Source organism: Danio aesculapii, chromosome 5 (assembly GCF_903798145.1).
Source record: "Danio aesculapii chromosome 5, fDanAes4.1, whole genome shotgun sequence".
Taxonomy (NCBI): Eukaryota; Metazoa; Chordata; class Actinopteri; order Cypriniformes; family Danionidae; genus Danio; species Danio aesculapii.
The window spans coordinates 25459597-25531685 of NC_079439.1; the positions used below are offsets into that span (position 1 = coordinate 25459597).

General features: G+C 35.7%; 6 protein-coding genes across 6 annotated transcripts; 3 read left to right on the top strand and 3 right to left on the bottom strand.

Moving 5' to 3' along the window:
* Positions 1–3765: 3765 nt before the first annotated feature.
* capga (capping protein (actin filament), gelsolin-like a) lies at positions 3766–14257 on the bottom strand. Its single transcript, XM_056456900.1, has 9 exons — positions 14173–14257; positions 10846–11039; positions 10597–10751; positions 9566–9727; positions 9324–9473; positions 7524–7610; positions 4238–4370; positions 4073–4164; positions 3766–3987 (listed from the first exon to the last, which is right to left on the bottom strand). The coding sequence occupies exons 2-9, from the start codon at positions 11036–11038 to the stop codon at positions 3922–3924; spliced, it is 1038 nt and encodes a 345-aa protein (XP_056312875.1). The 5' UTR covers position 11039; positions 14173–14257; the 3' UTR covers positions 3766–3921.
* A 2671-nt stretch (positions 14258–16928) lies between these two features.
* Positions 16929–23668, top strand: si:ch211-114c12.2 (uncharacterized protein LOC336578 homolog). The gene is given in 11 exon segments (XM_056457721.1): positions 16929–17164; positions 18238–18299; positions 18394–19065; positions 19428–20066; positions 21957–22087; positions 22178–22271; positions 22364–22385; positions 22388–22411; positions 22526–22600; positions 22723–22875; positions 23062–23668. Coding segments are annotated over 9 exon segments (1842 nt in total). The 5' UTR covers positions 16929–17164; positions 18238–18258; the 3' UTR covers positions 22867–22875; positions 23062–23668.
* Positions 23669–25699: 2031 nt separating this feature from the next.
* Positions 25700–32659, bottom strand: mrps31 (mitochondrial ribosomal protein S31). The gene is made up of 7 exons (XM_056457722.1): positions 32489–32659; positions 31823–32239; positions 29711–29863; positions 27780–27929; positions 26805–26875; positions 26557–26694; positions 25700–25946 (listed from the first exon to the last, which is right to left on the bottom strand). The coding sequence occupies exons 1-7, from the start codon at positions 32605–32607 to the stop codon at positions 25723–25725; spliced, it is 1272 nt and encodes a 423-aa protein (XP_056313697.1). The 5' UTR covers positions 32608–32659; the 3' UTR covers positions 25700–25722.
* A 795-nt stretch (positions 32660–33454) lies between these two features.
* On the top strand, positions 33455–42638 carry slc25a15b (solute carrier family 25 member 15b). Its single transcript, XM_056457723.1, has 7 exons — positions 33455–33616; positions 35048–35145; positions 35710–35968; positions 37482–37619; positions 37736–37911; positions 41275–41433; positions 41522–42638. The coding sequence occupies exons 2-7, from the start codon at positions 35091–35093 to the stop codon at positions 41641–41643; spliced, it is 909 nt and encodes a 302-aa protein (XP_056313698.1). The 5' UTR covers positions 33455–33616; positions 35048–35090; the 3' UTR covers positions 41644–42638.
* A 1328-nt stretch (positions 42639–43966) lies between these two features.
* On the bottom strand, positions 43967–53741 carry tm4sf21a (transmembrane 4 L six family member 21a). Its single transcript, XM_056457724.1, has 5 exons — positions 53437–53741; positions 51604–51669; positions 47519–47652; positions 46815–47004; positions 43967–44325 (listed from the first exon to the last, which is right to left on the bottom strand). The coding sequence occupies exons 1-5, from the start codon at positions 53611–53613 to the stop codon at positions 44317–44319; spliced, it is 576 nt and encodes a 191-aa protein (XP_056313699.1). The 5' UTR covers positions 53614–53741; the 3' UTR covers positions 43967–44316.
* A 6813-nt stretch (positions 53742–60554) lies between these two features.
* Positions 60555–67705, top strand: mpdu1a (mannose-P-dolichol utilization defect 1a). Its single transcript, XM_056456901.1, has 7 exons — positions 60555–60836; positions 61092–61157; positions 61577–61709; positions 63064–63149; positions 63248–63366; positions 63468–63578; positions 65739–67705. Exons 1-7 carry the CDS (start codon positions 60722–60724, stop codon positions 65883–65885), a joined length of 777 nt encoding a protein of 258 aa, XP_056312876.1. The 5' UTR covers positions 60555–60721; the 3' UTR covers positions 65886–67705.
* The last annotated feature ends 4384 nt before the right edge of the window (positions 67706–72089 follow it).

The following is a 72089-nucleotide window of genomic DNA, read 5'->3' on the forward strand; positions in this document are numbered from 1 at the left end:
ATTAAAGTAAATATGCACAATATTTTTACAATAATAAATCTATCCTACATTTTCGTTATTCCTCAAAAGCTAGCCAAGTTCTAAGGGTAACTTTATAGCTACAGGAAGTTTTTTTAATCAAAACGTTATCACTGTGATTGACCAAGTTGGTCTTTCCTGCTCTAAACCAAAGCTAGAAATGAATGTGAAACTGGTTCCTGATGATTCATTGGTTTGGTAGGCTATACACATATAAGTACATGCTGATTATGTATTTTTGTATTATAAAATATCACATCAACAGGCATAATGAATTGCTCACTGATTGTCATTTCAAGATGAACCACCCTCATTACACAAGTTCTCAAATGACTCAAGTGGCAATCATTAACCTCCCTATTTAGGCAGTAACATGTTTGTTCCTCTGTTCAGCTGGTCTGAAAGTGGATTAATTGGAAAATCATCCGAAACGTGCCTGAAATATAAAACATCTTGGTAACTACAGTGATAATACAGGGATAGTAGTAATTTAGTACATTAATTAATTTAAATAGATATTTCAGACATAAATGAACATTATCATCATTTACTCAGCCTTGTTCAAATCCAGTTTGAGGAATTTTTTATTCAAATTTTGCTTTATCTGTCGAAATGTTAGAAATGTAATCATTGACTTGCATATTTGTTTTTCCTTCTATGGATGTCAATGGTTACTGGTTTCCAACATTCTTCAAAATATCTTCTTTTGTGTTCAATAGAAAATAGAAGCTCTTAAAGGTTTAGAACCACTTGAGGGTGAGAACTTTTTTTTTTTTGAGTGAACTATTCCTTTAAGAAAGCAAAAAGTCTATGGATGGATGTTTAATGCAATGATGCATAGATTACAGTCTTGTTATACATTGTTATACACACCTATTTGATATAACATGTAGCTTCTGATTCCTAAATAAGTGTCATATAACTGGATTCCCACATAACAATGTCACGATTCATCAGGCACAAATTGTGAAAAAAGCCTGCGTAATGTCTCTGGGATGCGCTGGAGCATATGGTGGATACCTCACAGTTAGATAGTGGATGTGGTCCCATTACCAATACAAGATCTTGAGTATAGAGATTAATGCAACTCTTCATGGAAATAACTTCTTACATTGCATAAGGTTGTCGAAACATCCTAAAAGATGGTCACTATTTGACTCTCTGAAGAACTGCATCTCAAATAAAAGATGCAGTTACAGACTCTCTTGCTCACTAAAACTGAAACAGCATTTTTGGGGGTAACTGTAGTTATCATAGTGGAGTGCTTATATTGATCCAAACCTTTTTGTAGGCCTGTTTTTCAACATTTAAACCAGTTTTTAAGGCAGATGATGAAAGAACATCAGTGTGCTTGCAACTGAGAAACTGTCATTGGCAAAGTCCTCATTTGTGTAGTGTTTATTTTCATCACCAACATAGTCAAAAGTCCAGCCATTTGCCCTGCTCACTGATTTGGATTGGTTGAATGGAGGATCAGCCCTAAGATTAATTTATAGATTCATCCTTTATCTTTGCGTGCATGTCCAAGATAAATTATGATCACACTAAAGGTCACGTATGTATTACATAAGCATTAGTAGTTATTTTGGTGTCTGTTCATGCATGTATGATATCGAGTTAATGTGAGCCTCGATATATGATATAAGAAGGGTCACCAGACATCATACTATGGATCCTTTTCACAAGACTGTTATGATGTGTTTAATGGCCATCAGCATCTTAAATCCTTGAAGGTTATATATATATATATATATATATATATATATATATATATATGAACTAAATTGGCCGTAGTGTATAAGTGTGTGTGAATGCGAGCGTGTATGGGTGTTTCACAGTGCTGGGTTGCGGCTGGAAGAGCATCAGCTGCATAAAACATATGCTGGAATAGTTGGTGGTTCATTCCGCTGTGGTCACCTCTGATAAATAAGGGACTAATACAAAGGAAAATGAACTAATGAATGAATGAACTTATGAACATTGTGTATTTATGTTTATATATCATCTTTGCACCAAATTACAAATGAATTAGCGCTTATGTGAGGCGTTTGTAAAGCAGAGTGTATGGGCAGGAGAGTAAATTTAATGTTCTGTCATCTGGCTGCCGTTATCAGTCTCACACTATTTTTTTCCTTTTTCTAAAAGTCTTGATAACACCATTGTGCAATTTTTCTATTGTTATTTTAGCAAATAATAATAAAGTAAAAAATGTATTTGTTGCAGGGGAGTGCAGGGCACAAAGTAACGCGGGATAAAATGTAACATGGAGTATTGAGGTATTTGCTCAGGGTAAATAATAATTATAATGAATTATTGCAATAATAGTCGACGCGGAGGCGCAGTGGGTAGCATGATCCCCTCACAGCAAGAAGGTCTGAGTCAGTTGGCATTTCTGTGTGGAGTTTGCATGTTCTCCCAGTGTTCGAGTGGGTTTCCTCATGGTGCTCCGGTTTCCCCCACAAGCCCAAAGACATGTGGTATAAGTGAATTCATTCATTCATTTTCTTTTCAGCTTAATCCCTTTATTAATCAGGGGTCGCCACATCAGAATGAACAGCCCTCCTATCGAGCACATGTTTTACACAGCGGATGCCCTTCCAGCTGCAACCCATCTCTGGGAAACATCCATACACACTCATACACTACTGACAATTTAGCTTACCTAATTCATCTGTACCCCATGTCTTTGGACTGTGGGGGAAACTAGAGCACCGGGAGGAAACCCACGCAAACGCAGGGAGAACATGCAAACTCCACACAGAAACACCAACTGACCCAGCCGACGCTCAAACCTTCTTGCTGTGAGGTGACAGCACTACCTAGTGCGCCACCGCGTCACCCATAGGTGAATTGGGTATGCTAAAAATAGTCCGTAGTGTATGAGTGTGAATGAGTGTGTATGGATGTTTTCCAGTGATGGGTTGCAGCTGGAAGGGCATCCGCTGCGTAAAACATATGCTGGATAAGTTGGCGGTTCATTCCACTGTGGCGACCCCAGATTAATAAAGGGACTAAGCTACTAAGCTGAAAACAAAATGAATGAATGAATTAATATTGCAATAATTGTATACATAGTCTGTTGGAGAAACTAGTGTGCGTTTAATCACTTAAAGAAAAATGGATTAGTTATTTGTGTTTTCATATTCATTAAATATGACAGATAATTTTTGGGGGGTTCATATCAAATGGTTTTCATATCAAATTTTAATCATAATAAATGTGTTTATGAATATGAATTGATCTTTTGAAAGCAGTTGTTTTGAGTTAGAATGCCAAATATTTTCCTCCTATTCAAATTTGAAATTGAAGGGTTCTCACAACATATTTGCTCATCGGCAACTGTAGTTGCCGCATATTAAAATACAATTTTCTTAAAAAAAAAAAAATCAAAAACCTGGAGAAAATAAATGCAAAACATGTTCATACATTAACAATGCTACATGCAAGAAATCATTTCTAAAAATCTGAGCACAAATGGGTTAATCTGTTCATTATTTGGCCAGAACCAAAAAGTGTTACTTTGAGCCCCGCTCTCCCGTAATTTCCCTTTCACTGCACTCGAAGTTTCCCAACTATGATGACTTTTGCTACTAAGAAACCCGGAAATATTAATAGGGTCCATAATATTTTAACTTCACATATGAACAGAACTTTGAGTCATGTTTTATCCTTTTAATAATGCACTTGACAGACAATTATGGAACAATTTGAATAGTTTTTAAAAACATATTATTCTTAAATAGGCAGTTTATTAATAAAAATGACTACTGTCCCGTTCACAATAAACAAGCAATCCTTTGGCTAACAGCAAACAGTTCCAACAGGTATCTACAACAGGACTCAAGACTAGTATGCTGTGCGATTATACAAAAAGAGTATCATACATCCTGCTGGCGTTGATGTTTAACTCCAGCTCTTGAAGAACTGTTTGAAGAGCACCGATTCACGACCCTGAGGGAGAATTTCCACCTGAGGGTATAATAAAAGTAGATGACTGGAGGTCATAGTTTTGCACAGATGTGAAAATGAAAGTGTGAACTGCAGGTTATTGTACCTGTGTTCTCATCCTGGGGTAATTCATCTCTGTAATAAACTCATCTGCCACCTTCAAGGCGACTCTCTTCTCCTCTGCATTAGCTCCATTCCCTGCGTGTCAGTAATGAAAGGTAATGATTGAAAAAAGTTATGTTACGTGACACACACATGATTGAATACGCACCTTTCCAAACATAGATCTTCCCATTGGAGCCATTGTCCAGTATGAAGCAGTCGTCTTTCTCCAGCAGCTCTTGACCGAAAGGTCCTTTGTCACACAGTTTTGTTAAAGTCATTTGGCCTGTTGCGTTAGACACCTGAGAGAGAGAGAATTATTGGTGAGGAAATATCGATTAAGCAGTAGGCAAGGGCCGGTATAATATTCTGATGGTGTGATAACCTTGGATAAAAATATCACGGTTTGACGGTATTGTGATTACTGCTCTAACATATATTCTTTTTAAATGTCTGAGTGAAAAACTAAAACTTGTTTCCCTTTTGAACACAAAATATTTTATTTTGAGGAACATTTATAATGTTTTGGAGCAGTAAACATGTCAGACTATATAATTCAAATGAATCATCGACTTCTGCTGTCTTTGTTAGTTTCAGAAACACAGATTTCTTTACAAATTATCATCTTTTCTGCTGGAGATACTGTCGTCCTGAAAAAAAAAAAAATGTAAATAAAAAAATCTTACACATACCATAGGAACGGTATAGCAGAAAATTTTGACGGTTTTAAAACCTTGATTTTTCCAAACCAGAGTATACCTTGAATACGGTTATCATGCCATGCCTATTTAGCAGAGTATAGAAATATTTTTTATACCAATATTTTATTAATACACAGACAGCCATATGATACAGTATATAGCCAAGATTTTATTACACCACTTGGTGTAATAATAATATATTACATTACAGACCTGGGGTGCGTTTCCGAAAACCATCATTAGCCAACTAAGGTCGCAAGTCCCGTCATTACAAACATAGTTTGTTGATTTGCCGTTTCCCAAATCCATCGTTACAACGAACATTCGCAAACTTGTATGCCTGCAACTACACCTCTGGAGCTGTAGTTAGACGCATAGTTCCTGGCTGTGTTCTATTCCCACTTATCCCCCCTATGCCCTATTCATTTACAACATTCTTTAATTTTAAACTTGGAATGATAAAAAAAACATTAAATCATCTCTCATTGCTGTAATTAGCTTACAAAGTATTTTTACAGTTCAGTTTTAGCGATCTTTATATTGAACATTTTGAACACAGCCTCATGGTGAAAGCTATAGGTGACCTATTATTATAAAGTGGAATTTATGTTATGTCTCCAAAGCGTGTGAAAACAAAAATTTATAGCATAAGTTAACGGTTTTAATTTATAGTAGGTTATTTATTAAGTATCTGTACTGTACATGACATGGGCCTGTTGGTTAGAATATTTCTGCAGTGGCTTGCATGTGTCAAATTGTAAAAGTAGACTTAACATATATATATATCCTACTTATTAATAATAATAATAATCATCATTATTATTATTAATATTATTAAAGTATGATTTTTTTCATTTTCTAATAAATAATAAGTATTAAATTTAATTTCTTAATAAATAGCCTCATTATTTATTTTTATGATTTATATATGATATTAGAATATGTGTTCGATTTTTGGAAGTGGTTTTATGTTTTAGAATAGAATATGGAGTATTCTCTATAATTTTTGTAAATGAAACAGGCCCTATACGTGCCATTTTCATATATTTCAATTAATATGAAAACGAGTGCATGTTTTATCAAAACTAATATTGGATTTTTTGTGTAAATTTGTGTGCGTCAAAAACAATATAATTTGCACAAAGAAATTATGGGGTACTTCTCTAAAGAAGTAGTTACTCCACCCTGTTTAGAGCGTCATTATGGACGTTTTACGTTAAAACTAACATGGTTCAAACGATTGATCTGCGACAGAGAAACTAGGGGTTTTGGGAAACACTTGTCACTACTACATCGTTCTTTCCCCAAACGATGCATCATACTATGATAGTTCAGCCATGAGTAATGTCATTGTTTGGGAAACGCACCCCTGTTTTAAGTTAAAATTAAGTTTTCAATCCTCAACATAAAATAAAGAATTAAAGTCAAATAAAGATGGTGGCATCAACAAAATACAACATTTTCGAGATTTTTAAAGTGTTGGTCAGTTTGTCTGCTTGATAATCCCATTTTAATCTCCAGTAATAAAACTAACGTGAGATACACAACCTGAGAACACATAAATCATTTTTTTGGAGACATAATCTTGAGTTGGAAAAAGGTAATAAATTGCAATATATTGCAGAATATCACAATATATTTAAAGTCACAAATATATTACAATGTTCACAATAATCAACTAAAAAAGAGTGTCGGTTGTTCTGTTGATGTCAGTTTGACGGCTTCATATGGTGGCCGGGAGAGCGCAACGTGCTGCAATTCAAGAACACACATGCAATTACAAAAAATGCCAGCAAATTTAGAAAAGATCTTTATCTGTTTGACAGCACACATGCTGCAAATCCACAAAACCCGTTCCACCCCCCGACTCCCTCCCACCACCTCCCCACCGCAAACAAATGAATAAAACATGCAGCATTTTCTCACAATGCAAAAACTTCACAAAAACATTGCTGCATTTTCTCACAACACTTTCAAATAACACAGAACACAATGGAAATGTTTCAAGGAGACCCTAAAATGTGACGGACCCGGCTATTTGGGTTATGGTTATTTAGGCTTATTAATACTGAAGACCTGGGAATCTGGATATTAAAATAAACAAACAAAAAACTCACCTTTCAAAGATTATCTACGACTTCAATGAGCAATAGTCACGACACAGCGGCGTCCGTCACATTTTTGGGTCCCCTTGAAATGTTTCTGTTGTGTTCTGATGTTTTTGCATTGTGGGAAAATGCAGTGCGTTTTTAATGTATTAACATTGTGAGGATTTAAAGCAAGTGTGCTGTCAAACGGATGAAGATCTTATCTTAATTTGCTGGTGTTTTTTGTAATTGTATGTGTTTTCTTAAATTACAGCACATCTATTGGCCACCGTAGCTTCAGCCACAATATTCTTAACCACGACACTCTTACTGATAGTTTACTATGAGGGAATGATTCACAAAAAAGCCCCACTCTCTACTCAATATTTCATTTCAGTTGGAAGTACATCAACGTAATGAAATAAGAGTCTCAGCAATGTACGGTTCATGCAGACTTTAAAAAAAAATCGCAATACTATTGTATCATGACACAAGTATTGTGACAATATCCTATTGTGGAGATTGTGGGAGATTCCCACCCTTTGATATCTCTGTAAAACTGTGTCCTTATAACATAGAAGGAGACTGATTGACCACAAGATTAGATGAAGTACTTTGATTCTTTTTATAATATAATGACGTTAAGTATAAAAGAGACAGGGCTGACCTTGTAAAGGGAAGCAGAATTGGTGATATCTGCTTCAGAGTCTTCCTCCGTGGAGCTGTCCTTCAGAGCTGGAACTGGACCAAGTGCCTTACAAGTGACAACAGACAAATCATGTCTTAATTAGTCTTTCTTTTATCCCTAAAGGGATAGTTCATCTAGCAAATTAAAATGTGCTGTTAATTCACTCTCCCTCAGGCCATTGAAGATGTAGGTTAATTTCTTTCATCAGTAGAGCATTAAAGAAGATTTCTAGCTACAACCGTGGTCCTTGGAGATTTATAAAGTGCAAATCATTGGCTTACTGGCATTCATTTTTAATAACAGTATAGTCAAAAAACAAAATCAAAAACTGGCATACATATATAAATATATATCTCTCCTTTAATATGATTATAAATAAAGTTTATAATAACTGCCTAGATTATTTCATGTCCTCTAAGAGTCATCCCTCTTTTGAATAAAAGTGTAATTGAATGTGTTTGTTGCTTTGTATGCCAAGTTAGCGATGGCCGCGATAGCGACAACACTGATATTACATGTTAGAAATAAAGTGAATTCTGTTGTAGTTTGTATTGTGTTAATGCTCTGTAAAATGCTGCTCTCACACTGTCAGCAATATACTATACTGATAAGATACTTGCTTAAACTCTTCCTCGATGACTGAATCGCAGTTCTGTGGTCATTCTGACCCCCGAAATAGCCTTCTGGACGACCTGTTAAGTCTGACCGAGCTTGCTTGCTTGTCACCTAAATAGTCATTGAAAGATATGCTTTGATTTTTACTTCCACATGTGGAGATTGTCTAAGGTTATCTCTATTTCAACCAACCAGAATCTTCCTACCTAAAGGCATGATGTAGTTCGTGACCCTCTGTAAAAGTATAATTGCTCTTGATTTGAGACTCAACACAGAGTGGCCTATAGACTCTTTGTGGGTGTGGAAGCTGGCTTCTGTTGATAAAACTGCTAACTATCTTCTTCAGTAAATAATTGTATTTAAATAATTGTAGGTCTATTTCTGACTTCTTGGGGTTAACTTTATATTCCCACAGAGTACAAAAATACAAACATTACAGTGTTCAGCAAAAATGAGTTCACCGCATTTTGAAAATAAATATTTTTATCCATTTCTCAGTGAATATAGGCGATGTATTTTGGTGCATTTAAAAACTGATTTATTAAACAGATATATTTATTCAAATAATATTTTAGTCACCAAACATATTTAGAAATTGAAAAATAATACCATTAAATTCAAGCTAAATATTGCAACCTACAAAACTTTAACAAAATTTTTCCATTTTTCTTTTGCTCCTCTTGATTTTTCCTCTTTTTAAAATTTGTATGCAATATTTTTTTATAACATAAATTTGGGTGTACTAGTTTTTGGACCGTTATCATAAGTTATTTTGTTAGATAAGCTCCAGATTTGGCTTCAGTACTGACTAATCTAATGTATATTCACAAATATAATATTAAAAATATGAATTTTTAGGGGTGTACTAATATATGCTGAGCACTGTATTCAGGTTGTTGTGAACATGTTCGTGATATCAGTCATTAATTTTGCCTGCAAAAAAATAATAATTACATATATATATATATATATATATATATATATATATATATATATATATATATATATATATATATATATATATATATATATATTGTTTTAATGACTCATTAAGGACAACAAACAACAAATTAATTTAAACCTAATTACCATGTGATGTTACAGTTTTTTATGATTAAAATGATCCCAAATGCATCTTTAAAGGAATAGAAATGTTGTTTTTACCTTGACCATCTCCACTGGTTCCTCTCCCTCTCGAACGTCAATGATGTGAGCTTTGCCATTCCTCTCAGTGTCTCTGATCAGCATTGCTATCTCACGCACCTTCTGTCGTTCAAACATGTTGGCTTTGGAACCAATCCATACGACTATATTCTGAACATAAACACAAGATCATAAAAGGATCATAAACAATGCAGACCAACACACAAGAATACAGTATGTAGCATATATAGACATATACAAACCTCTCCCAGGTCCAGTATGAAACAGTCCCCCTTGTTGAAGCTGCCCCAGCTAAACTCCACCTCTCTTGCACGGATGTTTTTCTTTCCTTTGACTTGGTACAGATATTTAACAGGATCAGTTCTAGACCTGGCACTCTTGAAGCCTGACTCCACCCCACCCTCCTGAGACAAGATGGAGAAATCAGTGAGCCCATAGTTTCTTAGAGGCACATTCTTTAGTACGCTCAAAAACATAGTTAAAACTAAGTATTTGGAAATTGTAAAAAAATAATTATTTTCTTTATTTTGAATGAGAAGTTAAACTGAGGCCCTGACTCTTTGTGATCATTAAAAATCCCATGGCACTTCTCATTAAGAGTAGGGGTTTAACCCCAGTGTCCTGGCCAAATTCCCTCCATCAGCCCTCTTAATCATTCCCATCAACCAAATTGGCTCTATCACCGTCTCTTCTCTCCCCCTAGCAAGTGTGTGGTGAGTGGAGTGGTGCTGTTGTCTTGTGGATGCCGTCGCACCATCCAAGTGGATGCTGCCACTGGTGGAGGTGTGGAGAGAACCCCCTCATGACTGTGCGCTTTGGGTGTATGGCCATACATTATAAATGCGCTACTCCTCCCGGTGGGACATGTCTGGAACACCTCGCAAGGTAGGCATCCAGGAGGCATCCGAAACAGTTGCCCAAGCCACCTCAGCTGACTTCTCTCGATGTGGAGGAGCAGCGGCTCTACTCTGAGCTCCTCCCGGGTGACAGAGCTCCTCACTCTATCTATAAGGGTGCGCCCTGCCACCCTGCAAGGGAAACTCATTTCAGCTGCTTGTATCCGAGATCTTGTCCTTTCAGTCGTGACCCAAAGCTCATGACCATAGGTGAGAGTATAGGAAGATAGATTGAGAGCTTTGCCTTTCAGCTCAGCTCCTTCTTTACAACAACAAACCTTAAACGGCTTAAAAGATCTTCATTATTTTTTTGTAATAGTAATAATAAATGGGGAGGGGAGGGGCTTCTTGTTCCACTGTTGTCCATTTAAACTCACCTTATAGCTGACTCCTTTAGGAAAAAGTCCCATGAATTCAAGCGACTCGTAGCCTTGCACCTGTCTGTGTTGCACTGGCTCTCCTCCCAAGAAGCTGTCCAATTGAGTGGCAAGCATGGCACAAGCCCCCTGCTCGTCCGGGGAAGACTTCTCCCCTTAACCAAAAGAAGAAATCCAGCAATAATAAACAAACAAATGCCAAGCTACAGGACTGTTTAATTTAATTGAACACCAAATTGTACTACAAACCCATCCACATGTGCAGGTCACTTCCATCCTTTCCGCGGTTGCTGAGCACGATATATGCATCTCCATTGTAGAAGATCCCCCTCTGCAAAGGGTCAAGGAGCACAGCCTTCATCTTCTCCACCCTCCAAACCCAAAGCCCAGGCTCTCGCACTTCATGGGTGAACTGGCTCTGTGCTGCCCGCAGATTAAGCATCCTGCTGAGGAAGAGGAGAAAGAGTGTGTACAAGGTTTGGGGCTTCACTGGGAAAGGAAACATACGAGGAGAGGAGGCGGTGGTGGACAAGAAAAGGGGGAATGAAGCGAGGAGAAAGCGAGAGTGTATGAGAGAGAGAGAGAGAAAGAAGAGAATGGAGCAGAAGGAAAAGAAGAGAGGAGGGAAACTAAAATATCAAGTATGTACAGGGCTCATAAGATGGATTCTGATGAAGCAAAGAAATTGAAAAGCTGGAGAAGAGACATGATGTAATAATTCAACATGACAATGAGAGGGATAGAATGCAAAGAAAGAAATAGCAAAGGGAAGGGGAAAAGGAAAAAAAAGGAACAGAAAGTGGAATTATTAGAAGTAGTGGGAGGGAATGAGCAGCAGACAGTGTGATCAAACAGGTATGATGGGGTTTGCCTGATCCAGACAGTGGAGGCGGGGAACCCTGAAGGTTAGGGGTCAGATATGGAAGCAGAGCATGGGATTGCATGCTTCATTAGAGATGCACAATGGGAAGGACGGTGGGAGGTGAGAGCAGAGAGATCACATATAATAGAGCTGTAAAATGAGATGCAATTTTGCCACACAAATAATTCATAAGGCCAACTGTTGCGCAGCCATACAAAACACAGGGCTTACACACACCCAGCCACGTTCACTAAAGGCCGATAGACAGATCAACAGAGTGAGTTCACCCCCAGTGACTGCGTTTACAGTGATTACTCAATTGCATCAAGCGGTCAGATGTGAGGTCACAAACAGAAATAAACCACATGAGGGTGACTCTTTGTCTTTTGACTGTTCTCGCATTACTGATGTTAAAATATGTAAATGTTCAAACAGTTCCCAAATCAGCATCAACCACCTTAAGCATGAGATGGCAATCTATGCTTTCTCTTGAATTAGTGAAGCGGTCAAGCACTTGCTTTTATATATCTGCTGACAGCACTTGTTTTCACTTCCTTCTATCAAATATGGTATCAAAGTGAATTCAGAGAAATTACTATCAACAGCTGATCTTTCAGAGTCGCTAGTGCCAGGGTTTTAGAAGTGCTGTGCACCACTGTAAACTGTAGGGGCAGCCATGGCCTAATGATCAGAGAATTGGATGCAAAAAAAATTAAGACCACTTTAAGCGTAGGTTTGAGTAAAATGTTTGTTAAAAAAAAAAAAAAAAAATATATATATATATATATATATATATATATATATATATATATATATATATATATATTGTCATTCATAGAATTTTTCAGAAAGTGAAAATTTAGAAAATTTAGAGATTTAGAAATGACCAGGGTCATTCCAGCATGATAATTATATTCTTCTATAACTCTTCTGAAAACAGAAACCCTGTTTTAAAACCATTTCAATTGGGAAGAAATTTCATGAGAAGTTTACTGAAGGAACTAAAGTTAAAAAAAAAAAAAAAAACTCGTGTTAATATGACAATGGACACAAAACCAGTTATAAAGATCTATTTTTGGAAATTAATATGTATGCATTATGTCATGGTCCTGACCTGACAGTCTTGTGTTTAATGATTCCGTTTGTCCTGTGCTTGTTTGCATTGCGTTGCCTTAATTTGTGTTGGCCATGTGCTTTTGTCTTTCCACTTTGTTTTCAGTTACCCCGCCACCCTCTTATTTCTTTGTCATCCTGATTGTTTTCACCTGTCTCTCGTATGCTTTGTTTTATATATTGTGCTGTGTGGTCTCATTTCTTTGCTGGTTCGTTTCATATGAGCTTTTCTTGTATCCTTACTGAGTGGTTTGTTTTGCTGCTTTTAGTTCTTAACTTATTTGTTTAGCTACTGCTTTCTTTTGGTTTATTCCTAGTGCTTACTTAATTTTGTGTCGTAATCTTTATCTTGCTTTTATCACTTGAACCATTTTTGATCTTTTTTTTTTTTTTTTTTTTTTTTGTGTGTCAATCCCAGTCCTGTAGTTGATTATTGGTTGTCTCTTTGATTTGTTTAATTTCTCTTTTAAGATTCTAGAAGTACTTATTTCAGTTTCTGTTTTATCCAATTTCCCAAGTCAATCTAGTTCTCTTTCTACTAGGGTTTATATTTGATTACATAGTTTCTTTTAGATTTAATTAGTTAATTTTATATTATTGCTGCCTCTTTGCTGTCTTGTCTTACACTTTTCCAGTCCTATCCTGTGTTCTGACTTCCCTGGCCTGCCAGTCTGGAGTTTACATGGCTTGCTCCAGGATCTAGATCTGATTTTGACCGCTGTTTTTCCAACTCCTGGCTGGCTGTTCATTTTGGTGACATGTCCATGTGGGTTTAAAAAATTCTAAATACTTGTATGGATACTTTTACAGTTTTACATTTTTACAAAATATCATCATTGTACATTAATCTTCTCTTAATATTGTTTTGTGTTTTTTTTTTTTTTTTTTTTTTTTTTTTTTTTTTTTTAATTTGTATTTATTATTATTATTATTATTATTATTATTTTTTTTTTTTTTTTTAATTTTTTTTTTTGCTAAATACCCATGCAACCTTTGCTGTCAACTGTGACCTGTTGTAATGCTATGTTTTCATTTGTAATATTTATAAATGTATGCTACCGGTCAATAGTTTGGGGTCAAAAGGATTTTTAAATGTTTTAAAATAAGCTTCTTCTGCTCACCAAGGCTGCGTTTATTTAATCTAAAATACAGTACAAATTGTGAAATATTATTGCACTATAAAATAACTCTTCAAAAGTAGTTTATAATGTATTCCTGTTATTTTTAAAGATTAATTTTCAGCTTCCTTACTCCAGTCTTCAGTCGTGTGACTTTTAAAAAAAAAAATCAGTCTAAAATTATAATTTATGGTAATAATAATAAAAGCAATAACGACTGAAGAAATAACAGTTTTTAATTTGAAACTACATGCAATAAGCAGTAATTTAAAACTTAATAAATAGAAAAAAAATTTTTACATTTAATAAATGGCACCTTGATGAACAGAATTTTATTTAAAAAAAAAAAACCATGAGAAAAACTGACTGAATGTTAATATAAATGTATTTTAAAATGTGTTTTTTTTTTTTTTTGTTTTTTTTTTTTTTTTTTTTTGTTTTTTACAGAAAAAGTCACAAAATGCTGAAATATGAATTTCTTACCTTAATGCAACAGTGTTTGCTGATGTCAGTCCAACTCCTGACAGCTCTTAAATGTAATAGCTGCCTGAACAACCACCTCTGCTGCATGTACAGTTGACTGACTTGACTCATAACTTCCTGCTATTTACCCCTCGGTAACTTACAAAGGCCGAACAATTATTGAGGCATTGACTGTGTGGAGCTCTTGGTTGGATGGACAAAAGTGTATTAACCAAATGTTTAGCCGCAGGGGGAGTCTAATCATCAGCATCTCACATCTGTTGCAAACACACTGTATGCAAACATCTCTTTTTGACTACACAAGCACTCATGTCATTTACGGAAAGAGTGAGGGGAAAAAAGACAAGGTGGTGAAAAGTCAAAATAACAATGTCTGAAAACGCAGCCTGATGACCTGAAGCTTTATTTCTCACAGGATTTCAGTATTTAGGTAAACAAATGTCATGTGAACTTTTAAGCACTAAAGATCATAGGGTTATTATGATATATCTATTTCTCCATGGAACATATGGCAGTGGAAAGTGTGAGTTAAAGGTGTCAGTGTTATCTGATTTCTCATTTATAATAGTATAATACTGTATGATTATGATGTATGGGTGTACATTGAAGCTTTAGTAAGAATTATAACATGTCTATTTTTACTAACATAAGAAAAACCTTCCCATTGCTGTAAGGAAGAGGACGTACTGTATGAGAGATTATGTGGTGAACCACCAGAGGTCGCTAGATTAACATTAACTTTGATCATCTGTAATCATCTGGTTATAGGTCCACAAGAAAATCTCAAAAGTAAATTAGTTACCTAATAAAGCCATGTTTGATGATAAGGGCCTGATATAGATCTGCCTCTCAACAAACCTGTGTAAACCAGATAAGATAAAAAAACACCTCGAGAATTGTGGGTAATCAAACAGTTCCCTACTGACATCCATATGTTTTTAATACACTCACCGGCAACTTTATTAGGTACACCTTACTAATATCGGGTTGGACCCACTTTTGCCTTCAGAACTGCCTTAATCCTTTGTGATATAGATTCAACAAGCTACTAGGAATATTTCGCAGAGATTTTGGTTATATTGACATGATAGCATCACGGAGTTGCTGCAGATTTGTCAACTCAACATCCATTATGCAAATCTCCCAATCCACCACATCCCAAAGGTGCTCTATTGGATTGAGATATGGTGACTGTGGAGGCCATTTGAGTACGGTGAACTAATTGTCATGTTCAAGAAACCAGTCTGAGATGATTCCTGCTTTATGACATGACGCGTTATCCTGCTGGAAGTAGCCATCAGAAGATGGGTACTGTGGTCATAAAGGGATGGACATGGTCAGCATCAATACTCAGGTAGGCTGTGGCGTTAACACGAAGCTCAATTAGTACTAATATGCCCAATGTGTGGCAAGAAAATATCGCCCACACCATTACACCACCACCAGCAGCCTGAACAACTGATACAAGGCAGGATGGATCCATGCTTTCATGTTGTTGCTGCCAAATTCTGACCCTACCGTCTGAATGTCACAGCAGAATTCGAGACTCATCAGACCAGGCAACGTTTTTTCCAGTCTTTTATTGTCCAATTTTGGTGAGCCTGTGTGAATTGTTGCCTCAGTTTCCTGTTCTTAGCTGACAGGAGTGGCACCCAGTGAGGTTTTCTGCTGCTGTAGCCCATCCGCCTCAAGGTTGGACGTGCTGTGTGTTCAGAGATGCTCTTCTACAGACCTCAGTTGTAACAAGTGTTTGTTTGAGTAACTGTTGCCTTTCTATCAGCTGCAACAAGTCTGGCCATTCTCCTCTGACCTCTGCCATCAACAAGGCATTTGGGCCCACAGAATTGCCGCTCACTGGATATTTTCTCTTTTTCAGACCATTCTCTATAAACCCTAGAGATGGTTGTGCATGAAAATCCCAGTAGATGAGCAGTTTCTGAAATACTCCGACCAGCCCATCTGGCACCAACAACCATGCCAAGTTCAAAGTCATTTAAATCACCTTTTTTCCCTATTCTGATGTACCTAATAAAGTGGCCGGTGAGTGTATTTGGCGTTCAGCAGGATCAGCAGCAGCTGAAGGTGGGGAAAATAATGACTGAATTTTAATTTTTGGTTGACTATATTCTTTACAGTTTTACGGGTGACAAACAAAAAGCTTTCAAGTGTCATCAAAAACTTAGTCTGTGCTTTAAGGATGAATGAATGTCATGTAGGTTTGAAATGGCATGGGTAATAGCTTTATTACAGAATTATTTTTTTTTTTGTGAACAACCCCCTTTATAATGCTGTGCAGGAACCAGAGAATATTAATAGGTCTTTTAATCTTGTCAATTCACATTATTCTAATGACTTGAAAAAGTATCTTCATACCATATCAGTCAAGACAGTCAAATAACAACTTCTAGGCATAGGACAAGCTAATGTAATTAAAAGTGTCCATGCTATCTTGTTTTAACCAAGTTATGTAATAGTCTTGAGTGAGAGAGAGAGAGAGAGACGGAGTTTGACAAACGGTACAACAGCTGAGGTTTTAGCACTGGCTGAGCAAATGTAGGTACTGTAGGCCTATTTTTATTTCCCATTTTATTTTTTTATTTTGATATGATTTATGCATTTTACCCAAACAAGTACCAAATACTGATAATGATTACTGTATAATATACGTGATAAAAATAGTATAACATACTAACAAAGCAACGAAATGGGCGGAGCCGACAATAATCCAGTCAGTTCCTGTCCCAGTCTGGTTGTGAACGCGCCCCATTCAGGTGACGTCACGGCTGCAGCTGTTCAGTCAGTGTGAATGTAATTTCACGGAGACCCCTCGTTTTTTTTACGGAGAAACTTCGATGTAACGACGAAAGCGACGGAGTGTTTGCTTTTTTGGAAACGTTCACGGTTCTTTTTTGGTCAGATGTGGACCGACGCCTAACAGAAGACGTTTGTTAGCTATCACGGCCTATCTGTTTTCAGTTTCGTACAACATTGGGTATGTCAAAACAACTCAGCCAGTCAACTTTGTCGGATTTTAGTAACGTAGACATTTAACAGTGAAAAGCTTAAACGAATTGTTAGCATAACTGATGTTGTTGCATAGCACTGTGGTAAAAATGGTTTCGCATTGTCGTAGTTTCGCATTAGCTCGAAAACGGAAGAGTGTGTTGTTTTGTTCGATGTCTTTTTGCCTTTAACGTAGCGTTAATGTTGTTTCTATTGTTTTAGAGCTGTTGTTGCATTAGCTGTGTAACGTTACTAGTGAAACGTCGCGCTGGTACATTTGTTTCGAGTGACCATTTTGGATGTGACTCACGGCCTTGTCGGCCCAGACACGCGTTCATGTAACGTTAGGCCAGGAATGTGGTGTCGTCGAGTTAGGTTTATTCGCTTAATTTTACAATGATTTAACCAAGGTAGTGGAAAACGCTAAAACTTGCATTTGTGTGTTAGTTTGTTTCATTCAGTCACATTGTCTCTGGTAAACGCATTAAGTGATTTTTATTTTTGCATCACCTTTCAGCAGTGTTGTACTGTATTGTATTGGTTTAAAAGGGTTAACATGCATTGTAGAAACGGTACATGTCCTCAAACTTTAAAAATGGCACACACTCTCCGAGTAACGTGTAACGTTTTTATCGTTATTAATTTTGCACTGATACGTTAAGATTGATAACTTGGATTTTTTTGTATGGACTTAACATTATGTGAAGTATTATTGGTTATTAATTGTAAGAACTTGTTGGTGTTAATACATTTTTTTTAATTTTATTTTCAGACACTAAACTTGAGTCAATATTTGTTATTTTTTTTGCAATTCTTTTTTTTTATTATTCAATTCACCTTTATTTGTATAGCGCTTTTACAATGTAGATTGTGTCAAAGCAGCTTCACATAAAAGGTCATAGTAAATTGGAACAGTGTAGTTCAGTTTGTAGTGTTTAAGTTCAGTTTAGCTCAGTTCAGTGTGGTTTAATAATTGTTACTTTTTTTTTGTTTTGTTCGTGAGGCATGCTACATTACTTTAACTGGAAGATTAATATTTAATGTCTTTTATTTCACTTGAAGATAGGTGATAAAACTGAAAAAATGGTGAGACCACAATCAGGATCTCCTCGTTCCAAACACAGGTTTGCTTTAGATATGTAATATTTAATTCTGATTGAACTATACAATTATCAATGTAAGTGAGACTAAAAAATGTTATGTTTGTTTCTCTTACAGGCCTTTTTCAGACAACTACAATAGCATGAATCATGAAGGGCGATATGGCCCCCCTTCAAGAAGCCAGAGAGGTTTCAGAGGGCCTCCTGGAAAAGCCCCTCCGAGTTGGAGAGTTAACAACAGTAGCGGATCCCAGCCCTACCCCAAGAGACCCTCATCGCTCATGGGTGAACGCAGAGAGCGACCACATGGACAGTGGATGCAGAACCAGGATCACTTCCATCCATATCCCAGCTCACAGGATTCACAGAGAGGCCGCAGGAGGCCATCACCACCCCGCTCAAGTCGCCCTCCCCCAGTACAGCACAGGCAATCCCCTCATACCTCTATACATGGACCACCTAGCCACAGAGCACCAGTATTCCATGGAAACCACCCTAGACACACATCTCCATCTAGACATGGATCTTTTCATGGCCCTCCATCAGAACGACGGATTCCTTCACCTCATAATTCCTTCAGGGGACCACAGCGACGCCCAAGCCCTCAGGAGCATGACAGGAGCTGGGGCCCCACACCCCGGGAGAGGCCTTTTGGCCGACCAGCACTTGGTGGGCACCACTGGAATGGCCCAGGAGGTTACCCTCATCCCCACAGTGGGGATTCGAGGTTCTCTGGCCCACCCCACAGAAAACCCAGAGAATTTCATGGAAGGAGTTCATATCCAGAGAGGTACACGAATGAAGCTGTGCAAGCTGGGTAGTTTAATTATACAGTTATGTGTTAGTTTGCAAAGTCAAGTACACACTGCAGGGTGGTGAGAGTAAATCCCAGCTACCTTCAGCTTTTTGTCACTGTAAAGTACCACAGGATGTAATAATAAAGCCCCTAAAGTCAAACAGTCTGTCTGGAGAAAATGTAAAAACCATTTGAGGCATTTCCCACTTAAAGTTATACCACCACAGAAGTGATATGGCATTCAATAGCCTGGGGCTGGATCTAAATTAATAGAAGTTAAGAGCTTCCACACAGCTCAAGCTGCACAAACTGGCATTATAACCAACATGTTTGTATTGTTTGTAATGGATATGTAGGTGGTCTGCAGAGAGAGATCAACGTGCACCGCATGGAGACCTTAGAAGGGAGTCTCGGCGCCCCAGCATGGAATTTGCACACCGAGGAGGGGGCAGTCCACACTCTCGGCCCCCTTACAGATCACCGGCACGAAGACCTGGCCCACCCCCATCTGGCTCATCGATCAGACCTTATCCGCTTATGCGACTACAGGACAGGCAGATTGGACGACCAATGAAGAGGAGGAATCAAGATTTCAGACGGCCACCTCCACTTAGCAGTTTGGAGCATGGGCCGCCAAAGCGTTTCCGCAGGGAACTGTCTGTGAGACCTCTTCCTCTCCGGGGCTTCAGAGGTCGTGGTTTGTCCCTTGTTGATAAGAGCCGACTGCTTAAGGCACGGAGGTTCAGAGCAGAGTCTGTGACCCAGTTCAAACTCCCACCACCAAGGCCAAGAATATCAGAAAGAGTCCAGAAACCCAAGCCTCAGACAACACCAAAAAATGGCAAAGATTCTTCAGCAGTGCCACTACGCAAGATGCCACTCAAAAAGATGCCATCATCTAGAGAGTCATCCCCCAACACCGACTCCAAGACTGCAGTTGCTGAGAGGGACTCCGAAACAAAGGTGGAATCCCGTCGCTCTGAGAGCGCACACAGGTATGGTATCACCCCTCACATTGTGGCAATGGGCGCGTGATGTTTAGAAGGTCAAGCTTCCTGTTTTACAATGGCACAACTTTCAACAAATGGGTGTCACCTGAATGATGAAATGGATGAGAAAAAAAGAAAATCATGCCTGTTTTCCTCATTATTTTCAACAGTATGATGTTAAACCTGTCATTGTCCAGAATACCTCTGTCCTCAACAAGAGAATGTGATAAGAGATAAGCAAGCTCTTTCAAAAGTTTCACAGCAGTCTTTTTTTTTTTTTGACCAAAAGTCACATGACATTTGTTCCATGATGCATCCAGATCGACTTTCACCCAGAAGGGATGGTTAACATTTCTTTCAGTGAGGGGAAAAGGTTTTTTTAATCCTTATTCTTACCTTTTTGCTGAAGGAGGGTCTGTCATGATATACCTACAATGGTCTGCCCCAATATGCAGCTCACTGCAGTAACGCAAGCAAAATTCAATCTCACGACTGTGGGACATGGACAGTGCATAAGTCTTGGAAAATGGAAATATTTTAATGGACTTCAGTGGAGAAGAATTTTACACTGCCAAGCATTTTCAACATTTTATTACTGCTGATGTGTCTTATCAAGTTGTACCCTCTGAAGAATTGAGATGATTGGCTGGATGAAGGAAACCGATTGACTCTGTGGCTGGAAATCAGATTAAGAACAAAAATAACTCCTTTTGTAAAGGCATGTACCTTTGCTTAATAGAATACTGAAAGATTTTGTCAGCATCTAATAAGATGACCATGCTCCAAAAATGAATGCCCAATAATCATAGTAATTTCTTGTAACGAGGCCTCTTCAAGTAAGAACGATGAGAAAGAAGACTTGCATTCATGACAGATCAACAAGATGGGAACAAAGTGAACCACTGTCATCCCATGGGTGGTTTTATGAAAAATTTAAACTTTTACAAACTACTTTATGCTCTGAATTGCCATGTTGATGACCAGAGACCACACGTACCTCTACAACCAAACTCTTCACTGAAAAGGAGGCACAATACAGTTTTGTCTAGTGAAATATGATTACCAGATATCAACCATTCATTTGTAGTTCCCTCAAAAGAGGTTTTGGAACTGAAGATCTGCTTAAGGATTTAAGGGAAGATTCATGAAGATGCATATACAGAGAAGATGATTGAAACCCAAGTAATGCACAAGCTGTGTGAAGTTTAATCAAGGAGAACTGGCCAAAAATGCTACAACTCAATACACCGTTCAGAAGATCCACTCAGCGTAAACTTATCTTGATGTCAACACAGAATCCAGAGCTGCAAACCAACAGTTAAGTCATGAAATGAGTGTTCCAGCAGAAAAAAATATTTGCAGTCTTCATTATGAAAGGATAGGTTAAGAGGAGTGCGTCTGGCTCGTCAACTCTGGAGAAAAAAGGAAGCGCTCACCTGCTAATTGATCACTTTTTGGAGAATAATCAGATTCCTACATGGCGTCCTTCAGTCCACTCATTGAGTCTGCCAAGGTCTGTTATTCACATTAGCGAAAGGATGGCTGCTAAAGGCCAAGTTGAATCAGGGAAAATTATTCTACCAATTCAAACTGAACCATGGAGATGTTGGGCTTGCTTTGCTGTAAGTACCCATGTAGTTAATCCATAAAATTGGTCCTTCTGCATTTACAGCAATACAATTGGGTTCATGAAGACTGTGAATGTTTGAGTAATTTAGTTGAAGTGAACCGAAGAGAGAAAATGTTGCACAAGGCACAAGTCTATTCCACTTTGAAATCAGATAACATTTGTGCATGCCTTTGCATTTTATGAATGCTTGATGATTCTGTTTATTCCATGCTTCTGCATCCAGACCATAAGCAGCACTAGTTCACACATTGTTGACTTCTTTTCAGCTCCTCACCAATAGACAGACGACTTTCACGTGACCTTGTTGTGGTTTCCCATTGGGAGGCAGGCCACAAGCCCAGTACTAGTCCCAGGAACAGTGCACCTTGGAGGAATAAGGCACCCAGGAGCAAGTCTGGTTAGAGTCATCGTTTTAACTGATTTACAAATATGCTAGTGATATTTTATCAGTTTCTAACCTTTCTCGTTCTAAATATTGTCCTTTCAGAGGAATCAGAATCCCGTGGAAATTTGACATTAAATGAACGTTTCACCAAGCTGCAAAGTCCTCCTAGCTCTTCACAGGAACCGAAAGAAAGAAGGTAAATAAGAATCTTTTCTTCTGCTCACTGAATCTGATCACTGAGCATTAGACGGTTCTATCAAGTAAAATTTTTACTTTATTTTTTTGTAGGTCTTCTGGAAGTCCACCAAAACTCAGAGGAAGCCCGTTTCACTTCAGGTGACTGAATTTTTCAGTTGTAGATTTCAGGAGATTTATAAAAAGAGAGTGCTTTAAAAGCTGAAAGCATGTCTTGTTTTATTTGGTGATGATTTTATGTTCTTCTGTATATAGAGGCCTGGTTTCCGCCCAGCTGTTGGAGTAAAGAGGCCATCGGCACCTGATGGAGTTATCAGGAAACCTTTGATGGTATTGAAGTGATTTCTTTTGAGTCCTGAATTTAAGTGCTAATAGTAATGATTAAATGACAGCATTTCTAAATATTTTGTTATTTTTGTACACATTTAAAGTAAATACTTTTTTTTTTAAAGAGTACTTTGATTCCAAGACCAACCTTCAACCAGAAGTCAGTCTTCAAAAAGAGTCAAAGTATCATGTCCAAATACAAGAACTTGCAGACACTGCGACATAAAGTGCCCCATCAGCGTCAAGCCACTAGTTATCGCCGTTGGTGATCCAGAATGGTTAGTCCCAAATTACACACTTAAATATTTTTTGCCAGTGTCAGAAATAGTGTGTGTATATATGTATATGTGTGTATATATATATAATTTTTTTTTATTAACTGCTATATTATCCAAACTAGTTATCACATCTGCTACTGTACTTTTGTTTTCAATGTTATTTAATAATGTATTTATCTCTTTCAGATTTCATTTGGTGAGGCAAGTGTCCAGTGTTGAGCATCTCTCCAGAGTTGCCCTTCCTCCTCACCTGATTTTTTGCTGTATGATAGTTTGAGCTAATCTCTGTAAAAACCACAAAGATCACCAAAGTATTTTTGTTTCTTCCATCTTTGTTTTCGTTGGTGTGCTATAGAGGTCAACTGAATAGTCTCGACTTGTGCATTAGTCTTTTCAGAGTTTGGAAAAACAGACTAGTTGCTTTTTTTTTTTTTTTTGTAATTTAAAATGAACCTGTACAAATATATGTACTCTCTGCCATAATTTTGTGAAAATAAGATTTTTTTTTTTTTTGCTTCAGTTAGGATTGTTTTTTTCCCCACATGTAGTCGTAGCACAAACATCAGTGTCTGAATAGCTGCTTTTTGAAAGTGACTGTTAAAAGACTCTTTATCATGCGACCTGATCCCTGCTGAATGATGTACAAAGACTAGCTTTCATTTGATGAAGAGTTTTTGTTGAGCTCCATGTGTTGATAATTGACGTCCCTGAAGAGTTTTGTTTGTGTAGCTCATAAAACACATGTACATTCTTTGTAATCAGATACTTTGAATAAAACTGGAGTTGTCAGATATCTTCAACTCAAGATCATTATTTTAAATACTAACCAAAATATGCTTGCACATGTATTTCAGCCATCCAGTAGTCTCATACTGATTTTTTTTATACAGCAGCGATGACGGATATGCTTGCATTCAATACAGTAGTGCTCTGTCCTGTTTGTAAAGATTTGCCTTTCGTGCAGAATCAGGTGCTAACCCTGCTCAAACATGCCGTTCTGTAATTATCAAGTATTTCTGAACATCAAGGTGGTTCAGGTATGTTTGATTAAAGGTGGAGTGATCTTTGCGGGAATGTAGTTCTTGAGAAACAGGCTTGGGCACCCCAGATTTTTTTTAAAGACGTTAATTTACTGAAGATCTTGACTAATAGGCAGGATATCTACTGAGCTCATAGGGAAAGGTCAAGTACATATGTATCGGAATCCGTGGGGTCTTAAATCACAAAAACTGGTGGCCCTTGAGGAACTGAATTTGATAAACCTGCCTTAAACTATTAAACCATGACATTGCTGTTTTCAAAATTGAGTAAACTGTACATACCATTGGTCTACAGTCAAGTTAGTTTATTGTATGTGTCCATATTTAACAGCCTTGAGCTATGGTGGTTAGTGTGTGATTAACGAAAAATATAAATAAGCAGTGAAGAACTCTTATATACTGTATAATAGGAATATATTTTCTCACTAGGAATGGGTTGCAGATAAGGCTGCATATATTTACAGGACTTCTGAAATACAAGTTTGTAATTCCATTATGCAGTATTACAGAAAAGTTAAGATTTAGTTTTATATTAAACTGGACAAGCATAAGTTTCTATAATTTCCCTTAAATGTATATAATTTGCAAGTTATTCATTATGTGGTCATTAAAAAACATGTACGGCTTAGCACAACAAATTAGATGCAACAACGCCTAATTAATATTTACATTCATCAGCTTCTATTGCTAAATAATGCACATAAGGGATTCGACTATGAGTTTAAATTATATTCCCTACCTCAAGAGTACATACAGGAATCAGAGAGTGAAATTCAATACATTTAAAGATCTTTTTAAGGCTCTTTTAATACATTTTAAGACCTTATAACCACTTTAACTGGAAACCCTGGCAAATATTAACTTGCAGCATAGGTCTCAAACTCAATTCCTGGAGGGCTGAGCTCTGCAGTTTTACTCCAACCCTAATCAAACACAGCTGTTCAAACTAAAGGTGTTCATGACTCTTTTGAACACCTCCTTTATTCCTTTATTTGGATCAGCTGTGTTTAATAGGGTTGGAACAAAACTGCAGAGCTCCGGCGGTGTGGCCCTCCAGGAATTGAGTTTGACACCTATGACTTACAGTATGTTTACTAAATATTAATGTAAGAAAGTAATCCAAAACTAGACATTATTCATATCCTGACTAAAAATCTATTAAACCTAGCTAATTCAGCAAGTTGGCGCCTATAAAACTGCAGAAATAATGGTGTTGCCTTGGCTACTGTAGTAAACAAAGCAGCATGATGTCGAATCTAGCAGAATTTCATTGATTTCATAAACTACACAGCATCCTGATGTTCGCAGATTTAATCCAGGCAAACTTTAGCGTACATTGCATGATCAAAAATGATATAAAACTGAATACCTTGCAAAACAGCATCTAAGACTTTTAAATAATTTTTACATTTCTTAAATTTCTCTACATTGATTTATCAACTTTTAATACTTTAAGACCCAGCGGACACCCTGTACCTGCTTTGAAAGGAAGTTGGCGTTAATACGGAAAACTGTTTCTGTCTCAAATATTTAGTAGAATTCTTCATATTGCTTTGAAACAACACATAAAACATACCAGTAAGCTGAATCACGAGCAGCATACAATTTAATGAAAAAGATTTAATGTCTTAATATAACACACAATCAGACAATCTGCAGCAGGTTGTATATTTAATACATCTGACCAAAAAGAAACGACGACAATCGAGACTTAAGCAGATTATGTATGCAACTGTTGCTTAGTTCTACTAGTAATTACTGCAGTAAGAATCTTAACATACTTCTCTGGTTTTGATCTTCAGTGAAGTTACGCTTGAGCCTCTTTCATTACATCATCTTTCTGCTGGAAGTAATCTCTAAACCAGGCTATATGCTCCTGTTTCTGTTGAACTGTGAGGTGATGATTCTTTGAGAGGCCTGTAATTACAAGCTCCATGAAGTGCCTGACTGGACCCTGCCGGGGAAACGATTCCAGGTGCTTCTCCAGGAACACATGCTCATGGAAGGGTACACTCGCCTCCTCATCCAGACCTGAGGAATATGGCATGATTTGTGAAAAGACAAAGGGTGCGTCTCAATCAGGTCCCGAGGTCGTAGATCAAGTTGGTCGTTTACATGAATTCATGCACTGGTAGGGATGAGCTTGGTTCACTAGACATTGGGACGTGGGAACATCCTCATTGTATAACATCATGAAATTTTAAGTTTTTTAAAGAACATTACAGCTACATTATTGGATTGTTTCAAACACCAGCAACCTTTCAAGCATTACACAATTATAAACGTTTGCTAGATTGTTCTTAACCTGTCTAGCTGTGTTTGTTCATGTAAATAAAAATCAATATATATCGTTATGTTTGAAGATTTGGTTCATGTAATTCATGTTTTGCACTTTCAAACTTCGTCTAAGGGACCATAGTGAGCATCAATGCACCCTGATTTTCATGGTGTATTGTGGGACATTTAAAGACATGAACATCCAGTGCAATTTTGCTATTGAGATAGCCCTTAAACTGGCTGACTCCCTGATAATTACCCTGACTACTGAGGAAAAGAGCTGATAGAGATGCAGCCGAAGTTAAGGTGCAGAGAATTGAAACCAGGAAGATGGCTGGAGCCTGTTCTTACACACTGTACTCACCAGCCTCATTGTTGATTGGATATTGCCAAAGTTTGCCCTCTTTGGTCCACTGGATCATCTCCTCAAAGCCATTACGAGGCATCTGATTTGTAGACTGAACAATTTGATTGGCTAGATCAATATCCCAAAGGGTCATGCCTAATGTTCAGAGCAGGATAAAATAAGTCAATACAGACAGACATATGTGCATTCATATACAAAACACAAATATGTCAGTACTAATGTGTTAAAATAGAACAATGTCTTACCCATTTCTGATGATTCTTGCTCCATACCCGGAGAGAAGATGTTTAACCTCTTTCCAGTGAAAGAGCTCTTCCTTTGAAGCAAAGCAATACACACGGTAAGTGGCCTTTTTCTTCATAGTTGCATAGTTGGCCTTTTTATTTTATTATTATTATTAGTTTTACTTCATTTTTATAGAACATTTTTAGGAACATATAACCAGCGAGAAAAAAACAGAAAAATATATACAGTTGAGGTCAGAATTATTAGACCCCCTTTGAATATCATTTTCTTTTTTTAATATTTCCCAAATGATGTTTAACAGAGCAAGGAAATTTTCACAGTATGTCTGATAATATTTTTTCTTCTGGAGAAAGTCTTATTTGTTTTATTTTGGCTAGAATAAAAGCAGTTTTTAATTAAAAAAAAAACATTAAGGTCAATATTATTAGCCCCTTTAAGCTATATTTTTTTGGTAGTCTACAGAACAAACCATCATTATACAATAACTTGCCTAATTACCCTAACCTGCTAACATAGTAAAGCCTTTAAATGTCACTTTGAGCTGTATAGAAGTGTCTTGAAAAATATCTAGTCAAATATTATTTACTGTCATCATGGCAAAGATAAAATAAAACAGTTATTAGAAATGAGTTATTAAAACTATTATGTTTAGAAATGTGCTGAAAACATCTTCTCTCTGTTAAACAGAAAATGGGGAAAAAAATAAACAGGGGGGCTAATAATTCTGATTTCAACTGTATACACACACACATACATACCCATACATACCCATACCCATACACTGTACATATCCATTCCATACATGTATACAACTATACACACAAACATAAACATATTAAATTAACTTCAACAAGTAAATAGATAAAAATAAATAAATAAAAGTTTTATTGTGGTTGTGGAGTCATTTACTCCATTTCTTTTTAAAGATGTGTTTTTGTAATCAGAGTGCATGTGTAAATAACTTTATTAACTACCTTCTGTGAATTCCATTCACCAGTTCACTGGTAACGCTTCTGTCATCTGTATATCCCTGTCCGTCATCATCAAAACGGATCTGATTGCTGGGTCTGCTGTTTGATCTGCCCATCTGCCTTTTCCCAACTTTCATATCAGCAATTATGTCTCTGAAAGTAAAGATTGAGATTATCACATGATAGTTTCAGCAAATGTATGAATATTTCACTTTGTCCTGTTTAAATATTTCATACATTTAAATATGAATGTATTCATCAACAAATATAATCCTACTTCATGTAAAACAGCATGTTTTTCAATTGCAGTTTTTTCCATATTTTGTCACAGATTTAAAGAGATAGTTCACTCAAAAATTACCAAATTCTGTCATCGTTTACTCATCCTCCACTTGTTCCAAACCAGTTCGACTTTCTTACTTCCATTGAACAGAAAGGAAGGTGTCAAAATTAATTGTGTATTCGGTGCACCGCAATGCAGATGCGGACAATTTGGTATCCATTCAGTAATAGATCCTAACCGGTTATTACGTCATTTATCACAAATACGCTATACTGCAGTAGCTTACTATTGTGAGGGAGGCGAGCGCAAGTAATTAAAACACTCCAACTACTTAAAAACGCAGAAACTCCGCACAATTCACTGCGTGTGAGTTTGCTGGACAGTCTTTCACTGACACTGAAGATACATCTCACTGTTTAGGAGAAAACGAAAGTAAACTTCATTTCTCTCTCTCTCACTGTGGACCTTTGACCTGCTGGCGTGAGGTAACTTTTCCTTTCCTCCCGGCTGTTACAGCGATACTTCTGGATACAGACACAAACGCGTATTGAGCACGTAACCAATAATAAAAATGTCACAACTCGCTAGACAAGGCTCAGAAAGCGAGCAGGAGATTTATATTTGTTTATTTGCTATAAATACTCATGTTGTTCAGTGCATGTACTGGAGTTTTTAAAATTACAAGTCTGACTGTTTGTATTAAAGGACAAAATTGTATTATAAATAATATATAAATATATTTATACATTTTAATACAAGAATTCATGTGCTGTGAACTAAAATATAAAACTGTATATGGAAAGCATCGTTAATGCACCGAGATATCGAATTGCACCAAATCCATGACATGATAATCGTAACCGAACCAAACCGTGAGACCAGTGTAGGCTCACACCTCAAGAAAATATACTGAAGAATTTTGGGAAAAACAGCCATTGACTTCAATGGTATTTTTTTTGTTCCTACCATAAATGTGAGTGGCTGCTGCTTTTACCCAACGTTTTTCAGAAAACCTTTCTTTGTGTTTAATGTAAGAAGGAAGTTTATAAAAACACTTGAGTTTCAATCAATGATAAGGTCATTTTCATTTTTGGGGTGAATCATTAAGTGTCGAAAAATACATACACAAGCTAAACAAAACTATTCCCGCAGCACCTGAAGATGAAGCCTTAAGGATCATTTTAGCTAATAATGCATTAAATAACAGTCATTTTCGTGTAAATCAATCGCTTCATAAGGCCTCAATGTATTGTCAGAAGCCACGGGTGTTAGTTTTGCTTTGCCTGTAAATGTTTGTTTGACTTGTTTCTATATTAACTGGATAATGGTCCAGTTAAGGGGATAGTTCAACCAAAAATGGAAATCTACTCATTATTTACTCATCCTCAAGTGATCATAAATGTTTCTTTCTCCTGTTGAACACAAAAGAAGATTTTTGAAGAAAGCTGAAAACCTGTCACCATTGACCATTGGGAAAACAAATACAACAGAATTCAATTGTTAAAGGTTTTGAGCATTTCAGTTTTGGCTGAACTATCCCTTCAAACAGACATAACTGTTAGAGAAGTAAAGTATAATTCACTAGAAACAATCGTTCATTTCAAGACCAATAAGAGCATTTAGAAAATATGTGGATTTTTTCATAGCCCACCCTATGTTCTGTCTGTCGGCTCTCCTCTGAGCGTCCGGTTCTGCTTCATGTTTCCTCAGCTGCTGAAGGAGCTCTGACTCCACCTGTTGGCTGTTTGGCAATGTGGACGCGGCTGCAGAAGCTGCAGCAACCAGCGCTGGATTCAAGGTCTCGCTGGAATACATGCAAATAAAGAAAAAGCCTTCACTTTCACTTCAGGGATAATTAGCTGTTCAGACATCCCAAATGTTTATTATATCTAAATGTAACACTAATCTAGTTGTTTACCTCTTAACATATTAATACACACATGGAAGTGTCGTTGTCATAGACATTATGGTTCAGCGCTTGTGTATGAAAAATGTGAGTGCTTAAACTCCAATATAACAGATCTTGATTAATAAAGCATGCATGATACTGGAAGATGAAGATGAGGTTCTTAAGAGTTACATTAGTGGTCAACAAATTTGATAGTTCTTTACAATAATCACAGTGCTAGAGAGATTGTGGAAAAGTGGGGGATTATGTTCACATATTTTGGGAATGTCCCAAAATACAAGTGTATTGGCAGGAGGTTAAAAGAGAGATTAGTAAAGTTTTAGGATCTGACATGCACCCAGTATTTTTTTTTGCTCGATGGCTTCCCCCTGATTAGTTCAGTAAGTCTAACCTATTCGCACTACATATATTATTAATAACAGCAAGGAAGATAATTACAGTGAACTGAATGAAGACCAGCCGACCTACTTTGACAGAATGGACACAAAGGCTGAATAAGATCTTTATATTGGAGAAATCAGACATTTTTCAACATACCTGGGCATTAATCGAAACATATTAATCTTTGAAATGTTGCCAGTGGTTTTGTTGTAGTTGTTGTCTTTATATTGGAGTTTATTTATTTATTTATCTATCTATTTTTTGCTTTTTTATATATTATCTTTTTTCAAGTTGTCATTATTATTTATTTATTATTATAATGTATCTATTATTTTTTAATCTATTTGTTTATTTAAGTAAATGTTATGTGTATACTATGTTTATAAAAAGTTTAATAAAAACAGTTAAAATAAAGCATGCATGCTATTGTTATCATAGGTACCTCAAAATATTTTTATTTATTTTATTATTTCAGGTTTTTAGAACACCAATTGAAAATATTCAGACTGTTGTATTGGCAGTGTCATTCATCACAGCACCAAATGCTTACAATATCCTCACTATTTGCTCTCCCCTTTTCTTTCTTTTGTTGAACACAAAACAAGTTTTCAAGAAAGCTGTAACCATTTACCTCCACAATATTTGTTTTCCTACTATAAAAGTCAATGGTTACAGGTTTCCAGCTTTCTTCAAAACATCTTCTTTTGTGTTTAACAGAAGAAAGAAACTCCAACAGGTTTGAAACAAGTGAAGGGTGAGTAAATGATGACAAGATTTTCAGTTTGGGGTAAACTATCCCTTTAATTCGGTCATTTATCTTCAAATAAATGTTTGATTTTCTCTATGACATGCCCCAGATACTGAATGGAAATATTCTGATTTACTATAAATTTACTATAAATATTTATAAAACTTTATAAATATTAAGACTTCGTTAAAATTAACTAACTGAACTAAACTGATAAAATAAAACATATACAGTGTACAAAGTTTTTTTTAAACTGCTGATGATAATAATAAATCTACTTGTAAAACACTTGCTAATCTTAGGTAATAGTTATTTTTAGTTAATATTTAAGAACTCAAAAATCAAACGTTTGGCTTGTTTAATGGAGCTAATAATTAATAGAGTTGAGTTGTATTTTGTTAAACTAACATTAACATAACTTATCTAAAAAATGTAACTATTTCTCTAGCTATTTCTTAATTCAAAGGAGGTTAGTTGATGCAGCAATTGTACTAAAAACCTTAAGCTGCAATAGCCAAAAATACATTATATCAATTTATCAGTCAAGAAAATATATATATTTTTCTTTATACCAAAAATCACAATATTAACAAGACTTTCTACTGTAAATATATCAAAACTTAATTTTTATTAGTAATGTGCAGTGCTAAGATGATCGAAATGTCCAAAAATGATCCTCATGACGGTCCAGAGTCCCATATTATATGTGTACATGTGTAACTCACCGCTGTTGTGATCCCTCAGCTATGGCATCCTGAAACATGCTCTGTGTGCTTTCCATTCGCTCTGTGCTGGGTTTTTCACTGATTCGTGGAAATCTTGGGGGTCTCACTTTACGCACAGTAGTGACATCCACCTTCATCGCCCCAAGCAGCTCCAAAAGACTCTCCTTCCCAGTCTTTGACTTGTGAGATCTCTTGATGTCCTCAGGTTTCACCTCTACTTCAGTCTCTGTATTTGAAATATCGGGGGTCTTTTTCATTTCTGTGTTCCCATGCCCATCAGTGCCAACTTCAGCTTTAGCCTCATTCTCTTCTTGGGTCTTTTCTTTGTCCTTTGACAGGGATGTGGAGCTCTCTTTATTGTCACTAAAACAGATGCCGCTGGTTCCTAATGGCCTGTGGCTTGTTGAACCGGTGATCCTAAAAACAGTTTGTTTATATTTATAAAAAGAAATGTTTGTGGTGAAATGAACATTTATACGCGTATTAGACATTGCATAAACATATTCAATACAATGAAAATATACATGTCAATCAATCACTTTTTATTCCGATATCTGCGTTATTTAGTTATAAGATCACTTTAGGATTTGCAGATAGTAATAACTAATATAAAATACTGGTCTGATCAAATCTGTCATCAGTCAGTTTCGTAAATCTGCAACTTACCAAAATGTGTGAGCAAAACCCTCATTTTCATTACATGTTGTGGAGGGTATTCGTGTATTCTGTGCATGAATTAAACCATTTCGAACCTGATGTATATTTATCAACAATCTTCTGTACATATTTGCCCCTCTTAGAAGACCTCAATGTCGTCCATGCACGTTTCCCTGTGCAGCGCTGTCAGCTGTCCGACAGGCGCCGGAGACGTATACAAGTTCCGGGTTTTTTCCTGAATCGACTAATGTGAATTTACTAATTTACCATTTTTAATAGTACTTCAATATTGTGGTTTTATTTTATAATTGGTCTGTTTCAGATACAGACACAATACAATTCAGTTAGATTTTAACCGGAACAGGGACAAACTCATAAAGTGGTCCAGGGGAGGGGTCTGCTGTTGCTGCTGTCAACCTCCATCCCTCCAGTGATGAGAAGCCCGAACGAGTCGTTTATGCGAGTTGATTCTTTTGAGCAGAGTGGTTAAAAACAACTCAGTTGATTCTTTAAGTCACGACATCACGTATTATAATAAATTATTTTTGTTATTTTATTTTAATTGTAACTATAATTTAAAATCTATTTTAAATAAATGTTCAGACTACAATGATTTCAAAATTATTATAAAAGGCATTTTTCCCGTCTGCATATTGTTGTGTAATTTTATTATCATCATGGTCACAAATTAAGAGTTTACTTTGAATTATTTTGTCTTAGAAGATCCTACACATTATTTACGTTAAAAACGTCGCCACATTTGCGTACATGCACTTAATATTTTCCCGTTTTTAATATGCAGCGGTTACATAATTCGACAATTAACAATTCCTCGCCTTATAACCGTAGCCACTTTTTCCTATAGTTGTCGTTGTGTTCGATGAGTCGTTCACGAACCGCTCTGACTGATTCAGTAGATTCGTGGCCACCGTTTTAAACAATTCCTTGAAAAGATTCGACACAGTTGAACAATTCTTTCGCGAAGCAGATATCGCTACATCCCTGTCTTTTACACACGGGTCTGTGGCGAGAGGACATGAATCAATCGATCGCAAAATGTGTCAGTTCAGTAGGCTAACAACATGAATCAAACCACCGCGATACATATTTCCGTTGTAAGCGCTTTCGTCAAATGAGGTAAGCATGCTTGGGTTTGAAATTCACGTTGTCAGTTTTACTTCACAGATGTTCAATCTCTATCCATAGTGATGCAAAAACTCGTCAGTCTGTAAGCAGCCGTTTGTGGTATTTTATTTAGTCTCTCACTAAAGACAGCCACACAATATGAAAGAGACCGCATCAGGACACAGTGTACAGTGAAGATAAACGAAGAGCGTGGCTTTGTGTCAGGGTTTGTGAGTTTTCTTCAGTGCCACATGGTGTCATTGTGCTTGTGACTTTCTCTAGTAGGCGCCCTCAACTTTGTTGCCTCATGAAACTTGAGATTCAGCTCTGTGCTCTGCTTATGTAACAATGTTTAGTTCTGCACAGTAAAGCCTGTTCTTCAAACATGCTGCAACTAATTCAGCTAGGAATCTTGAGGGGGAAGCACTTTTCTGAGGATCTTAAAATCACCCTTTCTCGTTTCAAACCTTTCAAAAGTTTTTTTTTTTAATATCAGAAGGGCTTTTAGTCATCAATGTTGAACACACAGCAAACAACTATAATAAATAAATTATAAATAAATAATAATAAAAATAAATAATAATAATAAAAAATCAAATATTTGTATGAAACAGGGGTGACACTGTGGCTCAGTGGTTAGTGCTGTTGCCTAACACTAAGAAGGTCGCTGGTTTGAGCCCCGGCTGGGTCTGTTGGCATGGGTTTCCTCCGGGTGCTCCAATTTCCCCCACAGGCCACAGACATGCACTATAGGTGATTTGAATAAAACTAAATTGTCCCTAGTGTATGAATGTGTGCGAACGTGAGAATGTATGGGTGTTTCCCAGTGCTGGATTGAAGCTGGAAGGGCATCTGCTATGTAAAACATATGCTGGATAAGTTGGCGGTTCATTTCGCTGTGGTGACCCCTGATAAAAAAGGGACTAAACCGAAGGAAGGAAATTGATTGACTTAAATGTATGAAACAAAATAAAAACAAATAAATTAGTCTTGTTTTTGGAAATTGAACGGTATGATATGGGATTATTTATCATTTAACTAATCATTTTTAACTGTATAACTCATTCATTCATTCATTCATTTTCTTTTCGGCTTTGTTCCTTTATTAATCTGAGGTCGCCACAGCAGAAGGAACCACCAACTATCCAGCATATGTTTTTACGCAGCGGATGGCCTTTCAGCTGCAACCTGTATAACTATTTTTTTGGTATAAAAATTGATAATATGAATTATGGAAATAAAATTTCTGTTTGAATTAAAGGAAGCTCGCTACGTTTTCACGTAAGACAAGACTTTCAATCTAATGCTATTTTGCTTTCAAAACAATGTTTATGTAGGTTATGCAGTGATTGATCTGCTATTACCCTGTGATCATCTGCAATGATGAGATCTGTGTTTTAAATAGACTAATATATATATATATTTCTCTGATCTTTTGCACAGATCTTTGAATTAGGATTTCTAGGAGCGCTTGGCATATTTAACGATGGCGCCACATCCGGTGGTTCAGGCTGTGATAGACCTCTCTGCTGGCGCTATAGGTAACTTCACTTCATGTCGGGGTCATTTAAAGGAAAAATTAGTAACATAATTTAGACCACTGTGATGATGGAGACTTCACCACAGTTTGCATTGCAAACCTTTCTTTTGTCAGTCCTTATGTGACCTTTGAGCTGTGATTTTGCTTACCACTGTGGTTTCACAGTCTGGATCTATTGTCTCAGCAGTCCCTACAACACACGCACACACAAACTCACTGACCCGATCTGTCCTGTTTAGATTCATGCTGATAAGAGCGTGATCTAGTATCTAGCGTATACTACTGTTTGTGGAATAGTTGTAGATCATTGCTTCATAACACTGATATCCTTTAAATGAATGAAGTATTTTTTTACGTAATAAAACATTTCTCCATCATTTTAAACAATAGAATTAAATATATTGTGCTTAATACCGGCTACTAAATTTATTAAAGTTTCTAACCATGAAAAGGAACAACGTGCTGAAAGATGCAGTTATTTATTGATGATTAAATGTTATGATCCTACAGTCCACATTACATTTATTAACAAAAACTCTTTCTCCTGCACTTCTTCCCTCTTCAGGGGGCGCAGCTTGTGTATTTAGTGGTCAACCTTTGGACACGGCGAAGGTGAAAATGCAAACGTTTCCCACATTGTACAGAGGTTTTGTGGATTGCTTCGTGTCCACGTACAGACAGGTGGGCCTTCGAGGCTTGTATCAAGGCACCACACCGGCCCTCATGGCCAACATCGCAGAGAACTCCGTGCTCTTCATGTGCTACGGCTTTTGCCAGGAGGTGGTTCGCTTTGTCTCTGGACAGGGGAAAGGGGCTGAGCTGAGGCACGTATAGTTTGACTCATGTTTCTGTTTAAGTCCGTATTCAACAATTCTATATTTCAAACTATTTCACATCTGCTGTTTGAATATATTGTAACGTTTTTCTTAGATGGAAAGCTGAATTTTCTAAATTTTCAAGTCTTTCAAAAGGCTTTGAGAAATCATGTGCTCAAGAAAGATGTGCTCTAATTACTGATACTGAATAAAAGGCTGTGTGTTTATCTATGTATCTATATTGTAAAGACATTTATAATGTTAAGAAAGACGTCTGTGATTTTTTTTTTTTTTTTTTTTTTTGGCTAATTTAGTATAGTCTTTTAAAACAAAAACTATATAATTCTTTAAAATGATTTAAACTATAACTAATATGTGAAATATTTGAATATTTAGTTTCATTTATTATTTTTCCTCAGATATATTGTAATTTATGTGTGATGAAAAATTGGTGCAATTTTAATAATACAGATATATTGAACATTTAATCACAATCACACTTACAGAGATAAAAATGATAATTAATTTATAAATAAATACAAAAACTTTTTAAAATAAATACAAAAACATTTCAAGAAAGTTAATATGTATACATTCACCGGCCACTTTATTAGGTACACCTTAGTAGTACCGGATTGGACCCATTTTTGCCTTCAGAACTGCCTTAATCTTTCAACAATCTACTGGAAAATTGCTCAGACATTTTAATCCATATTGACATGATGGCATCACACAGTTGCTGCAGATTTATCGGCTGCACATCCATCTATTGGATTAAAATCTGGTGACTGTGGAGGCCATTTGAGTACAGTGAACTCCTTGTCAGGTTCAAGAAACTAGTCTGAGATGATTCACGCTTTAAGACATGGTGCGTTATCCTGCTGGAAGTAGCCATCAGAAGATGGAAACGCTGTGGTCATACAGGAATGGACATGGTCAGCAACTACTCAGGTAGGCTGTGGCGTTGACAGTGCTCAACTGGTACTAATGTGCCCAAAGTGTGCCAAGAAAATATCCCCCACTCCATTACACCACCACCACCACTAGCCTGAACCATTGATACAAGGCAGGATGGATCCATGCTTTCATGCAAATTGTAGCCTCCGTTTCCTGTTCTTAGCTGACACGAGTGGCACCCGGTGTTGTCTTTGCTGCTGTTGCCCAGCCGCCTCAAGGTTGGAAGTGTTGTGTGTTCAGAGATACTCTTCTGCATACCTCGGTTGTAACGAGTGGTTATTTGAGTTACTGTTGCCTAAATGCATTGAGTTGCTGCCATGTGATTGGCTGATTACAAATTGGAGTTAAGGAGCAGTTGGACAGGTGTACCTAATAAAGTGGCCGATGAGTATATATTAACATATACATTTCTGTAACAATATAAATGTTTTACTGTGACATTTTATTAATTTATATAATCCCTGCAGAATCAGTTTAAAATGTGAACAATCAAAAAAAAAAATCAAAAATATAATATGAAAATCAGTTGAACCCATTTTTGCTCTGTATGTTTATTTGTGTTCAGTGATATGCAGAAAGCCTGTGCAGGCTCCGTGGCCTCTGTGTTCTCCTCTCTGGTGTTATGTCCCACTGAGCTTGTGAAGTGTCGATTGCAGGCTATGCACGAGATGGCATCCTCCGGCAAGATCACCCAAAGCCAGAAGTAAGGATTGAACTGATACCTAAGCCTTTCTGCAGATATTTTGTGCATTATTATTCGTATCTTTAATAGCTAGCACTACTACCTTTTTACTCTCTTTGTATGTCTGTACATTCCAGCACAGTTTGGTCAGTGATGAAGTCCATTATGCATAATGATGGTCCTGCAGGCTTCTTCCAGGGTTTGACCACAACCATTGCCCGTGAGGTGCCTGGGTATTTCTGTTTTTTTGGAGCGTATGAGCTTTGCCGCTCTCTCTTTGCCGAATACATGCACTGTGGCAAGGATGACATAGGTATGGAAACATTCAGACTGACAGTTTCTACATTTTATCATTAGAATGACTTTATCTGAAGTATTGACAGCATGATGACTAACAGCATTCTTAGATTCTCATGTATTGATTGGTCTGGGGTTTTCTAGTGTGTGTTTAATGAAATGGCAAACCTGAGTCGTTTATTAATGTCATTCAGTAAACAAGGAAGTCTTTGTTTTTTTTAAACAGAGCTGATCCTCGTTAACCCTGTTGATAGTGTCAGAGATAAGAAACAGGCACACACAGTTGAAGACAGAATTATTTGCCCTCCTGTGAAATTTGAAGTCTTTTTCAAATGTTTATAAGTGATGTTTAACAAAACAAGGACAATTCAGCCATTATTAGACTAATGTTTTGGAGATTAAATAAATATTAAATTAGTTTTCAATTTGCTACAGATCAAATCATTGTTGTCCAATGATAAGCCTAATTAAACTAACTTGCCTAGTAAACCTATTAAACCTAGTTAAGCCATTAAATTGCACTTTAATCTGAATTCTAGTACCTTGAAAAATAACTATTAAAATATAATGTACTCTGCCATCATGGCCAAGACAAATAAGAAATTAGTTATTAAAACTATTATGATTCAAAATGTGTTGAAATTTTTTGTATTAATTAAAAATCTCTTGGAAAATATTAGAAAAAGAATTAAAATTTCCCAGGAGGGCTAATAAATTTGTCTTCAAATGTACCTCACATTTACAGTTTAAATGAAAAATGTTAATACTAATTGAATGGTAAAATGACCAGAGTTTGAGATTATTCATTCATTCATTTTGCTTCGGCATAGTCCCATTATTTATCAGGGGTCGCCACAGCGAAATGAACCACCAACTTATCCAACATATGTTTTACACAGTGGATGCCCTTCCAGCTGCAACCCAGTAATGGGAAACACCCATACACACTCATTCACACACACACATATACTACGGCCAATTTAGCTTACCCAATTCACCTGTAGTGCATGTCTTTGGACTTGGGGAAACCGGAGCACACGGAGGAAACCCACGCAAACAAGTGAAGAACATGCAAACTCCACACAGAAACGCCAGCTGACCCAGCCGGGCCTCGAACCAGCGACTGTCTTGCTGTGAGACAACAGTGCTAACCACTGAGCCATCATGTCACCCTTGTTTGAGATTAATATAATTCAATATTCATATTCAGCAAGGGTGATAATGAACATTTGCAGTTAATTGTCTTACCCTCTGGGCATCCATTATGCAATTTACATTTTTCTTAGCAACGCATCAACAATTTTAGCAGAACCCAAAATGCTTGCTTATTCATAAAATGCTAATTAGTGGATAACTGTCACTTTAAGACTCAAAGAAACAAAAATATATAGACAAAATAAAATAGCTACATGTGGCTCCCGGGATACATTTACAGTAAATGTGACAGAAACGGCTTTTATATTATTTAAAAAAATTTTGACTTTCTATATTGTCCACAAGTAATAATTAGTCCTTGGTTTCACCTTATAATTACATTCAAAATCACATACAGTTGAAGTCAGAATTATTAGCCCCCCTGAATAATTTTTCCCCCAATTTCTGTTTAACAGAGAGAAGATTTTTTTCAACACATTTCTAAACATAATAGTTGTAATAACTCATTTCTACGAACTGATTTATTTTATCTTTGCCACGATGACAGTAAATAATATTTGACTAGATATTTTTCAAGACACTTCTATACAGCTTAAAGCGACATTCAAAGACTTAACTAGGTTAATTAGGTTAACTAGGCAGGTTAGGGTTATTATGCATGTTATTGTATAATGATGGTTTGTTCTGTAGAATATCTAAAAAATATATAGCTTAAAGGGGCTAATAATTTTGACCTTAAAATGGTACATAAATTCAAAACTGCTTTTATTCTAGCCGTAACATACTGTGAAAATATCCTTGCTCTGTTAAACATAATTTGAGAAATATTTAAAAAACAAAAATTGAAAGGGTGGCTAATAATTCTGACTTTAACTGTATATCCCACATTATAATCACAAATATAACACTAATTGTATACTTTAAACCAGTGTCTACCATTTCAATGCCACAAATGAGATTTGATACAGACTTTAATTTAAATTAAAATATTGTTATAATTAAAAAAACTTTTTATTCACCAAAAATGATGGATTCCACAGAACTTTTAAAGTCTGTATGAACCTGAAGCTGCTACCATTTTTTTCTCCTATTGTGACGCAGTGCCTAAAGCAGAAATGCCCAAACCTTTTTGTATAAATGGCCAAAAACCAAATATCATTGAGAGCCGTGGGCCAAAGATAAATATACCAAACTATATTACATTAAATCTGTCATGGGTAATTTCCTAATTTATTTCCTAATATAAAAAAAAAAAATTAAAGCTTCACCTTGAATCATATTAACTGATGCAGTATAACTTTTTAATGAAACTTATTGCAATAAAAACAGTCACATTTAAAGCACAGTGAAGTTCAATGCTGGATACACTAGTCAAGCAGAGCCTGCCTTTGCCATGATTTGCTCAAAGTCTCTGCATTGTCCTCTATCTGTTGGGTGACAGTATGTGCATTTTAAACTAAATTACAGCATTTAAATTGAAACATTTAATAGTTTAGCAAATAATTTAGCTTTTTTGTAGCTTAACAATAAAACAAACAAATAAAAGGTTACGTTAAATTTGAAATTACAATATTTAAACCATCCGCATCATTCGTCCTCTCTTCTCAGATAGGATGGTGGGTCAAATCAAAGGTTACAATGGGCCAACTTTGGCCCACAGACCCTAGTTTGGCCATCTCTGTCCTAGAGAAATGGAATATTAAATGAAAAAACAGTGGGCGTGGCATGTTTTTTCTACTCAAAGCTGATTTGATGTAGTAAAGTTTGTTCAGAAATGATTGGAAAAGGGTTTGGGGAGAATTATTATAACCTAACAGACACCTCCACCTCACCCTTTCTGTTTGTTGGAGGTGTGGTTAAGTAGGTTAGCCAACCCCAATACCTTGAAAACAAACAGGAAGTGTCATTTAAGATTTTAATTTTAGATAACGAGGGCAAACTATTTTCTTTTTCTTAATGCCATGATTAATTGGTTAGTAATAAAATTAAATGGTTATTTTGATTTCATTTGCACTTTAAGCTGAATAAATGTTCATCATTTCTGATAAATTAATGTGGATTTGGAGAGCAGAGAGAATATTTTAAAGTGTTTGTTTTTAGTTGCTCTTGACATACTCAAGTTTTTCTGTTTTGCATCGTTTGCTCATGATTGTGGTTTGTGTATGTACTCTCAGATCTGACATGTCTGGTGGTATCGGCTGTGACGTGTGTTTGTGTTTCGTAGGTGTCGCCCCCATCGTGTTCAGTGGAGGTTTTGGTGGAGCTTGTCTCTGGCTGGTGGTTTACCCAATGGACTGTGTTAAATCCAGGATACAGGTCATGTCAATGACAGGCAGACAGTCAGGCTTCTTCAAAACTTTTATGCATATCTTCAGAACTGAAGGTAAGACTAAGATCTGAGCATTAATATTACATATCTACACATTAACAATAGTTAAAAGCAGATTTAAATATGTCTTGTTTATTTTCAGGTGTAAGGGCTCTATATTCTGGTCTGACTCCCACTATGATTCGGACGTTTCCAGCAAACGGTGCTTTGTTCTTGGGTTATGAAGCCAGTCGCAAATTCATGATGGCACAGTTTGACAGCTGACCTTTCAGTCTCGTTTTTTTAGCATTAGACAGTTTTTCATTTAATGTGCCATGGTTTGTGCGCACACTAACAGTTTTATAATGGGGCTTTATTTATTTTAACACTTTACAATAAGATTCAGTTTAATTAACGCCTTAAATATATCATAAACTATCAGTCATCAATACTTTTTGAGGCAGTACGTAATCTCTTACTGTTGCTTTATAAATATTCAGTTTTTAGTCATTGTTAATTCGTGTTTGTTTATAATCCATACAACACGAATATAAAAAATTGACTATAAAATTAGTAATTCATATACAGTAACTGACACGGTGGCTCAGTGGTTAGCACTGTCACCTTACAGCAAGAAAGTCACTGGTTCGAGTCCCGACTAGGTCAGTTGGCATTCCTGTGTGGAGTTTGCATGTTCTCCTCGTGTTTGTGTGGGTTCCCTCCGGGTGCTCCGATTTCCACCACAGTCCAAAGACATGCACTACAGGTGAATTGAATAAGCTAAATTGGCCGTAGTGTATGTGTGTGAATGAGTGTTTATGGGTGTTTCCCAGTACTTGGTTGCAGCTGGAAGGGTATCCGCTGTGTAAAACATATGTTGGATAAGTTGGCGGTTCATTCCACTGTGGGGACCCCTGATGAATAAAGGGACTAAGCTGAATGAATGACATACTAAAGTTTAATGTGAAGTGTTATTTTTATATATATATATTTATTAGTGTTTTTATTTGGCTAGAGCTTGGCCTGAGGGTTTGGAAACTTTATTGTATCATGGTGTATTTTCAGTGTTGACTGAACGTCTTGTGACACAGCAGAAGTGGTCTGTTTATTGCACTGTTAACACTGGTCTCATCACTCCTTTATCTCAATCATTTGCATTTGTAACCATATATTCTACAAATACTAAATTTTTAGTCTACCTATGAGATTTTTGCTCATTTTTAAAATCTCAAAGTCCTGTAAAATAAACTAGCTATTCAGTAAAGTTTTAAAACATCTAAGCATTCCTGGTTTCCTGTTACTAATGACTCTGTGTACCATGTGCAGTAATCTGATGTGCCAACAGGTTAACCCCCTAAGTGTAACCATTCCACAGGTGGGGTTGTTTGTCAGTACATATTAAGCATTTAGTCTAAACTTGATCTTCTCTTGATAAACTATAAATAATATGCATATATAGTGCTCAGCAAAATTGAGTATAGTCCATTTTGAAAATGAATATTTGTATCCATTTCTCAGTGAATATGGGCAATGTATTTTGTGCATTTAAGCAAAACAGATTTATTAAACAGATATATTTATTAAAATAATATTTTAGTCACCAAACTAATTTAGAAATTGAAAGATAATACAATTAAATTCAAGCGAAATATTGAAGAAAAAATTACAACCTACAAAATTATTATTTATTTTTTTTTGCTTCTCTTGATTTTTTTTCTCATTTTTAAATTTGTATTTCATATTTTTTCTATAACATAAATTTGGGTGTACTAGTTTTTGGACCATTATCCTAAGGTATTTTGTTTGATAAGCTCCAGATTTAGCTTCAGCACTGACTAACCTAATGTATATGCACAAATATAATATTATATAGCTTACTAGTAACAATATGAACTTAAAAGAGAGATTTGTGAGGGGTGTACTTATATATGCTGGGCACTGTAACACCTATAATTTTCAAGTGTGAACTCAAAATGTGACAGTAAAGGGGTTAAATATGACAGGTTTCAAAAGCCAGAGACAATCTTATCATAATGCTTTTTTATAAAAAATATTGTAATTACAAATTAATATTTGTCCCTCTTTTGCTTCAAAGCAAAATGCTGCATGAGCTCAAGGAAAGCAGTTTGAGCTCCACAAAGCACCTTATGCTTCATTTACGACAAGGAAATCTGGGTTCATTTTGCTTAATGGTATCAAGTTTGGTCGACAGTGTAGTAGACAAAATATATTTTATTAAAATGCTGCATTGTTTTAAGTGCTGCCAATGTGGCAATTAGACTTGTATGTGGCTGTTATGCAAATTAATAATTGTTGTCCCAAGGGACACACATTGTGGACAGACAGAACTTACTTGCTTCTTTTTTCAGATGATTTACAACTGATGTACTGAGACTGCAGTGCAGTGTGGCAGTATTTGGTTTTGTGACATATCATGATGACATTTGTTACTGAATGTACATATTATGCTACATGATTTGTCTAAAATTTAACTTTTACCTGTGTATTTTGTTTTTTTGCCTGATTTCCATTAATATTTAATTAACTTGAAAGAAAATCCTCATATTTCTAGGAAGAATTATATTGTATAATATTAAAAAGTCACACATTGTGTAACAGTTTCTATTTTTTATTCTTAGTATGTTCATTTCATCTCTAGCCTATAAAAATACAGACACATACAAAACAAGTGTTATGCCATTAATTAACACAATTTTCTTTAAAAAATATGATTCACTCAGTATGCACATGCCTTTACTTAAAAAAACAGTAGTAAAACAAAATGTCAGCAGTAAACATGAAGATATGAAGAGATTACACGTGTACACACACAAAGTACAAAAACATTCTATTAAATTCTTCAACATCTTCCAGAAGATGGCGCTCGGAAGCTGATTGGGAGGCTGGATATGATGGAGGCAGGTATGATGGATATAATCTCCCGGGAGCAGTGAGGAGTTACAGCGGCTAAAAAAACAACAATAATAACAGTCACCACTAAATACTACTCGAATTTCCGAGTATAATACCAACAAAATCAATTATTTAAAAAAAAAACATTTCATAATTAAAACAGTAAAACTACGGAACACCTGAAGGGACTTTTGCTTGCACGCCGCTGATGAAGGGACCATTTTATACTGTCATTGGTATGGACCAAACAGCTGATGTTAGTTGTTGAGCTTGTATAATAAGGTAACCAGCATTCTTAACACATTATCTTTTGTTTTACGCATTATCTAACTTATTTAGATTTGGAAACACTTGTTTTGGATGAACTATTCCTGTAGTTACAGTCATCATGTGATTGCGGGGTTGTAGTTGTAAGTTCATGCTCTTGGCGGTACTTTTTTTTACCTGTCACAAAAATCTCAACAACGCACCATTTTTAAAAATAATTTTACAATTTCCAATTAAAAAAATTACCTTAAATTGATAGTTCACACAAAAATAAAAATGTCCTCGCTATTTACTCACACAGTTTTGAGAATTTCTGTCTTCTGTTGAACACTAATATATTCTGGAGAATGTTGGGGAAAACAGCCATGAAACCTTGCCATGAAAAAAAAAGTTTTCGCCAAAACATAGAAACGTTTCTGCGTTTTTGTGTAAACATGGATTTTACATTGCTTTAAAAAACTCAAAAATATGTTCATGTTTTCCGACTCTTATCCTGTTGATCAGCATTATTTATTTTGGGTTGTGCAGTTTAATTTATACAAAGTATGTTGTATACTGTAAACCCGCAGACTTTTTTTTCCTCATATCTATTACGCAGGTTTATTTCCCTCAATTAAAATATAAAAATAGTTTACAGATTGATAAACAATAAATCCCTCTGATTCCATAATATAACAATGTTTCAATGCAATGTTAACGTATACTTTCTCTGTGAATTATGCTTTGAGATTTTACTGCAAATGTCACATCCATAATGCTGGAATTGCTCATATATCAATTTGGTTCCCTGAATAATGTACAAAATAATAAAAGTTGGCTTTGTTTGGAACACAAATAAATGACATAATTGAGATTTTCCTAATTATTACTTTAGATCAGGGGTGCCCAAACTTTTTAATATGAAGGGCCAAAAGCCAAATATTATTGAGAGCCGTGGGCCGAAGATAAATATATCAAACATTTTTACATTAAATGGGTAATTTCTTAATTTATTTAATAATATTTATAAATAAATAGAAAATATTACTTTAAATCATATTACCTAATACGGAATAATAAAAAAAATTATATTTGCAATAAAAGCATAATCACACGTATAACAGTGCAGTTCAATGCTGAATACACTAGTCAAGCAGAATTTGCCTTTGCATTGATTCGTTCACCAAAGTCTCTGCACTATCCGTCGAGTGACAGTATGTACATTTTAAACTAAATCTGATTCATTTAAACCATTTAAATTGAAACGTTTAATTTCTCTTAGTTGTAGCTTAACAATAAAACAAACAAATAAAAGGTTACATAAAATATGAAATGACAATCGCTTAACCATCCCATCATTCTCCCTCTCTTCTCAGATGAGATGGCGGGCCAAATCAAAGGTTACCATGGGCCAACTTTAGCCCACTGGCCCTAGTTTGGACATCTCTGCTTTAGACTATTAAAATAATCATCACATGCACTGAAAAACAGATGCTGGCGTCATTTTTTTGATTATTGTACTTTAATTAAGATAATGTACTGCTGACAGTGTTTACAATATACTTACTGCTGTACTGTACTACAGTGTCCTACTTACTGATGAGTGTTTACAAACATACTCAAATCTAAAATATTTTTCTGCAATAAAGTAAATTATAAGGGAAAGTAACAAGTTTATGTTTGCAAGATTATTAAATGGATTAAAATTACATTGTGCAAAAAAATGTCTGATTTTTCTCCTTTAAAACTAAACAGGAATAGACTGAAAGTCTTTTTGTTTGTGTATAAACACACTACGTTACAACAAGTTTTGAATAACAAACAAAACTTAGCTCCCTTCAAACCAATAGCGAGGGGTGAAACATAATGAAACATTATCTCCTCCATGTCTAACGCTAAACCGAAATACTAAACAGTTCTCTATCACTTTATATTATACAGTGTATAAGTAATATAATATATTATTTTAATTATGCTTTTTGTTTCTCATCTGAATTCTTCACTTCCACCTTTAGTGAAGTTTTTTTTCCCTCTTCGCTGTCGCCACTGGCTTGCATGTTTCGGGATCTGTAGAGCTGCGCATCGTTGGATTTGCTCTTCAGTGTTTGGACTCTCAGTAGTGATTATTAAACCACACTGAACTGAGCTAAACTGAACTGAACTTAAACACTACAAATTGAACAACACTGTTCCTATTTACTGTGACCTTTTATGTGAAGCTGCTTTGACACAATCTACATTGTATAAGCGCTATACAAATAAAGGTGAATTGAATTGAATTGAATTGAATTCCTCACCCCCTTGTCTTTTTTGCAGGTTCCACAGAGGCAGCCGAAGAGGCCGTTGATCATCTGGACTGCACAGAGGACAAGCTGCACAGCACTAGTCACCAGCAGTGTAGAAAACAGACCCACATTAAACTCCACCACATTCTTCGGCTCTGTGCAAATGTCCCATGTGTCACTGTGCTTAAGGTAACTCTCGTTCCTGAGAGTCAAACAAAATATATTTAACAGATAATGTATATATATATATATATATATATATTTATATATATATATATATATATATATATATATATATATATATATATATAAATATATATACATATACATACATACATACATACATACATACATTTGATGTCAGAATTATTAGCCCCCCTTGAATTATTAGCCCCCCTGTTTATTTTTTTTCCTAATTTTTGTTTAACGGAGGGCAGATATTTTCAACATATAAAACAAATAAGACTTTCTCCAGAAGAAAAACACATTATCAGACATACTGTACTGTGAAGATTTCCTTGCTCTGTTAAACATCATTTGGAAAATATTTAAAAAAGGAAATAAATTTAAAGGGGGCCAATAATTCTGACTTCAACTGTATATATATATATATATATATATATATATATATATATATATATATATATATATATATATATATATAAATATATATATATATATAAATATATTTCAAATCCTGAGGTGCGTGGCTTTACCTGTCTTTAAAGGGAGTGGACCAAATAAGGCCAATTCCACAGTATGGCCCATTGATTAGACCCATAAGCGCCACTATGAAACTATAGAGAGCGCCGGCTACACCAACAGCTGCAAATAAAATGGACAGGAACATCTGAAAAAAAAAATATTATTAGAATGATGTGATTATTGCAACAGAAATACATCAAATTAATTAAGAAAGTTATACAGTTACTTTACAGTTAAACCCAAAGTAATAACAAATAATCCTTGAATGTTTTTGAAAGAACACTGTATGAAATGCTGGGTTACACACAATTGCTTCATGTTGTCCCAACACAAATCGATTAAGTTAATTTAATTATTTTCACAAAGTGGATTGAACATAAAAAAATATGACTACGATCCATTAACTAAGAGATTGTATTTTGTGATTCATGGGTGTTTTCCGCTAATTCTGCTTTGAAAAATTCCAACATGGGACCTTGATCTCATTTCCAACAACTTTTGCTGTTGAAAGAAAGATTTATAGACATTTTTGGAAGTTTAAAGCAATATATGTCTCAGTTGGTCATGTAGATTACGGTAAAAAAAAAAAAAACAGAGTAATGAACTGCCAATACAGATATATATATATATATATATACTATTGTAAACATTATATTGTTCCATTCAAATTATTTTCTGCTTTATCAGGGGTTGCAACAGTGGATTGAGCCATCAATTACTCTGGCAATTGTTTTACTTGCGGATACCCTTCCAGTTGCAACCTTCAGTGCAGAGAAACACCCACACACTTTCCTATTCATACACTTCAGCTAATTTAGTTTGTCCAATTTACCTACATCTCATGTCTTTGGACCGTGGGGGAAACTGGAGCACACTCCTTGCTGTGAGGCAACCATGCTAACCACTTAGCCACCCTGCGGCCCTATAGTGTTTGAGACTACTAAAAATGTAAATAAAATGATTGTTAAGCTTTTAAATATTCAATATCAAAAGTTATCCAACAGAGATTAATATTCCTTAATGCAGTGAATGCAATTAAAAATATTTGTAATTATTCCAAATTTGACTAGTATTTCGCATACCTCAGTTGTTTTGTTTTTTTTTAAAGTAGAAGGCAGCATATACTCCATAAACCATTGGTCCCAGAGATTTGACATAAATTATCTTTATAGAAATATTTCCCAATCATGCATCAGCATGGCTGAAAAATGAACTCTTACAAATCTGTCAGTGTTCAATGAGGTTGTCATTGGTGATTCCTGTAAAACTGTTGATGTTCTCATTAGTCACAAACTGCAAATATTTGCAAGTCGCAGTGATTACACATTTTTCAAACCACTCATGAGTCACATCTTTATAGATTTTTTCACAACAGAGGAGCGCCTGTGTGTTCTCAAACAGGTCTGTTCAACGGTCTGAAAAGCACATGACAAGTGTTCGTCACATCACATGTACTCAGTTACAGTCTGAATGCATTTATTTGTCTCGCTGGTTTTTGAGAGATTCTGTAAACAGCAGTTTAATTACAGCTTTTCCTGGTGAGGTGCTGATAAGGTACTGATGTACAACAGATCTAGAAACTGCTCTTTGTATCTCTGTATTATAACAGTTTTGTCTTTTGTCTAGCCTGTAAGAAATGTACGTCTCTGTTCATACAACACATACGAATTGTGTGTTTTCATTTATTCAAGTTTAAAAGGACAGTCATACTTGCCAGCACTCCTATTTTTCCTGTGAGTCTCCCGTATTTCACACCCATCTCCCGCCACCCTCCCGTTTTGTTATTTCTGCCGGAAAATTCCCATAATTCTCCCCTTAACCCCCCAGTCCACATGTCTTTGGTAAAGTCTCCAACTTTAGTATAGTATCCAGTTGCCGCCGTCCTGCCCTATTCTTGGTTTTCATTTTCGTTGCTCGAATCCATCCCGCTAACTACCCTCCCCCCAAGGTCTCCCGAAACTTTGGAGATAATGTTGCGAGGCATGGGAATTTGTCACCCTGAAAATCAGTCATCATTTATACACCCTTTGCTTATTCCATTTTTCTTCTTGTTCTGTTGAAAACAAAAGGATATAATCAGAAGAATGTTGGAAACTTTTAACCACTGACTTCCATAGTAGGAAAAACAAACACTATGGAGGTCACTGGTTACAGGTTTCCAACATTCTTCAAAATATATTTTTTTAGTTCGACAGAAAAAAAGAAACTCAAACTGGTTTGGAAGAAGTAAAGCGTGAGTAAATGATAACAGAGTTAAAATGTATTGGGGAACTGTCCCAGGTATTTGGGCTCTCGTTTTAACTATAATCATTTTTTAAAATAGAGGTTTAAAACTAAAACAACCAAAATTTGATTTTAATATTTTCTATTTTGAAACCAAACAAACATTAGAAAATCATTCAAATAAAATCATTAAATTTACCTTGTTGTTTTAAGAAAAAAACATTGCATTTTTGAGTAAAACTAAAGCAACTAAACTGAAGTAAAAATAAAATTAATAATAATTACAAATATACATAGACAGATTAAAAAAAAAAAGACAAAAATGCACAACCAAATTACTAAAACTTTACGATTTAAACATTTACCTAAAACAACAGTGATTATGGTGATACTAAAATAACACAGATTTAGGTATTTTCAGATTCTAAATCTTGTTCTAAATCTGCTTTTCATTTGTCAGTCAATTTGTGCATGCATTTGTTCATGGATGTCAAATGTCAACTCTAGATTTTTTACAAACTATTTTCTTGAGTATGTTGGGTTTAACCTTCTCTTTATTTTAATTTTCATTGAAAAACCTTCAAACATACAGTACTGTCTAAATCCTTAAAAGAAAGATAGGGACCATACAGTTGAAGTCAGAATTGTCAGCCCCCAGAATTATTTTCACAGTATGTCTGATAATATGTTTTCTTCTGAAGAAAGTCTTATTTGTTTTATTTTGGCTAGAATAAAAGGTCTATATTTTAAGGTCAACATTATTAGCCCCTTTAAGCTATATAATTTTTTCGATGGTCTACAGAATAAACAATCATTATACAATAACTTTCCTAATTATCCTAACCTGCCAAGTTAACCTAATTAATGTAGTAAAGCCTTTAAAGGTCACTATAAGCTGTATAGAAGTGTCTTGAAAAAATTTAGTCAAATATTTTATACTGTCATCATGGCAAAGATCAAATAAATCAGATTATTAGAAATGACTTATTAAAACTATTATGTTTAGAAATGTGTTGAAAAAAATCCTCTCTCTGTTAAACAGAAATTGGGGAAAAAATAATTCATGTGGTTTAATAATCCAGACTTCAGCTATATATCAAAGTTATCTTGGGAGTACTCTATCACAGTGAATATGAGATTACTACAAAAAGGAACTCAAAACCCTAACACCCACCCCACCCATCTAACATTGATCAAAATGTTTGTGGAAGGTGCATACAAAATAAAATAAATACATGAATAACATTAGCAATCATAATATGGAACTGTCTGGGACAAAAATTAAAGATTGAAGCAAGAAGGTGTACATGGACAATGAAACCAAAAGAGAGATTATAAAATACTTATAAGATAATTATAAAAAAAATGAAATAAAATAAATTAATTACCATACAACACTGAAAAAATCTATCAGTTCAGTCTGTTTGCAAAAATAATATGAATGGTTCCCAAATGTTGTTAAAAATGGACAATTTGTCACTTAGTGTGAATCTTAGTTCTTCTAAGTGTAACATATTTCAAAGGTGGCGACAGCATCAGATTTCCACATTTGTAAAATTATTTTTATTTGCAATACACATACACATAAGAATTGCTTGTGTTTTGTTTCTACTGCAAGAACTGTCCTCTTCTCCTAAGGGTTTACATTTTTGTTTAAAACTGAGTTTCCAAATAAAATTTTTGTTTTAAATGTCTCCTATTTTTAGTCCTAAACAGATTTATTTTTAAGTGTTTGTTTAACACTATTTTTAAAAAGACAAATGCAGAACATATCCTCTGCTTGCAAAAGTCCATTAGAAAATCATTTTCATAACTACATTTATATTGGATTGTAGATATTTATAAACTGCAGACTAAATAAAGGCTTACTCACCCCGCAGCGATTAGCACAGCAACCTTGTTTTCCAGTCAGGTGAATGTGAAATGCTGGAATCAGCACCTGCAAGAGAAAGAGCACAGTTCATTTCACAGAATTCCTTTGGATTTTTATTTCATTTTATGATTTGTTACAATTATAGTGGACTTGCATACACAATAAATGCATTTTGTACATTTATTTTATTTTAGGAATTACACACTGTTCACACTCAGTTCATGTTGATTCTGATTTGGTGCAACACCTTTAATGCCTTATCAGGAGAAAAACAAAACTAGTCATACAAATACCCTTGAAACATCAGTATTTCCTTTTACAAAACAAGACACAATTATTTTGCACATTCCTTTCCCAAATGAAATTAAAACTTGGCATATTCTTACAAGGCCAGTTTATTCACAGCACGTGACTGACAAGCCCCAAACTAAACCTAAAATTATATTTAGACTATACAGTTGAAGGCAATCATTATTAGACCTCCAGTAAAATTTTTATTTATGTTTAATTATTTCCAAAGTGCTGTTTAACAAAGAAAAGCTTTAGACATAATAGTTTTAATAACTCATTTATTTGTATTTACAAATATGGCAGTGCATAATGTTTTGCTATTTATTTTGCAAGATACTTATTTTCAGCATGCAACGTAAAGGTTTATCTAGGGTTAATGGGTGAATTAGGTCAGTTAAGTTAATTAGGCAGGTCATTGGACAACAGTGGTTTGTTCTGTAGCCAATTGAAAAAACAAAAAAGGCAGGGGGGTAATAATATTGACCTTAAAAAATTAGAAACTGTTTTTATTCCACCTAAACTAAAATAAATAAGACTTTCTCTAGAAGAAAATATATTAGACAAAGAATTAAGACAGCACTGCACAGTACAGAGAATCATTTGCTGTGAGCTCCTCTCCTCATAGCTGTACAGGACCTGCTGCCAAAGAACAGTTTGCAGCACTCTGAAAGACTCTTTCCATCAGGGAGGCCATGCAGGGCAATACAAGCCAAAACATACATGCTGAAAATCAGCACACTTGGCGCTGTTGCTATAACAAAGGAACACATAATGCCTCTTTTTGTGCAACATCCCACCTTGTTCAATCACACTTTTGCAACTATTGACAAACTGCTTATATGCATACATACAGTTAAAGGCGAAATTATTAGCCCTGCTGTAAAGTTTGTATTCTTTTTCAAATAGTTCCCAAGTGATGCTTAAGAGCAAGAAACTTTACACTGCATTTACTATTATATATACATTTTTTATTCTAGAGAAAGGTTTATTTCTTTTAGTTTGGCCTGAATTCAAGCCAGTTAAAATGTTCAGAATTCCCCTTAAGAATATTTTCTTTCCCTCAGATTGCCTAATGAACCTAACTTGCCTACTTAACCTACAATTAACCTAGTTAAGCCCTTTAATTGCACTTTAATACATGTAACTTGTAAAAAAAAAACCTAGTAAAATATTGTGTGCTGTCATGATTGCAAAGACAAAAGAATTTAGTCATAATTAATGTGTTATTTAATTTATTTAGTCATTTATTTGGTTATTTATATTAACTATTATGTTTACAAATGTGTTAAAATCTCTGTTAAACTGCAATTGGGAAACATTTGAAAAACAATTGTAATGATTGCTGCTACTGCACATTTATTAGACTTGCATAAGTTTACACTACTTATTTGTTCTACTTAATGTGCACATTTTATTTACTGTATATATGTTGTATATAATGCCAATAAAGAATCTGAAAGATATAATACACTGTAATATTCAAATCTAATTCATATTTGTATATATTTCAACATAAATATATTTTATCATAAACAGACTCACCATTACTCCCCCTCCGACCAGTCCTCCCATGTACTTGACCTCCTCAGTAAGTTGTCCATTCTGCGAGTACTTAACATCCCAGCCAGGAAAAAACAGAATAATATTACAGATAATGGAGATGACCGCCAGCGGGTACAGGCTTGTCCCGACGCAAAATGCACATTTTCCGGTACACATGATGTGAGATGGGTTTTAATCCTGAAGCCTGAGAATAACCTCTGTAATCTCTACAGTGTTGAGAAAAGACCTTGACAGAAAGTTTGATCTCTGAGTCTCTCACACACACACCCTGAATTTATGTCTGTGTGGGGAGTGGGGAGGTTTTTATAGGCACTGCTGGTCAGTTATTGAGTCAAGATAAGACCAGCCCTTAGATTCCAGTTTCTACAACCACACCCTGTCTAAAATATATATGACTTTATACATGACCACACGACATAAAGTTATATTGATTCAGTTCATCTTGTTTTTTGAAGAAGCTTGTGATGTGTAATGATAACAACTGTTTGCACACAATAAGAAACCTAAATTTGGGAAATCTCTGGAATTCACACTATAAAAAAAACATAATGTAAACATGTAAAACTTTGGTCTGTATGACAAATATATACATTGCTACATTAATGCATTTAACATTGTTTGTGTGTGGTGGTGGTTATCGGGTTGTCATAATAATCACATAAACAATACATTTTTAATCAACCAGCTGCAGCCGGAGTCAAATCTGGCATGAAAGAAATTCTGAGCTGTGAAAAAATGTGTGTGTGGGATGATTGTATTCACTCGAATAAATTATGTTTGCACAGGGTGCTATAAAGCAAATGCACCGTGGGACTTTGTACTGTTTCTGTAGAAAGAGAAAAACACCATGACAGCGACACTGTAAAACAAATAACACTATCTATATAACTATTCATGTCATTTCCTTAAATGTTAAACGACAGTTGCGGTCCAGCCTTTGTTTAGTTGTTTAAAAAAATAATAACGCTGACAGCCCTGTAAGAAAGCTGTTGTATTTCAAGCTCCTACGCTTCTGAACATTTTGTGTTAATATCTCCATTAAAGGAGTTGAGCAAATTTGCAGTGACTGATAATGAACAGATTTTGTTTGTCACACAGTATGAGTTAGTTTTTGATGTTCGGCGGAGTTTACGTTTCAGAAGTGGTGCAGCCAAGGCTCATGAAAACATTGACAGAACACATTTCTCCTTTAAAGGCTTTCCTGTTGCGTAAACCCCCAACCTCTGCATACTGCTGTTGTTTTAGTCCTTGTATTAATAGTTGAGTTTTCTGAAATGACAAATATTTTTCTTGCCAATTAAAATTTAAGTAAGGTTTTTGTCAGAAACCAACATTTAGTAGTGATTTCTCAGTAGTGATTATTAAACCACACTGAACTGAGCTAAACTGAACTGAACTTAAACACTACAAACTGAATTACACTGTTCCTATTTACTGTGACCTTTTATGTGAAGCTGCTTTGACACAATCTACATTGTATAAGCGCTATACAAATAAAGGTGAATTGAATTGAATTGAATTGAATTGAATTGAATTGAATTTAGCACACTCAAAAAATAACTTTTGCTGCTTGTTCAAACTACATGTTTCAAATGAACCGAATCAACACAATTCTTGAGTTTTTGTTTTTTTGGGACAACTTGATTGTTTAATGTTTAATCCACTTAAATTTGTAAAAACTATTATGTTAACCTAATCGATTTGTGTTGGAAGGAATTACATGAAGGAATTGTGTGAAACCCAGCATTTCTTACAGTGTAGATTTTAGATTTTTCTTTTATTGTATGGTGTTAGTTAATGGTGTTCAGGTTTTTATGATTTTAATAACCACATAGTGTACTAAAACACAAACTGACACACCCTTTCAGGCAAAGATTGAAAAAATCTTTCTTGAAAGCATTATAAAACAAATTTAAACAATATTTATGTAGAAAACGTTCAAAACAGATGCCTTTAGATGTGGATTAATTTGTGGTTTACAGAATGTTGAATAATAATAATAACACTTCCCTTAAAAGTATATAAGCCCGTAGCAGATTATAAAAGCCCTCTTATCTTGTTCTCTTATCATAGTATTCCTTCAAACGAAGAACGTGTTTGTCAAATGAAAGGCTTCAATTGGGGTCAAAAATTAGTTAGAAGAATTTGACCAATCACATTATACATGATAATTATGCCATCTTAACTTAACGTACACTTAACTTCATATCAAATATAAAAGCAAAGAACCATTTTCTCACCGGCCACTTTATTTTGGTACATATGTCCAACTGCTTGTTAGTGCAAATTTCTAATCAGCCAATCACATGGCAGCAACTCAGTGCATTTAAAGAGCCCATATTATGGGTTTTTGAAAATGCCCTTCCATGTAGTGTGTAACACAGCTCTAAGTGAAGTGAAATATCCAGCTAAGGCTTAAATCTGTAAGTGTACAGTGTTTAAAACTATTGATTCATCTATAAAAGAGTCGACTCATAGTGCTTCAAACGAGTCGTCTTGATAACGAGTCATTAGGTGTTTCGCGATGACGCAGCCACGAAACACAATCCTCGCCAGTAGTTACGCGCGCAAACCAGGGAGATTTGAAACCTGTGGCCCCGCCCACTAACACAGAAAAAACACTAGACACACACACAGACGCCGCCGGTCGAATGAAGTCACGCTGTGCTCAGATGGATAATATTGACAGTCTCTACCCAAAGATGAGTTGTTAACCTGGTACAGTACACGCGGTTACTCTTTATATTCTCTTATCACATGTAAGCCACGTTAAAAACGCGACGCGTGCCGATTTGTTTACGGATTTAACGTTAAAGGCTTTTGTGAGCTTGCGTTCCACTGCCGTTTGTCGTTGCTATGGCGATCGATCGTAAGCTAGGAGACAGGAGACTCGTGTCACTTTCCCTAGTTCTTCTGAGGAGCGTTGTGTGTGTGTGTGTGTGTGTGTGAGAGAGAGAGAGAGAGAGAGACTCGCGTCGCTTTCCCTAGTTCTTCTGAGGAGCGTTGTGTGTGTGTGTGTGTGTGTGTGTGTGTGAGAGAGAGAGAGAGAGAGAGACTCGCGTCACTTTCCCTAGTTCTTCTGAGGAGCGTTGTGTGTGTGTGTGTGTGTGTGAGAGAGAGAGAGAGAGAGAGACTCGCGTCGCTTTCCCTAGTTCTTCTGAGGAGCGTTGTGTGTGTGTGTGTGTGAGAGAGAGAGAGAGAGAGAGAGAGAGAGAGAGAGACTCGCGTCGCTTTCCCTAGTTTTTCTGAGGAGCGTTGTGTGTGTGTGTTTGTGTGTGAGAGAGAGAGAGAGAGAGAGAGAGAGAGAGAGAGAGACTCGCGTCGCTTTCCCTAGTTCTTCTGAGGAGCGTTGTGTGTGTGTGTGAGAGAGAGAGAGGGAGAGGGAGAGGGAGAGAGAGAGACTCGCGTCGATCTCCCCAGTTCTTCTGAGGAGGGTTGTGTGTGTGTGTGAAAAAAGCCTTACACTATGAAGCGCGTGTGCACTGTGACTACTTTTATATAGTTGATTACCAGCTGGGCATTTCACTCTGTCTCGTGCTGAAGCCTGTCACTGTCGACCAATTGCAGCAGGCTGTCATCGGTCCAATCAGCGCAGATTAGCTTCGCGCTGAGGAGGGGTTTGGGAACAAATGAATCGCTGAACGATTCATATGGGAGTCGTTGGGATAATTAGGTAAAAATAAATGCAGATTATAAGACCATCAAAGTGTTTTATGACCTTGCATGCATATTAGACTGTTGTTGGAGACCCTTACAACCTAAATATGACCCTATTTCATGTATAATATGGGCTCTTTAAGACGATCTGCCGCAGTTTAAACTGAGCACCAGAATAGGGAAGAAAGGTGATTTAAGTGACTTTGAACATGGCATGGTTGTTGGTGCCAGACTGGCTGGTCTGAGTATTTCAGAAACTGCTGATCTACTGGGATTTTCTTGCACAACCATCTCTAGGGTTTACAGAGAATGGTCTGAAAAAGAGAAAATTTCCAGTGAGCAGCAATTCTGTGGGCTCAAATGCCTTGTTGATGCCAAAGGTCAGAGGAGACTGGCCAGACTGGTTCCAGATGATAGAAAGACAACCTATAAAAGTTTATCAAAATATTATTGACAACAAAACATGTGTTGCTCCACAAATATATTTTTTATTATGCAACATTAAAAGCAATAAGTACAATTACCAAAAAATACTGATGTTTTTTTTTTTATTTAGCCCGCTCCACAATTCACACATTGCTGTCTGGCTGTCATCTTCTTATGCTAAAAAGGCAATAATGGTGTAACATTCCTGACCATTATCACCAATAAAACCTAGAAAAACAGAGCATCAGTATATTGTATATCAATACGTTCAAATATTCCTTTCCAGTTATCAAAGAAATAATGTTTTCCTTAATTATAGTTTTGTAGCTATTAAATTGTTTTAAATTCTAAATTGTAATATTTACAGTAAAACCTATGACTGGTGGAAAAACATATTTCTGTAATTGTGTACCTGGGTCTCCACTTTTGCCATGGCCTCTTTTGGTTTTAAGAAACTTATCCCTCAGGTTTTTCCAAACTGTTTAGCAAAAACTTTCCTCCTTTCCTACAGCTGTTGCAATTTCTAGCCAAGAATTATTGATCATCTGGTTATCTCTATGATCACGGATTATAAAGATGTCTGGACAGTCGTACCTGTTTCAGACAAAATCTATTCAGTGTTTCATATTCAACTCAAATAAAACGTGGCGCCACGCAAACTGTTTGCTTGAGTCTCAAAAAAAATCATGCGCTCCGCCAGGCAAAATCATGTCCGCAAACACAGCGATGATGTCATATTCGCCGCGCGCACTCAAGCGAACTAGAGGACGCGTCGAGTATGAACCAGGCTTGAGGCGGATGGGCTACAGCAGCAGAAGACCACACTGGGTGCCACTCCTGTCAGCTAAGAACTGAGGTTACAATTCACACAGGCTCACCAAAATTGGACAATAGAAGATTAGAGAAACGTTGCCTGGTCTGATGAGTCTCGATTTTTTCCTACAACATTCGGATGGTAGGGTCAGAATTTGGCGTTAACAACATGAAAGTATGGATCCATCCTGCCTTGTATCAACGGTTCAGGCTAGTAATGGTGGTGTAATGGTGTGGGGGATATTTTCTTGCCACACTTTGGGCCCATTAGGACCAAATGAGCATCTTGTCAACGCCCCAGCCTACGTGAGTATTGTTGCTGACCATGTCAATCTCTTTATGACCACAGTGTACCCATCTTTTGACGGCTACTTCCAGGGGGATAACATGCCATGTCATAAAGCACGAATCATCTCAGACTGGTTTCTTGAACATGGCAATGAGTTCACTGTACTCAAATGGCCTCCACAGTCACCAAATCTCAATTCAGTACATTACCTTTGGGATGAGGTGAAACGGGAGATCATACATTGCTCATACATTGCAATCAAACTTTCATAATAGTTAAATTTTAATGTCATTGAATTGCTGAGCTTGTGGAAACATCTACATGATCGGATGCTTTCTTAACCCGTTACTGTTACTTTACTTGCTTATTTATTTACATATCTTTCTTGTCATTTAAACATCACTGTCAGCAGTGCATGTAGCATCTAGTGGTTTGTAATCATTATATCACTGCAAAAGTGTTTTCAGCTTCTTGTCACTTTTAATCTCCAGAAAAGGAGATCAAAAGATGCCATCAGATTTAAACTATAATGATGTTCAGTCTCTTTTTAAATGTGTATGTGTAGTGTGAGCAATAAGTGTACGGCCACCAGTATTGCTAAACTTTCAAACACAGGATTACCCTGAAATTGAATCAAATATTATGAAGAAGAAAAAATTTTTGAGTTTCTTTTGTTCTGCTGAACACAAAATAAGTTATTTTGCATTTGCTTTCTCTACTATGGAAGTCAATGTTTACAGGTTTCTAACATTTTTCAAAATATCTTCTATTGTGTTCAAGAGAGAAAAGGAAACTCATAAAGGTATAGATCCATTGATGATGAGTAAATGGTGAACTATCCCTATAATATGCTACTGCCTTAACAAAAGTAAAACAGCACACAGTTTTAGTTTATAAGTAAAACAAAATAAGCATTTGATTTTAATATACTGTAATTTTACAGAAGAAGAGATGGTGTGAGGTCCAAAAGGTAGTTTGTTGTAACAATGACTATAAATTCAGTTTATTCAGTTTCTTTATTATTTCCATGATATCCTATTTTAAAAGTATTTTGTCACAAAATGTATTAGTGTTTGTGGGACTGACAGCTCTCTGGTCTGATTCAAATATGAACAGTTTCCCAAGAGACAATATGGATTGACTTTAAAATAGACATGACATAAAAATAAAGAAAAAAAAATAAAGAAATAAATTAAAACCCTTAACCCTGGACCACAAAACAAAAAAAGTCTTATTTTGCACATGCATGTTTTTGGCAATAACCACAAATACATTGTATGGGACAAATGATTTTTCTTTTATAATAGGATTAGATTATTTTTTAAATATGTTAAGTAAAGATGTTCCATGAAGATATTTTGTAAATTCCCTACTCTAAATATATAAAAACTTAATTCCTGGTTAATATTGTGCATTGCGAAGAACTGAATTTAGACAACACAATGTATTTTTTGAACCTCGGATTCCAGATATTCCAATAGTTGTATCTTGGCCAACTATTATCCTGTCCTAACAAACCATACATTAATAGAAAGCTTATTTATTTAGCTTCCATGTGAAGAATTGCTTAAATTTCAATTTAAGATAAATTAAACGTTTTTGAGGTCTTAATTTAAAAAATAAAACAAATAATTGACTGTGCTGTGTGAGTTGCGAGCGCCCCCTGCAGGAAAATAGAATCCTCCGTCCACCAGCGCTGATAGCGAGGCCAATACATGATAAAAACATGAATTTGCAAAAAATACGAAAACGTGAGGTGTGTCAAACTGAAAAGTGTTGTTTCCGGATCATTTTACTTGGGTTTAAACACTTCCAGACAAAGTAGAACTTTCCATTAGGCAGCGCTGAAAACATGACAACACGAATTTGTAACCCCAAAACATACACGCCCCTTTAAAAAGTACACATCATTGGAGAAGCTTGCTTTTCCGTCATACCAGAGACAGCTTTAGTGGAATTTTACAAATGTTTTGAATGGTCATTAGTAACCACAAAGATTTTTGCTTAAACGTTTTAAAAAGAGGAACAAAAGTCACTTGTTTATTTTGCTACAGGACCACCGACGGAAGTACCTGAACTATGGACGCGTCTGACCAAGAGACGATGATGCCTCCGATGAAGGAATTTTTGTTGACATTTTTTATGCCAGAAAAATGTTATGACCAGTTTTTCTTTTACTTCAACGTCATGCACGGTGAGACACGACTTTAACCTCATAACTTTTAACGCATGATAATGTCAGTGGATATCAAAATACTAACTTGTGAATAGACGTCCTCAGCAAATTATAGTGTCTAATGTTTTAAAATATAATACTTTCTTTACCACACAAATAACATGTTTTGACGTTCTAGTTGCAATTTTAGTAACATACATTGAGCCTTCAGTCAATTTTGAGCTAAAACATTTTTGGACTACATTGTTATTCTCTGACTGTTTTTTGCTCTAGTACCCTGCCTAAAGATTGTCCTGAGTAAGACTATGGGAATATTTATTTTGATGGGAATTGTAATTGGTAAGTAGACCATTTGGCATAATTTCTGCATGCTTCATGTATTATTCAAAGTATTATTTTTCCAAGCTCTGAATTATGAGGTTGCTTAAGGATGTGCATGCATTTCTTTCCACAGATACTACCTAAAACTAAAGCTATTAAAACACTTCTGTCACTTAAAATGAAATGAAGTCTACCAGAAATACATTAAATGTTAATCATAAAGGCAACATTTCTCATTTAAATTGGTTTAATTTTCTGTAATAAAATAACTAGAATGTCAATTTATATAGGCATATTGAAATAATCCCAATCTCTCAAAACTACAAAACTGTTAAAATCACAGCAAGTAAACATAAGCTAACATTGAAATGAGGAAAGAAAATATAAAAACTATAAAAGTATCTATTTAGATAATAAAATATCACTTGTTTTCACAGCTCCACTTTCTCAGATCTGGAAAATTCTTTGTTGTGGAAGTTCAGACGGACTGTGTCTGACCTCGGTTTTTCTGGACCTGTTGGCCATCTCTACCCATGCAGCGTTCTGCTACACTCAAAACTTCCCCATTGGGTAAAACAGCTTTTGCTTTACTGTCAGCTAATTGTGCATACTGAAAGGGAATGTGTTTGTGTAAGGTAGTATAGTAAAAATAGCAACTTTTAATTTTCTGTCAGTCTTATTACACAAAATGACAGCTGTCAGTGACAGAGACAGACTCGGATAAAGCTGAAATATAGCTCATTAGTCAAAAAAACCAAGTTAATTAATGTATTTGTGGTGGAGTTTATTCAAACCTTTCTGAAATTATGAGTCTCATCAGAGATGGGAAGTAATGAAGTACAAATACTTCATAACTGTACTTAAGTAGATTTTTCTGGTATCAGTACTTTACTATTAGATTAGATTCAACTTTATTGTCATTACACATGTACAAGTACAAGGCAACGAAATGCAGTAAATTGAACCCCCTCGACCATACACAAACATCACAAATCCAGGTAGAGACAGGTCACAGCAGGAGGTGGCATTTGGAACAGGAAATAAGATACATTCCACTATTAATTTTCTGACAACTTTTTACTTTTACTCCTTACATTTTTACAGAAATATCTGTACTTTTTACTTCTTACATTATTAAATAATTTACTGTCAGCTTTATTACACAAAATAGCCAGGGGCGGATTTAAACAATAAGCAAGATAAGTGGCCGCTTAGGGCCCCAGGAAATCTGGGGGCCCCCAATAAATATCTAGAAGTATATATCTAGAAGTTTTCTGCCATATTTTGTATGGTGACAGTTGCAAATACAATTTTATTGTAATTAAATATCATTTAATATACAGTCAACTGTAATCTTATTATAATAATGTAATGTTATGTAATAATAATAATATTACAAAATAAAATATCCATCATGGAGCAGTCCAGCAGTAAAATTGATAAAATAAATATATTATTTTTAGTTGTAAATTCATTTTAAGAAAACTAATCATTTAAAATGTACAGATTGCATTCATTTAAAATGTCAAAAAGAAGATTGAGTGATATAAAACAAACAGCAATATAAATAAAAATTAAATAAAAGTAGAAACGGTGTATTTCTGGACTTGGGCCCTATGGCTAGAATTGCTTAGGACCTCAAAATCACTAAATCCGCTTCTGAATATAGCAACAGAATAGCCAAGCTTTAAATAGGACAATTATCAAAACCTTTTGAGCGAGATTGTCATGGTCTAATGCAATTTGATGATCTACGCTAAGCTAAGCTAAGCTAAAAGTGCTTACATCAGACCCATAGATCAGCTGAATGTATTAAAAAATGGTAAAACGTTTGCTTTACTGCCAACTGATTGTACATACCGAAGAGGAATGTACTTCGTATGTGTATACAGTCATGCTAAGACATGAATGTGTTTGTGTGTAGAGCCTGGGGGGAAAGTTTGCTTGCAGTGATCCAGATTGCTCTCCTGGCTTTGCTCATCCAGCACCACAGAGGGAAAACCATAAAAGGTTGGAAAAAGATAGGAGAGAAAGGCTTATATCATGTGAAAAGAATCCCCTTTTTCATAATTTTACTGTCTATAATGATATGTTTGTTTATTTTTCAGGTATATTTTTGCTTGTTCTGTTTTATGGCTTTATGTTCCTCTTGGCTTCACCTTTCACCCCTGTGTCAGTGGTTTGGACTCTGTATGAATGGAATGTGCTGTTTGTCATTGCTGGCAGGGTGAGACAGGACTTTGTGCCCCCCAGAAATCTGTATAGAGGATGTGTATTGGTACATCTTTTATAAATACAAACTATTTATTTAATGTTGTGTGTGTTCAGTTTTTTCAGATAGTCAGTAACTTCAGATGTGGACACACGGGACAGTTATCTACACTTTCTGTTTTCCTGGTGTTTCTCGGCTCTCTAGGACGAGTCTTCAGTTCCCTGCAGGTGCACAACACATACACCTATTCACACACGCACAATTGTTTAGGGCAGAAATTATAGTCATGTAAGATACACAGAGAAATTGTTTCAAGGTCTATATTAAACCAAGCGTCCTATCACAAAAAAGCTTGTAAGGAAATATTTTCTCTAGCTGGTTTTATATGCTGGCTTTAAGACAAAATGTGAAGGTAGCTTTAAGATTCAAATATTTTTTTGACCAAAACCAATAATTTGTTGGTAGTTTTAAATAAATTATACATGTTTTGGAAAATGTACAGTCTAATATGAGAAAAATTACCTTGTCATTATATAGATATTATTGTGAAACAATTATCCTTGCATTTATGAAAAAAAGACCTATGATATTTAATTAGAAATCATTAATTAAATTACAGACTTTACTCTGGTATTATATTGTTAGATTTCCCTATAATTAAAGGAAACACATCCTATCTTCTCTCTTCTACTCTCCTAGAGTTAAACAGTTGAGTTTAATCATTTTTTAATTCATTCAGCCGATCTCGGGATCTGGTAGCAGAACTTTTAGCTTACTTTTTAACAGATCATTGAATCGGATTACACCATTAGAATTTCGCTCTAAATTTCAATAATGTCCCTATTTAAAGCTAGACCCTTCTGTAGATACATCATGTATTAAGACCAAAGAAAAATAAAAAGTTGCTATTTTCTAGGATGTTTTTTTTTCTAGGAACTACACTCACCGGCCACTTTATTAAGTACACCTAGGTAGTAGTACCGGGTTGGACCCCTTTTTGCCTTCCAAACTGCCTTAATCCTAGATCCTAGCATAGATCCAGCAAGGTACTGGAGGCATTCCTTAGAGATTTTGGTCCAAATTGACATAATAACATCACGTAGTTGCTGCAGATTTGTCGGCTGCACATCCATGATGTAAATCTCCCATTCCACCACATCCCAAAAATGCTCTATTGGATTGAGATCTAGTGACTGTGGAGGCAATTTGAGTACAGTGAGCTCATTGTCATGTTCAAGAAACCAGTCTCAGATGATTCATACTTTATGGCAGGGCACGTTATTCTTCTGGAAGTAGCTATAAGAAGATGGGTACACTGTGGTCATAAAGAGATTGACATGGTCAGCAACAATACTCAGGAAGGCTGTGGCTTTGACAGGAGGCTCAATTGGTACTAATTGGCCCAAAGTGTGGCAAGAAAATATCCCCCACACCATTACACCAACACCAGCTTGTACCATTGATACAAGACAGGATGGATCCATGCTTTCATGTTGTTGAAGCCAAATTCTGGCAACGTGTTCCCAATCTTCTATTGTCCAATTTTGGGCACCCGGTGTGGTCTTCTGCTGCTGTAGCCCATCTGCCTCAAGGTTGGACGTGTTGTATTTAGAGATGCTCTTCTGCATACCTAGGTTGTAAATAGGGGTTATTTGAGTTACTGTTGCCTTTCTATCAGCTGGAACCAGTCTGGGCATTCTCCTCTGACCTCTGGCATCAACAAAGCATTTGCACCTACAGAACTGCTGCTCACTGGATATTCTCTTTTTCGGGCCATTCTCTGTAATCCCTAGAGATGGTTGTGCATGAAAATCCCAGTAGATTAGCAGTTTCTTTAATACTCAGACCAGCCTGCCTGTTACCAACAACCACGCCATGTTTAAAGTAACTTAAATCAACTTTTTTCCCCATTCTAATGCTCGGCTTAAACTGCAGCAGATCGTCTTGAGCATGTCTTGACTATGTCTGCATGCATAAATGATTAACTTGCTGCTATCTGATTGTCTGATTAGAAATTAACAAGCAGTTAGAGAGGTGTACCTAATATAGTGGCCGATGAGTGTATACTGTCATTCTAGCCTGATAATCAAGAGACTTTGCTGGTGTACCATGGCTGCAGTAGGCACAGCAATATTATGCAGTCCCTGAAAATAGACCCTGACTAGGTAACATCCATTGTGAATCGCGGTACTAATATTATTGAGCATGCTATTGCCATCTTTTTCTAAGGGGAAATAACACTAGATACTGTTTATATCTATTTTCTTTTTAGCAAACCTGTAAGATATATGTCAGCTTGTTCTGGTCTTCATGCACAGATGTCAGTTTATGTTTCTATGACCTGTTACAAATGATCTGTTATTGACAGTGTGTCTCTTTTTCTGAAGGACGCAGGTTTTTCTTTCTCAGCTCAGATGCAAGCATTGGCCTGCTGTTGCAGTGGGTTGATTCTTGCACAGATCCTGATGTACTGGAATAAACGCACAACAAACGGTGAGAAAGAAGCTCAGTTGAAGAAAGACAAGGCTGAATGAAAGAGGTAATAGAAACTGCCTGTATGCAGACTGTCATATCGGCTTGATAAGTGTAATGTCACGCGTAGCGGCTTCCGGGTCCAAGCGCTCAAAATGTATGGGGACACTCAACAAATGGTAAAAATAAACGTTTACAAAGCGATGTAATACTTTCGAAAATCCCAATTGCAATATATACAGTATAAATCAATGCCCAATATCAGTTGGCCAGAAAGTGATTCATTTTTTAAAAATAAATTGTTAAAATATTGGTGTCTGAGATGCCAGTCAGAGACTTTAATGTGTGATATGACGAAAATAGGGGTAATAAATGAGTATTTTCTCACTTCAAATGAGTAGACGCTTGGACCCAGAAACAGTATTTTATACGTCACCTATACATCACGACTTAACAAGCGGATAGCCCGCTATAGTACAGTGTGTTTAAGTGCTAGTTCAAAAACTGCTTCTAAAATCATTATTTAGTTTGAGCTCATGTCTGATCTCTCAATTCTGATGCACAGAGAGACGCATAAGCATTAGTTAGACCTTTTGTCATGCAAAAATATCATGTGTTTGTCAAAATCAGCTAGTGCATTATGATGTACAGTTCCCAAAGAGATCACATTTCACTCCCAACTGAAAATACTGCCATTACATAAGACTTCTGCTTATTTAATCAAGATTTAAAGATAACATTTAATGAAAATTTCAAGTCTATTTAACCAAAGTTCTGCTGGTTCAAAACATTTAAAAAGCGATCAAACAGTATCTGTATGGAATCCATATGTACCAAGTGGTTTATTACAAATCTCTGAGGAGACAATGGCTTTATTATGAGCAGAATTATTTGTTGTTTTTTTGTTATTCACACATAAACACCGACCAGCAAACAGAAGCTCAACTATACCAGTTTGACACATGGTAAAAACATCATTGGTTGTTGTGGAAGATGATTGTCCTGCTTCCTGCTGACATGCAAGAATGAATCTCATTAGTTCTTGTGCATCAAGCATACAAAGCTCAAACTTTTATGACCCAATTTAAAACGCAGTAAACACTGGGAGCTGATATATAAATAAAAACATACAGGGTATGATTTTGTGTTGCTAATCAAATGAATGCTCATTGTCTACAGATTAGAAATAACTTAATTTTTCCATGATTTCAATTGTTTGCTTAAGCAATGCACATTTAAATTAAGTTGTAGCTACATAGTTTCATCTCAGTAGTGATATCAGTTTTTTTATTGGGTTTATCCTGCAGAATTTGGTTATTTAACATAAAAGGAACATGCTATCTAAATTATATTTATTAGCTTGCATATATGTCATACATAAATGCTGTTTTCAGTGCAGGGAATGATTGTCATGGTTCAGTAAAAAAAACACTGTGTTGTCTAATTAATCTCTGTTAGAATATTAGAAACAATGTCCACAAACAAAAAAAGCCCATTTTAAAAAATCAGCAACCTATAAAGATGCCTTAGCATTAAAAAGGAAACATTAGATGGTCATATGACAGGTCAGCCTCAGTGTGGCAGTAGTAATAAGCTCAATTCAGCTTGTGAGCATTGCAAAACTTCACCACTATGTGGCAGGAGAGTTGTTTTCCACTTTTATTGACATATTATTGAGTTCTGTATCCCTGTTATTACAAGTTTAACAATATTTTCTGTCTGTTTGTGACTATTTGTTCTTTATTAATTTGGACCTACACCGCAGTACATGCATTTGCATCCTGAAAAAGAGTTTTTGAATAATTGTCTCATAAAAAAATACACTTTATGATCCTTTAAACTGCACATTTTGTCTGAAATAAAATGTTTCTAATGACTTAAATCTCCACCAACATTGTCACTTTCTTTTACATCATTTTCTTTTTAACCCATGTTGGATGAAAGTATCTTGTGGATTAGTAGAGAAGTCAACAAGTAGTTTAAAGGTATTGAAATGGCAGGCAGTGTGTTGCTTAGGCACAGTGTTGACGCTGTGCTCTGGTTTGTTTGTTGGGTCTGTTGTGTGGTTTTGGCTCTGTCTGCTTTGTGGGAGGTCTCCTCTACAGGGCTGTGTATGTATGTGTGTGTGTGTGTTTCCGGAGCAGTGAATACTCAAGTCATAAAGCCTGTGTGCATGCGTGTGGTTTGCTTCTTATCTACCTGTCTGACCTCAATCTACCATCATTACGATCTAATCTGCATGTCTGTGTGGAAACATCATACCGTGCTTGTGTTTTCTTTACCCTGCCCATCAGGGTCTGGGAGAACTGCGTATGTGTGTGTGCGTGAAAGGGACTTGAGGAAAATATGTCGAAAGCAAAGTGGATATACTTATGTATTCCATATACTGACAGCTTCTTCACGGGCTTGTATGAGAGTTTGATTGTGTGTCTGTATTATCGGAGCACTTTGATGTGTGCTGTTTGGTTGAGTCTGATAAGCAGCCCATTCATGCTGTTCTTTCATATATATCTGAAGAATGTGGTGTTGGTGTTTGGTGAGTATTTCTATCTGTGTGGGCTGCACTCGTGTGACTGATGATACAGATCCGACTGGAGATAGTCATTCACGGTTTTCTGAAATTCGCACAAACACAAACGATTAAAACTTCTGTGTGTCCAGATAAAATAGACCTCATTTTGGGCATTTTTAAATGTTTTTTTTTTTTACAGTGAACAATATATATTTGTCTTTTGTAACGTTCACATTAAAACTGCCTTTAAGCATTCATTAATAACTAGGCCCACACGGAATCTGCGTGTGCAGAAATCTGTAGATTTTTAGCCCATCATTGAGTCTATGTATTTACTTGTGTAAATGTGTGTAAATTTGTATTTATTCAGTTTTTAAATTATTTTAACTATTATTATTTTGATATAATAATAGTAATATTAAAATGTCCATATTATTTATTTACAGTACAGTTTAACATTAGTAGCTAAACAAGTAACATTTTCTGTCTATTAGTAGATACATTATATAAAAGACTTGCTTTGTTTACCAAATAAGTGGATCTAATTGCATTTGCATTGTTAACATTAAATAAAAGTTAAACATGTATTATTTTTATTTCATTTATTAAGTTTTTAGTTATGATACTCCTAAAATTGGGCATCATAGTGGCTCAGTGGGTAGCACGATCGCCTCACAGCAAGAAGGTCGCTGGTTTGAGCCCTGGCTGGGTCAGTTGGCATTTCTGTGTGGAGTTTGCATGTTCTCCCCGTGTTCGTATGGGTTTCCTCCGGGTGCTCTGATTTCCCTCACAAGTTCAAAGACATGCTGTATAGGTGAATTGGCCAAGCCAAATTGTCCGTAGTTTATTTGTGTGTATGGATGTTTCCCAGTGATGGGTTGCAGCTGGAAGGGCATCCGTACACATGCCATGCCTTTTAGAATTGTAAACATTGTTTTCTGTGAGGGCACGCCCATCTGCACCGCCATTCAGCATCTGTTCGCATTGTTTTCTATATGTTGCAATGTAAATGTGGTCATGGCACGTCCGATGCGTGACCCGCCTCAGAGTCAGCAAACGTTTTTTTTTTTTTTTTATTTATCCTTTATTTTACCTATTGAGATTTGCATCTCTTCTACCAGGGGGTCCTGGTCAAAATGGCAGAACAAAAACTTTCAAATCCAAAAATACACATACATAAAATGTCACAAATTATAATTTAAACAAAACATTCACGGGATTCTTCCAGGGAAGACTCCAACGATTTTTAAAAATATTTAGTGATGAAATTGTTTCTAACATGATAACACTCTGCATTTCATTCCACAATGTAGGCCCAAAGGAGGAAAACGCTGTTTTACCGAACATACACACTCTAGGAACAATTAAATGTCATTTATTTTAATTTCGTGTACTATAACTAGACAAGGTTACAAATATAAGGTGGCAATTTACCCAAAAATGCCCTAGTGGTGAATAATAGCATATGCATTTTTCTCCTTTGGTGCAGGGCAAACCATTCAACCATTTTGTACTAAATATAGTAATGGGTACATGAAGATGCATTCGTCACAAATCTTATTGCAGCATGATATATACTGTCCAGCTTTTTTAATAATGACAAGTTGACATGCATAGAAACTACATCTCCATAATCATAATAATGAGTATTGTCAGTTGTAAAAACACACCCTCGTGTGATATGGAAGACAGGTTAACATTTATTTATCCACTTAATCGCCTATAACTTTGAACTTCTCTGGCCTGGCACTATCTATGGTGGTTTAGGGATCTCTTAGATTTCATCTAAAATATCTTAAGATTGAAACAACATTTTTGTTTATGGGTTATCTAACCTTTTAATTCTTAAAAAAAACAGCTTTCTATTAATGAGTTTCCATTTATTTGCAGTGTGTACATTTTTGACTGTAAACAACACAAGTCTGACTATTATTTTCATTCATTTTCATCATGTCAATGGTTTGTGTGTTTGTTCACATTCAGTTACAAAATCATACCATTCTGTGTTACGGGGATGCCTCGAGGTTACGAGGTTACAGCTGGAGGGGCATCTGCTGCATAAAACGTATGCTGGATAAGTTGGTGGTTCATTCCGCTGTGGCGACCCCTGATGAATAAAGGGACTAAGGTGAAAAGAAAATAAATGAATGAATGTGTTTCTGTTCCTTTGATTTATAATTTATATTATCGCCAACAATTATTCCTCCAATTAATTTTTTTCTCAGAAGCCATTATAAATTTGAACAAAGTTGAAAAAATGTCAGAAAAATGTGTTTTTAATATAATAATCCTATGAAAATACTCTGGCTTAAGACCTGATTGTAGTAACAGTTACACAGTGGCCATGCCACAGACATAAGATCTCACAGAAACCCGCATTATTAAATGTGAGAGAAAACCAATATGGGAGATAATCAATGTCATCTGCTTGCGTATGTTTGTTTTTCCAACGAAAAGCAAAAAATGAGAAAAGGAAAGTGAAAACGTTGTACAGATTGATCTTTTGTGCCAATATATTTCAGTGAGATATATTTAACATGCACTACCGGTCAATAATTTGGGGTCAGTAGGATTTTTAAATGTTCTAAAATAAGCTTCTCCTGCTCAACAAGACTGCATTTATTTAATCAAAAACACAGTATAAATAGTAAAATTATGAAATGTTATTGCAGTATAAAATAACGGTTTAAAAGTAGTTTATCGTTTAATTTAATCATTTATTCCAGTGATTTTAAAGATGAATTTTCAGCTTCATTACTTCAGTCTTCAGAGTCACATGATCCTTCAGAAATCACTCTAATGTTAATTATTATTATTGTTGTTATTATTTTTATGGTAATAGTATTAAAAACAATAATGATTGGGGTAATCATTTCATTTGAAACTACATGCAATAAGAAAGCAGTTATTTAAAATTTTTATAAAAAAATCTATCTTTTTTTTTTACATTTAATAAATGTCACCTTACTGAACAGAATAATTTTCTTAAAAAAGAAAATATGATAAAAAACTGACCCCAAACCTTTGACCAGTAGTGTTTAATATTAAAAACATGCAATACCCCCTCCCCTTTTTATTTATTTTTTAATCATTCCTCCTTCATCTTACTGTAACCTTGCAATGCCTTTCCCAGTGGGCTTGCTTGTAATAAAGGTATACAGAATCTTACTTCTATTACACACTGAATAGTTTACTTTTTATGTGAATCGTATATCGTTTTGCATTTTCCGTTTTTTACATTTATTAATTTATTTGTTTGTACTGTATTGGAGTTGTGTATGCCCCCTACACATACACTTGCTGTGCATTTGTGTGACTTTAATGTTTGCAGACTTTTAGCTATGTGTCTCTTCTGTTAAAGCCACAAAAGGGAAATTAGTGTTAAGGATGTTTGTTAGTATTTTTGTTTTTTGTTTTTGTTGTTGTTGTTGACTGCTTGTTTTCTATTTGGTGCAAATTTTAAAAAAATTCCTATAAATAAAGTACGGCGACATGGTGGTGCGGTGGGTAGCACAATTGCCTCACAGCAAGAAGGTGGCTGGTTCGATCGCTGCTAAATTTTTTGTAGTGTATGAGTGTGATTGAGTGTGTATGGATGTTTCCTAGTGATGGGTTACAGCTGGAAGGGTCCACTGTGTAAAACATATGCAGGATAAGTTGGTGGATCATTTCACTGTGACGACCCCTAATAAATAAAGGGACTAAGCTGAAAAGAAAATGAATGAATGAATAAATAAAGTATTAAAAAAACATG

Coding starts and splice junctions, on each gene's coding strand:
- capga (XM_056456900.1), bottom strand. CDS start 11,038: ATGCTTAATCTGCGGGCAGCACAGAGCCAGTTCACCCATGAAGTGCGA. Junction 10,752..10,845: donor TGACCTGCACATGTGGATGG/GTTTGTAGTACA, acceptor CTTTTGGTTAAG/GGGAGAAGTCTTCCCCGGAC. Junction 7,611..9,323: donor AACCAGTGGAGATGGTCAAG/GTAAAAACAACA, acceptor GTCACTTGTAAG/GCACTTGGTCCAGTTCCAGC.
- mrps31 (XM_056457722.1), bottom strand. CDS start 32,607: ATGTACAGAAGATTGTTGATAAATATACATCAGGTTCGAAATGGTTTA. Junction 32,240..32,488: donor GGTTTTGCTCACACATTTTG/GTAAGTTGCAGA, acceptor AACTGTTTTTAG/GATCACCGGTTCAACAAGCC. Junction 26,876..27,779: donor GTGAATGGAATTCACAGAAG/GTAGTTAATAAA, acceptor TTTGCTTCAAAG/GAAGAGCTCTTTCACTGGAA.
- slc25a15b (XM_056457723.1), top strand. CDS start 35,091: ATGGCGCCACATCCGGTGGTTCAGGCTGTGATAGACCTCTCTGCTGGC. Junction 35,969..37,481: donor GGGAAAGGGGCTGAGCTGAG/GCACGTATAGTT, acceptor ATTTGTGTTCAG/TGATATGCAGAAAGCCTGTG. Junction 37,620..37,735: donor AAGATCACCCAAAGCCAGAA/GTAAGGATTGAA, acceptor TGTACATTCCAG/CACAGTTTGGTCAGTGATGA.
- tm4sf21a (XM_056457724.1), bottom strand. CDS start 53,613: ATGTGTACCGGAAAATGTGCATTTTGCGTCGGGACAAGCCTGTACCCG. Junction 51,670..53,436: donor TGGTCGGAGGGGGAGTAATG/GTGAGTCTGTTT, acceptor TTTCTCTTGCAG/GTGCTGATTCCAGCATTTCA. Junction 47,005..47,518: donor TCCACTCCCTTTAAAGACAG/GTAAAGCCACGC, acceptor TTTGACTCTCAG/GAACGAGAGTTACCTTAAGC.
- mpdu1a (XM_056456901.1), top strand. CDS start 60,722: ATGGACGCGTCTGACCAAGAGACGATGATGCCTCCGATGAAGGAATTT. Junction 60,837..61,091: donor TTACTTCAACGTCATGCACG/GTGAGACACGAC, acceptor TTTTTGCTCTAG/TACCCTGCCTAAAGATTGTC. Junction 61,158..61,576: donor TTTGATGGGAATTGTAATTG/GTAAGTAGACCA, acceptor TTGTTTTCACAG/CTCCACTTTCTCAGATCTGG.